This window comes from Chionomys nivalis, chromosome 24 (genome assembly GCF_950005125.1).
Source record: "Chionomys nivalis chromosome 24, mChiNiv1.1, whole genome shotgun sequence".
NCBI classification, from domain to species: Eukaryota; Metazoa; Chordata; class Mammalia; order Rodentia; family Cricetidae; genus Chionomys; species Chionomys nivalis.
The window spans coordinates 35,873,047-35,931,963 of NC_080109.1; the positions used below are offsets into that span (position 1 = coordinate 35,873,047).

General features: G+C 42.1%; 3 protein-coding genes across 3 annotated transcripts; 2 read left to right on the forward strand and 1 right to left on the reverse strand.

Moving 5' to 3' along the window:
* The first annotated feature begins 1,550 nt into the window (after window positions 1–1,550).
* Window positions 1,551–36,927, forward strand: Bbs7 (Bardet-Biedl syndrome 7). Its single transcript, XM_057756774.1, has 20 exons — window positions 1,551–1,679; window positions 3,011–3,076; window positions 5,117–5,179; window positions 5,566–5,741; window positions 7,960–8,146; window positions 10,005–10,077; window positions 11,032–11,148; window positions 12,573–12,703; window positions 18,041–18,125; window positions 19,078–19,180; window positions 21,618–21,810; window positions 23,678–23,752; window positions 26,350–26,415; window positions 28,291–28,430; window positions 31,113–31,277; window positions 33,189–33,298; window positions 33,398–33,501; window positions 33,617–33,740; window positions 35,654–35,799; window positions 36,791–36,927. The coding sequence occupies exons 1-19, from the start codon at window positions 1,644–1,646 to the stop codon at window positions 35,785–35,787; spliced, it is 2,148 nt and encodes a 715-aa protein (XP_057612757.1). The 5' UTR covers window positions 1,551–1,643; the 3' UTR covers window positions 35,788–35,799; window positions 36,791–36,927.
* Window positions 36,928–38,168: 1,241 nt separating this feature from the next.
* Ccna2 (cyclin A2) lies at window positions 38,169–44,812 on the forward strand. The gene is made up of 8 exons (XM_057756776.1): window positions 38,169–38,370; window positions 39,035–39,275; window positions 41,524–41,636; window positions 41,807–42,030; window positions 42,757–42,964; window positions 43,579–43,692; window positions 43,904–44,037; window positions 44,285–44,812. Exons 1-8 carry the CDS (start codon window positions 38,185–38,187, stop codon window positions 44,331–44,333), a joined length of 1,269 nt encoding a protein of 422 aa, XP_057612759.1. The 5' UTR covers window positions 38,169–38,184; the 3' UTR covers window positions 44,334–44,812.
* Window positions 44,813–44,979: 167 nt separating this feature from the next.
* On the reverse strand, window positions 44,980–54,206 carry Exosc9 (exosome component 9). The gene is made up of 12 exons (XM_057756775.1): window positions 54,073–54,206; window positions 53,690–53,784; window positions 52,860–52,979; window positions 52,645–52,747; window positions 51,968–52,105; window positions 50,787–50,869; window positions 49,675–49,807; window positions 48,604–48,692; window positions 47,600–47,746; window positions 46,923–47,110; window positions 45,247–45,325; window positions 44,980–45,112 (listed from the first exon to the last, which is right to left on the reverse strand). The coding sequence occupies exons 1-12, from the start codon at window positions 54,136–54,138 to the stop codon at window positions 45,031–45,033; spliced, it is 1,323 nt and encodes a 440-aa protein (XP_057612758.1). The 5' UTR covers window positions 54,139–54,206; the 3' UTR covers window positions 44,980–45,030.
* Between the last annotated feature and the right edge of the window lie 4,711 nt (window positions 54,207–58,917).

Genomic DNA, 58,917 nt, shown 5'->3' on the forward strand with positions numbered 1-58,917 from the left:
TTGGGGCTTAAAGAGGACTGCAAGTCAGCAAGCATTTGTTCCAGCGTCCGTTGTACAGGCAGAGAACTCCGGAAAGGAGCAGTCAACGACGTGGTGGCACAGCTCAGAGAGGAAACATGCTAGCAAGACCAAAATCACCCTGTCCAGAAAAGGACATTTGGATGCTTTTAGTTAGAGGATGGCCACAGACTCAGGACTTCTCTGACATCTCTTGCTTTTTTACTTTTATTCTGTTCCTTGCTCCTTTCTCAGTCAAAAACAAGATAAAAATAACAGTTCATGGCTTAAATAGTATGTTTAACAAATTTGACAATTTTTTTTGATTTTTCGAGACAGGGTTTTTTAAAATGTGTAAGCTTTTTTTTCTTGAGAAATTTCTATTCACATTGTTTGCCCATTTTAAAATAGATTATTAGGGGGGTTTTGTGTTGCTGCCCTCTCTGTCTCTCTCTCATCTCTCTTTCTCTCTCTCTCTCTCTCTCTCTCTCACACACACACACACACACACACAGAGTGTGTGTGTGTGTGTGTGTGCATGCTTGTTATATTGTTGATGCTATCACCTCAAAGAAAACATGGTCTAGAGCCGGGTGGTGGTGGCGCACACCTTTAATCCCAGCACTCGGGAGGCAGAGGCAGGCGGATCTCTGTGAGTTCGAGACCAGCCTGGTCTACAAGAGCTAGTTCCAGGACAGGCTCCAAAACCACAGAGAAACCCTGTCTCGAAAAAACAAAAAAAAAAAAAAAAGAAAAGAAAACATGGTCTAGGAACTTGGATTCGGGTTGCCCTGTTTGAAGCATTCAAACATGGAAAGGTTCACATGAACTTCTATGGGTCTAACACTAAAGAAAGTCATAAATCAAGGTATTTGCCAAATGTATTGGTGGGGAATCAGGTGTGCAATTTCCAGACACTATCTGAAGACATCCTTAAGTTTAGGGTGGTGGGAGATAATGCTGATGTACACTGAAAAGTGTTTTAGCTGATAGTTGAAAGGAAATTAGGTCAGGTACAGATGTGGGAATAAACAGCTGTTAACGGGACTAAAATAACTCCAAATAATTTTGGCTGTGGATCAAACTACCCACGCACACATATTAAATAAATACATGAATAGTCTTGTTTTAGCTGCTCTTGCACAGGACCTCGGCCAGCACATCCCAGGCCCTGGCCTCCTCAGAAGGCAACAGGCATTTGAGGTACATAAATACATGCATGCATTATTCGTACGCACACAAAATAAAAACAAACCTTTGAGGAGAAAGTTTGTATGTCAACGCCTAAAATAAAGAACCAAGAGTGGAACAAGGGCCCTAAATCTGTGCTTCTCATGAACTCCACACGGAGCTGAAGAACTTAGGAGGCTCACCCAGCAGCTCAGAACTAGGCGGCTGAGAATGCGCCCTGGTTGCCCTGGAAACCAGCTCCAGTCTAAGGACCTCCCCCTCCGCCCCACTCTCTCCGTAGCTCGCAGTCTAGTGGCCGCTCTCCGGGAGAGGGCGGGACCAGACAGGTCACGTGTCGAGCTGGCGTTGCTGGGCACTGCTACCTGAAGCAGGGACCCTGGTCTGCTGAGTGCCTGGCTCTCCCAGCGAAGGCTTCCAGTCTGGCGAGCGGGTCCCTACCCCTCTGTGCGGTCGCCATGGACCTGTCTTTAAGCCGAGCTGACTATATCCAGGTAAACACGTTGGCGGGCGCCCTCCTGGTGGACGTGGGACTGCTGTCCGCAGGCCTGGAGAAGCTTCGGTCCCTCTAGGCCCGGCTCCTAGGGGTGTCCCAGCAGCTCCCAGTGGCCTCGAATGTCCTGTCACTCCCCCCGGGGCTGACCATACCAGCCATATTCCAGGAAGCCATCACAACCCTATTGAGCTTACTAGCTCTTCACTAGGTAGTACAAATGACGGGGGTGGGGGGGCAGGAAAGTAAATAATTTGCCCTGTTTGAATCAGTGTGGGGCTCCAGAGCGGGTATCCCTTTGGGGCATGACTCCTTCTGTCCCTAGAACCATCTCTTAAAGAGTTCGTCGTGGTACAAACATTTGCTTAGTTTCCCAGGAGGTTGGGCCAAATCCTTCACGTTAATACCTTAGGGATGCTGATCACCACCTGCAGTTACTATCGGTTGGATCTGTCCAGTTAGTCGCCAGCTCCATGATGCCTTTAGCTTGGGTTGATAGGGCCTACCAACCTCCCTGTCCAGCTTCCTCCAGTCATGGTTTGAAGCTCCTGAAAAGGCCGAACTCAACAGACTGTTTAAAACTTTAACACTTTGCCTAAATTTCAGAATAAAGTCATATCTGTAGTATATGCAGTTTTCCATGACCGGTTGTATTTAAGTTCTGTCCTCCTTCTGGTGAGAGCTACCTCTGCGGAACAAGTCGTGCATGCTGCTTTCATCCCGTTTGTTCCTTTCGTAAAATAGCCATTGTGGGCTACACTCGATGCTTTTAACATCGGCATGAACGTCATTTCGGCCAAAGTCCCCTCTTTCCGGTCACTAATAATTGGGAATGGCTTCTGAAAAATTTTTCTGAACCTCTCTACTAGTAATGTTATATAATTATTTTACTTAATATTGCTGCGGCCAGCGCAGCCTGGATAGCCAAGACTGGCAGGAGGTGCCAGGATTGAGACACGGAGGCTTCTTTTCAGTTGGAAGAACAGCAACCTTTATTTTTGTCCAGCAACCTTTTACGCCTCTACTGCTTCTGTGGAGAGCCATCGGCCAGAAAGAACACAAACATCCTTGTCAATTACAGACCACAAGGAAGTTCCGCTGTCAGTCACGGGGAGTGAGGGCAATTGGATCACAACAAATATGATATATTTTGAGTTGTTTCCTGTATTCCTTCTCTGATGTATTTCATTAGGAAATGTTACCTGATAAGAATATATATTACAGTGGAAAAATTAAAATTCACTGTTTTGTTCTTTTTTAATTTCTGATGTAATAACTTCAAATCACAGTGTGTCAGAAAACGTTGGCTAGTTGGCTGGTCTGTTTCCTTAGGTGGGAGTGACCTCTCAGAAGACTATGAAGTTGCTTCCTGCCTCAAGACAAAGAGTCATGCAAAAGGTACCATGCTAGACCCTGACTTCGCCACCTTGGCTCTGCAGGAGAGGTTCATTCTGCCGGCCTTATCGGTAACTTAGCGAGTAAAAAGTGCTGACCTTAGCATGGAAATCGATCATCTTTAATTTGAGTAGAAGTTGGATTATGAACAAACGTTGGCAGATAGTCATGTTCTTGGCCACTGATATTACATCTTGAGCTTCAGGTATAGTTCTTGGTGGAGACTTGTTTAGTCTGTTTGAGACCCCGAGGTCTGTCCCTAATGCTGGAAAAACAAAACAAAACACGTCATTTTTTGGTAATAATTCACTCTGTGTACCATATCGTGTATATATAGAGAAAAAGAAGTTCAAAATACAACAGAATATTGATCGTTTCTTTCAGTCTTCCATTTTGTTTTATTTTTATTTTATCTTTTGAGACAGGTTTTCATGTAGCTGAGGCTGGCCTTGAAGTCTTGATCTTCCTGTCTCATCATCAAAAGTTGAGGGATTATACATGTACAATCATTCCTGACTTAAATTTTCTTTCTTTTTTTTAAATATTTATTTATTGTGTATACAATATTCTTTCTGCATTTATGCCTAAAGGCCAGAAGAGGGCACCAAACCTCATTACAGATGGTTGTGAGCCACCATGTGGTTGTTGGGAATTGAACTCAGGACCTTTGGAAGAGCAGGTAATGCTCTTAACCGCTGAGCCATCTCTCCAGCCCCTTAAATTTTCTCTTATTGTTTGAGTTATTGTTTTTAATGTTCAACTGTGTATTAATTGGTTTTTTTTTTTTTTTTTTTTTTTGGATTTTTCGAGACAGGGTTTCTCCGTAGCTTTGGTTCCTGTCCTGGAACTAGCTCTTGTAGACCAGGCTGGCCTCGAACTCACAGAGATCCGCCTGCCTCTGCCTCCCGAGTGCTGGGATTAAAGGCAGAAACCAATTTTTTGTAGATTAGTAGGATATTTTAATAGTTGCAAAGTCACTCGGGAGGCAGAGGCAGGCGGATCTCTGTGAGTTCGAGACCAGCCTGGTCTACAAGAGCTAGTTCCAGGACAGGCTCCAAAACCACAGAGAAACCCTGTCTCGAAAAAACAACAACAACAAAAAAAAAATAATAGTTGCGAAGTAAATGTACTATCTTGGTGCATTAACATTTATCAGGATGAATTTAGAGCCCCCCTCCCTTGGTAAATGTACTTAAATACACCATTTGACCTTTGGCTACGTTTTTGAAGTGATTTGAATAAGGGCAATTTCTCCAAATAAGGTATTAAAATATGTGAGAGAAATCTGACATTTAAACAGAACTTCAAGAGAATTAAAACTGATTTCTAATTATTGTTTATTATATTTTATATAATAGCATGTCTCAAAAAATTTACTCATTTAAATTGTTGAGAATCTAAGAGAACTTATTTATTAATATCAGTACCTATGATATTAAATTTAAATCTAAGAAATATTTTAAAAATTAAAAAATCAAACTCAGTTGGGTGGTAGTGGCCCAGGCCTTTAATCCCAACACTCACTCAGGAGGCAGAAGCAGGTGGATCTCTGTAAGTGCAAGGCCAGCCTGGTCTACAGAGCGAGTTTCAGGATAGCTAGGACTGTTACACAGAAAAACCCTGTCTCCAAAAAAGAAAAAAAAAGGAAAAAGAAAATCAAACTCATCATGTTTACATGAAAACCATATTTTCATTAAAATTGCATATATTGTCAAAATAGAAGAATTTAGAGATAATCGTGATACTATGTTATATTTTTGCAAATGCTTGGGCAAAGGTCAATGGTTTCTATTATCTTTTCAGCATCCTCTCTTGGGATGTTTTGCTTCGGTTGCAATACATAGAAAAAAACTCATTAAATCAGTTTACATGGATACATAGTTGAAAATAAATAAAATTTAAGTAGCCTTTTGAGGTGACTATCACTTTTGATGCTCTCTTTAAATCTGAGGAGGTTTCCTGGGTGTTCCCGCAGTGTATCATCTGAAGGCACTGGCGAACTCTCCACCATGACAGTGTTCACCCAGAATCCCTCTCTTACAGGTGGTTGTTGGAGATCAAGATGGCGTCGTGCTGTGCTTCGGCATGAAGAAAGGAGAGGCCGTGGTGAGTGGAGCTGCTTACGACAGCAGTTTCTCTGAAAGATAGACACACTCCTTGCTGAGTGCTCCTAGGTTAACATTTATGGGAATGGAAAGTAAACTGTACGACTGTATAACTTGGGGCTGGAGAGATGGCTCAGTGGTTAAGAGCACTGACTGCTCTTCCAAAGGTCCTGAGTTCAATTCCCAGCAACCACATGGTGGCTCATAGCCATCTGTAATGAGATCTGATGCCCTCTTCTGGCCTGCAAGCAGACACACAGACAGAATATTGTATACATAATAAATAAATAATATTGTATAACTCTAAAAATCATAGCTTTTATAGTCAAGGAAAATTTTTACAGTAAAACAACTGGTACACAACTTTTTCCTACTTCATTTTTGCAGCCAGTGTTCAAGACTTTACCGGGGCAGAAGATTTCGAGGCTGGAACTAGGAGGGGTTCTCAACACACCCCAGGAGAAAATTTTCCTGGCTGCAGGCTCTGAGATTAGAGGCTTCACAAAGAGAGGAAAACAGTTTCTCACCTTTGAAACAAACCTCACTGAAAGCATTAAAGCCATGTATGTTATTCTCTTTCAAGTTTACATACGTTGTACCTGTAACACACTGGGTTGGTGTAAAACATCTGATAAATTAGTATATACTGATGGTTTCCTGGAAAATCAAACTGGCTACAGACACTTCCTTAGTCAGAACCTAGACTCAATGCAAAGCTGATTGGCTGTTGTTATGTTTTCAGTGTTTTTAACTTCGCTGTGTGTGTGTGTGTGTGTGTGTGTGTGTAGGCACTCACATTCACTTTTCGTTTATGGGGCATTTCTCAAAATGTAGTTTATGTTTTTAATGGATACCTACTTGAATGTGGTGCCTCCTGTCTGTAATACCCGCAGTTGAGAGACTGAGGCAGAAGGATTGTCATGAATTTGAGGCCAGTCTGGGCTGTATAACGAGTTCAAGATCAGTTTGGGCTACAAAATGAGACCTGGTCTTAAAAACCAAAAGACAAAACAGAACAAAAGCCTGGCTGTTAAAGTTGGTGACCACTAATGGTTGTAATTTCTAGTGAATTGGGTAAAACTAAGTGAAAAATAAGTGACTTCCTGGCTCACAATTAAAATTTTAGATTTTTTTTCTCTATTGAGAGGTGGGGAGTAGGGAGAAAGTGTATGAATGATGGTGTGTATGTGTATGCATGTGCTATGGTCTATAAGAATGAGATGTGTGTGAGCATGCATGTGCTATGGTCTATAAGAATGAGGTGTGTGGGGGCATGTATGTGCTATGGTCTTATGGGTAGAGGTCAGAGGTCAATGTTGTAGCGTCAGCCTCCTATGTGAGACCGAGGAGAGATCTGAGGAGAGAATTCAGATCATCGGTTGCGTGGCAAGCTCCTTACCCTCTGAGCCATTGTCAGCACTGAAATTTTAGTTTTTTTGAGACAAGATTTGTCTATGTAGCTGTGGCTGTCCTAGAATTCACTCTGTAGACCAGGCTGGCCTCAGACACAGTTTCTGCTTCCCAAGGGCTAGGAGTAAAGGTGCGCACCACCACCGTCCAACTTCTAATCGGGCTAACCCTGCTATCCCAAGACTTCTTGGGAAGCCTAACAGTAAATGCCTCCCACTTGGTAACCAGGGTAACTGGGTGGCTTTTACACTTCTTTCTTTGCTGTGACGCAGCCGAGTTAAACGTGTAGACAGAGGACCAGTGTGGGAACTGCTGGTTCATGCCATCTCTTTATAGTAGACAGATGCCGGTGTCATTCCTCGCAAGGCACAGCATTTCTCTGGACTCGGAAGGACTTTTAAAACTCGGTTTGGTGAAATGACACAAGAATTCAACAGCAACAAGTGAAAATAATTTCAAGTAGTTTAACAAAAATATAATTTGTTTGAAATGCCCTTGTAGATGAAGAATTTGAAACTCGCTGTGATTATTAGCTAAACTTTGTTAAAGCAAATATGAATGAACTTATTTTCAAGATAACGTTCTAATCCTCATTCATGATTTAAAGTCAGTTCCCTTCAGGAGTTCTTTTCTAGGCACATAAGGGTGAGGTTAACACTGGAACTGAAATTGCCCAAGCTCTAGTCTGTCAGTCCTGCTAACATTTTGCTGTTCACTTATAAAAGGGATTCTACATAGGCTCATGAGTGGTAATGTGCTAATTTGGGTGTATCAGGGCAGCAGTTGGCACATGGTACACATTTAAAAAGTTTCTCTTTTAATATTGGTGTCTCTGTAGCTTTGGAGCCTATCCTGGAACTCGCTCTGTAGACCAGGCTGGCCTTGAACTCACAGAGATCTGCCTGCTTCTGTCTCCCCAAGTGCTGGGATTAAAGGCGTGTGCCACCACCCCCCAACTTGATCCTGTTTTTTAAAATAGACAAATTCACATACCTGTTTTCCTTTTTTCTGAGCTTTTTGACAAGAAGCCAAACTTACAATCCTCATTTTCAGCTTTCAGAATCAGAAGTGTTACATCAAATGACTAGAAATTAAAGATGTGTGGTTTGCACCTAACCCCACACTTAGGAGGTAGAGGCATAGTGCCATGATTCCACAGCCATCCTCAGCTGTTAGAGTGAGATCAGGACAGCCTAGAAGATTCCATCTTTAAAGGGGGCAGGGGGAAGCGGGGATAGAAATTAAGTGGGGGAAAATGCAAAAAAAAAAAAAACCTATATAATGTAAGTAAACTCTTTTCATCTTTGAAAGAAAATCAGCTCCCTGTGCTTTTAAGTACAAACGTCCTAATTACTATTTGAACATCCTCAGGTACATATCCGGCTCTGACCTCTTTCTCAGTGCGAGCTACATCTATAATCATTACTGTGATTGCAAAGACCAACATTATTACCTCTCTGGGGACAAAATCAATGATGTCATCTGCCTTCCCGTTGAAAGGTTATCCCGCATGACTCCAGTGTTGGCCTGCCAGGATAGGGTGCTCCGAGTTTTACAGGTGATGTTCTTTGGATTTTTACATCTTTTCTTTATCCAGCAAATCATTATGGATTCCTCAGAATTAAGACTTCTTTAACAATTTCTGCTTTAAGTATCCTATGTTAAGTTGACGGTGAGAAAATATTTTTCATTTGGTGATTTCTTTCTTCAGGCAAATGTGTTGGGATCTTTGGGAAATTTTTAGAAAACAGATAGGGCAGGAAAAGGCTATTTCTGCTTCCCTGTCCCCCGCCCTGGATGCAGGTCCCCAGAATGGAGCATTTCGACACAGACAAATGATGTCAACCCTTTCCCCACTTTGTGTCTTCACTACTTTCCTAGTCCTCAAGAGTTGAAGGAGAAGGGTAGACGAGAAGGTGACAGATAATTTGAATTTGGCAATCATTTAATCACAGTATGTGGAATAAAGTAGTCAGTAAATAATTCATTGCATAAATAGTTGGTAGAATGTGTTGCCTAATGTGCACGAGCCCTCGGACTTGAAACCTAGTGCTACATAGACCTGATGTTGTGATACAAGCCCCAGATTGCCCAAATTGCAGTACTCAGGAGGTAGAGGCGGGAGAATTAGAAATTCAAGATCATCTTTAGCTTTTTTTTTTTTCTGAGACAGGGTGTCTCTGTAGTTTTGGAGCCTATCCTGGAACTTGCTTTTGTAGACCAGGCTGGCCTTGAACTCACAGAGATCCGCCTGCCTCTGCCTCCTGAGTGTTGGGATTATCCTTAGCTTTGTAAGAAGTTTGAGATCCTGTTTCACAAAAGACAAGCCAGGAATGGTCTATCATTCAGCTAGAGATTACCTAACTGATTTCTAGAGTTCTGTTTGGTTTCACAAGAGGCTATCTATATTCTTTCTTATTATTTTATTTTTTTCTCAACATGCATTATCATATAGTCTCTGTATAGACTAGAACTTGCTATGGAGACCAGGACACCCTCAAACTCACAGAGGTCCACGTCTCTGCTTCCCAAGTGCTGGGATCAAAGGTGTGCCCTTCCATGCCTGCCCTTATTCTTATTGTTAAAGATAAATCAGCAAGGATCAGTGAAAGGGGGAAACTGAATGTTGCCTTCTGCCTTGTTCATTTCTCCTTTCCTGCCTTTGAGAATACTCCATTCTCTGAGCTTGCCTCTTTTACAGCATGTAGATGTCTATAAACCTTAAAATGATAAATCAAGGAAAAGAATATGGCTCTTTTCCGTGTTGTAAGTTAAACTCTTATAAGTGGTGTAGTCATTGAATTATGAAAGTGGCAAAACTAGAAAGAAGAGGGCAGCAACTGGTTTTCTTATCTAAGTAGCAGATGGTCCAGCCCCTCATGGAGTGAGTCCGGGGACTCTCCAAAGGCCAGGGTTTCCCAGAAGCAATAACTTCAGATGTGCTCAGAGGTTTGAAGTTATTCTGTCTCAAATCTACCAGTTGACACGGGAGAAGACAGAAGAACTAACACTTATTCCTGGAGATTTTAGGAAGGTCTTTACAGGATATGGTTTTCAGATAGACAACATATTAAAAATGAAAACTATTGGCTTCTACATCTAGAAGTTCATTGTTTGGTCTTTGGATGTGGTTAATTATGGATTTTTTTCTAATAAAGTTCAAAATTTTAAAAACTATTGAAAGTAGAGAATATATATTTTTCTCCTTATGCATATATATATTTCATTTTCAATGTGTTAATATATGCCAAATTATTGACAAAAACATTTATATTTATAACCTACTTTCTTAAAGTACTTTTAAATGTTTTATGAGTTAATATTTAGATATTGATGTTTCCCATGATTTTCCATATTCTTTTGAGGTTTTTTTTTTCAGTTTCAGCATTTATAATTTTATAATTGTTTTCCTTCAGGGATCCAATGTGATGTACGAAATTGAAGTTCCTGGTCCACCCACTGTCTTAGCCCTGCATAATGGAGATGGCGGTAACCCAATTTCCATATTCACAGCCACTTATGAGTGTAAAGATTTAAGTGAAGACAGAAAGTTGTGTGCAGAATGTAGTAGAGTCAAGTGTGTTTCTTCTGCTCGCCTACTTGCTCAGTAATGAATTATTGAACTTCCTCATCTTGAAATAGAATGAAGGAATAAAATGCATGCCCTGGCAACGCTGAAGCAGGCATGAGCAGCCCATATATGTCAATTCTGTTGGACTTGTCCATATTGGGTTTCATGGTCTAAGCTGATGAGGACAACTGACCAGGTCTCTTTCTCAAGAGGGCACCAGATCTCATTACAGATAGCTATGAACCACCATGTGGTTGCTGGGAATTAAACTCAGGACCTTGGAAGAGCAGCCAGTGCTCTTAACCTCTGAGCCATCTCTCCAGCCATCTTGAAGTTAGATGTAGGTAATGTGCTTCACCTGTGATGACATGGTATCTATTTTATTCTCGTTTCTGTGAGTCATAGCAACACAGTAGAGGGGATATTTATGTCTGGTTTTCATTGATGAGATTGTCTTAAGGTCACAAGAGCTTAGACATGAATGTCATATAGTTAGGGTTCCATAGGAACTACCTGGAAGCAGAGGAATAATGATAGTCTTGCTTCTGGATACCTCACGACCGCTTTATTAGAAAAGAAGAAATGCCAGGTAAAGGAATCTTAGTTCAGAAATTCTAAATGTAATTAAAAGGTATAGAACCAACATACACAAGCATTCTGACCTACATGAAATGTTATTCTATTTGTTTTTTATTAGTTTATTTTTCTGACATGTATATGAATGGTGGTATTGTAGGATATTTTAATACATATGTGCCAGATATTTTTTCCTTTAAAGAATTTCTGCAAATGAAATTTTTGGACTTTATGTAATATTTGAATTAAAATCTGCTTAAGCTATAGTGTTCAGATGCTCACTTTCATTTGACTAGGTGACTCCGGAGAAGACCTTGTATTTGGCACATCGGACGGAAAGCTTGGGCTTGTTCAAATCACCCCATCTAAGCCAATACACAAGTGGGAACTTCGAAATAGCAAAAAGCGTGGAGGTACACTTTCAGTATAGTTCAGATTATGAAGTTTTAAAAATTATTTAATAAAGCAGAGCATGCGATTTGTTCTGATTTATTTGGTTATGTTATATAGCAGGCTTATGACTCACAGAGACACCTCTGACTTACCAACTATTTGTTTATGGCATCTATTGTACTATAGATGTAATTTTTAAAATAAGAAATGCTGTTTGTGGTTTGGGATAGGTTAATCTCCATTATTGCACTGGAATAAGACTTAGCTGGAATCTGAGACATTTGGTGGGATTTAAAGAATATAGTAGTGGGTCAGAGACTATTTTTATTTTCTAAAGAGTTTGTAAATTTTCAAGAATTTATACCCAACGTGGTACGTAGCGAGATGGCTATTTATACGTACAGGATGTTTGTTGGTCTGTTTGTGCCCTAGCAGACAGTTGCTAGGGAAAACAGAACAAACGACTGTGTGTGGCCTCTTCACCTGGTGTCGGCAGAGCAGTGATTTAGTGTATGGTAGAGCTTCGATGGATGCAGCTCCTCTCGGGCTCAGTGTCCGTGAACGTGCTTTAGAAAAGGAAAGAATATTCTAAGAGGAGGAAAAATAATTGCAAAGCTCTTGAGACAAGAGGTGAGCTTGATTCACTGGGGGACAGTAGAAAGGCCAGTGTGGCTGAAGACAGTAGTGTGGCCCTGAAGCCTCTGAGGAGTGGGTTTTAATTAGAGTGCAGTGGGAAGTCCTGGGAGAGGCACTCGGTGTGCACGCGGAGGTGAAGGGTTTGATACAGAGGGTGAGAACGACAGCAGAGATTTAACCTAGAATTGTTTAGTCTCTGCATCAGAGGCGTAGTTTACTGAGAATGGAGGAAGCCTGGGGAGAGAGCAGTTGTGATGCAGCGCCGTGAAGAATATTAGAATATTAAAGAACTTTGCTTGGGGCACGAAAAGTTTGAGATGCCATGAGTACAGGAAGGGTGCCCAATTGGACACAAGAGCCTGGGGCTTCCTGAGAAGCCAGAGCTAAAGAGAGATGGAAATATAGGTTCCTTGCTGGTAAATTGTATTTAAAATAGATGAATGTAGACAGGAAAGAGAAAACAAACATTTAATTATGTATAAAGTTGTTCTTTTTCTTTACCCAGTTCTGAGTTACTACATAATTTTTTTGTTTGTTTGTTTTTCGAGACAGGGTTTCTCTGTAGCTTTGGTGCCTGCCCTGGAACTAGCTCTGTAGACCAGGCTGGCCTCTAACTCACAGAGATCCGCCTGCCTCTACCTCCCGAGGGCTGGGATTAAAGGCGTGAGCCACCACCGCCCAACTTAACTATATAAAATTTTCATAGCTATGTGATATGAAAGTGTATGAATACATGTTCATATTCTCCTGCATCTGTTGGCTTTCTAACCCATCACTTTCATTACCTACACCTCCCCCTTTTTTCTAGGTATCTTGTGCGTTGACAGCTTTGACATCATGGGTGACGGGGTTAAAGACCTACTCATTGGGAGAGATGACGGGACCGTGGAAGTGTACAGTTTTGAGAATGCAAATGAACCTGTGCTACGATTTGATCAGGTAAGTTAGTTTAGGAAGATTTGTGTGGGGGCTGGGCTGTAGGTCAGTGCTGGGAGCCTTGCCAACTGTGTATAACGTTCTGGTTCTATCTCTAATGCTGTAAAGCAGAAGCAAGACAAGACTATATACTTACCATTTGTCCATTGGTGTAGAGATTGTTGATAGTTTGAATTTTAGTAAATTCAAGCATAGTAAAACATTCCTTTTTATTTATTTATTTTTTTAATTATTTATTTATTTATTATGTGTACAGCATTCCTTCCATGTGTGCCCGCAAGCCAGAAGGGGGCGCCAGGTCTCATTATAGTGAGCCACTATGTGGTTGCTGGGAATTGAACTCAGGACCTCTGGAAGAGCAGTCAGTGCTCTTAACCACTGAGCCATCTCTCCAGCCCCTAAAGTATTCCTTTTTAAAACAAAACATTGTTCTACCCTGACCTGGTGGTGAGGTCTCTAAATCCCAGCAGCTCAGGTTGAGGCAGGAGGATCACAAATTGAAGGGCTGCCTCGAAGAGTAAGAAACTAGTGAGACTCTGTCCCAAAGCAGAAACTAGGAACGACCAGGATATTGCTCAGTGGTAACCACTTTCCTAGTGTGCGGCAGGCCCAAGGCTCAACCCACGGGGCAAACAGATAAATAAATACTTGTAAAAATAATGCCATTATCAAAATCTCTGTTCTTGTGTTTGAGCAGCAAAGCACTGCCTTTAAGCTGAATAATAAATTCCTTTTCAGTATCACTCTTGAATATCACTTTTAATTTCTTAGGTATTAAATGGTGTATTCTAGTTTCTATGAATCATAATAACAGAGTAGAGGGGAAACACTTAAATGTTTGGTTTTCATTGATGAGATTGTTTTAAGGTAGTAAGAGCTTAGACACAAATGTCAGATAGTTAGGATTGCATAGGAACTATCCTGAAACAGAGGAATAGTGATGGTCTCACTTCTGGACACCAAGGACCAGCTTTCTGAGATAAAAAGAAATGTCAGGTAAAGGAATTTTAGTTCAGAAATTTTAAATGTATAAAAGGTATAGCATCAATATAGAAAAACATTCTGGCATACATAGAATCTTTTTTCTACTTTGTTTTATTTATTTTTATTAATTTTTCTGATGTATAAAAACAAAAACTACATAGGAATGGTGGTATCATATGATATTTTGACTCAAAACCAAATATATTTCCTTTAAATTTTTTAAGTTGTTCTTATCTATACATTTGTGTTTAGTGTTTGTGGAGAGGTGCTTGTGTGTGTGTAGTGTATAAGTGGTGTGTAAGCTCATATCACTGCATATGCGTGAGGTCAGAGGGCAACTTTTGGGAACTGGTTCTCTCTTTCCACCATGTGGGTCCCAGGGATCAAACTCAGGTTGTCAGACTTATTAACAAGATCTTTACCCGCTGAGCAATCTTGCTGGCCCCTGAGTATAATGTTTAAATAGTATTAAAAAATATTTCTTTGGTGAAAATACTTAAAATGGTTTCTTGTAGCCTTTTGAAATATATGGTACATAATTTCTATCTACAGTTGGCCTATACAATGGCTAATATTTTTTTCCTTATGTGTCATGATTCTCTATCAGAACTTCAACAAATAAGTCAAAATACAAAATCAAGTGTCAGAACTTTGTGCATAGATAGCTATTGATACTCATTAACCAACTTTCCCTTAGTCTCCCTTCCCTGCTCTTGGTCACTACCATGCCCACCATTCTGTCCTTAACTCCCGTGAGGTCCACACTTGATGTTCTACATATGAATGAGAACTTATGGTACTTGTCTTTCTATGCCTGGCTTATTTCACTTCTCATGATTTCCAATCACATCTGTGTTGTTGTAAAATACAGAATTCCATTCTTCTGTACTGAACCGTCTTCTGTTTCTAGTGGTGCTAGTTCTACAGTGTTTGGTGACTGGAATGCTTAAGGGCAGGCTGCCTTAACTTTAGTTTGGCTTCATCTGGCTGTGGTGCTCAGGGTGGCAGATTCCTAGCACAGCACAGAGTGCCACAAATAGCAGAGAAATTGATGGTGTTTGTGTTTTCTCTCTTTCTCTTACAAGGCCCCAGGACCCAATTCTGAGGCTCCACCTAAAGACTTTATTTATCAAATCTTTTTCCAAAGCCCCTCCCATAAACCCTTAGTTGGATTAATCCATTAACACATGATTTTGGAAGTAACGCTCCTGTGGGTGTCTATTATTTTGGTTGAACATTCAAATCCTCGCTGGCTGATCCCTCCAGGGCTTCTCCATCATACCTCACAGAGGCTCTACTGAGGCTTTCCAATAATAGTGTTCACAAAGTGTGTTACAGAGCAGCAATGTGGAAATTCAAACGTTACACAGTTGAGTATTTTACAGATTTAGCTCAAACTGGTTCATCCCAATGTAAAAAGTCATCTTGCCAAGTAAGATGCAAGAAATAATTCAGAGCCGGGTGCTGGTGGTGCACGCCTTTCAATCCCAGCAGAGAGCCAGATGGTGGTGGTGCACGCCTTTCAATCCCAGCAGAGAGCCAGGCGGCGGTGGTGGTGCACGCCTTTCAATCCCAGCAGAGAGCCAGGCAGTGGTGGTGCATGCCTTTCTATCCCAGCAGAGGTAGGTGATCTCTGAGTAGACTGGTCTGTGCATTCCAGGAAAGCCACGGCTACACAGAGAAATGCTGTCTCGAAAAAAACAAAACAGTGAAACAGAGGTCAAAGAAATAGTTTAGGCTTCAAAGTATATAACAGTATTGGTTGATGATATGCTTTTTCATGTCAGTCCTGAGAAGCTTTTCCACTAGACTCCAGGTCTTCTCTGCCTTCCATCCTATACCCAGTGAACAGCAGAGCGTTTGCTTGCTCGCTTGTGTCCGCCACTAACACCTGCTACCTCCCTGCTGTTTCTTCTCTTTTCCTAATGACAGAGGGGCCGATCTAGGAGCCTGTATCAATAAAAATGAAAAAAACAAGACTACAGCTTATAATCGTTTCAGTTTGCAACTAATGGATAATTTGGGATTAAATAAAGGTTTTTAATTTATTTTATCTCTATTTTATGTGCATTGGTGTTTTCCCTACATGTTTGTCTGTGTGAGGGTGTCTAATGCCCTGGACCTGGGGTTACAGACAGTTGTGAGCTGCCATGTGGGTGCTGGGAATTGAACCCAGGTCCTCTGGAAGAGCAGTCAGTGCTCTTAACCAGTAAGCCATCTCTATAGCCCCAAGGAAATAAAGTATTTTTTAAAAGGTGTGTGTGTATCTGTGTGCCTGTGTGTGTGTGTGTGCGTGCGTGCGTGTGTGTGCTCGTGCCCTGTGAGTCCCGGGTGAAGGTCAGAGGCTTGGATCCCCTGTAACTGTAGTTACAGGCAGTTGTGAGCCACCTGATGAAACCAGTGTCCTTCGCAAGAGCAGCACACACTGTTACTCACTGAGCCATCTCTCCAATTCCTTGCATTAGTCTTGATAGAAATCCCAGTGCTGGGATTAAAGGCCTGAGCCGCCACCACCACCCGGCCGGGATTTTTTTTTAAGCAGTTCTTTGAGAGTTTTGTACTGCATGTTTTCATCATATTCTCCCCCTCCAACTCCTCCCAGGCCCACCCCCTTTCTCTATCCTCCCGACTTCCTGTCCTTTTGTTGTTGTAAATCTCTCAAGATCATGCTATGCTGCCCAAAACATCCTCAAATGTGTGGTCTTCCGCGGGAGCCTGGGTGAATTAGTGAAAGACGACATTCACAGGAAAAACAGTCTCCCTCTCCTCACAGCTAACAGCTGCCAATGGCTGCATGGCTGGGGCTGGGGTTGTGTGCCCAGTTCCCCTCTCTGTGCTGAGATTTGGTCTGGCTTGGGCACACATGTGTTTTGTGCAAGGGGTGGGGTTGTGTGCCCAGTTCCCCTCTCCGTGCTGAGATTTGGTCTGGCTTGGGCACGTGTTTTGTGCAGGGGGTGGGGTTGTGTACCCAGTTCCCCTCTCCGTGCTGTGATTTGGTCTGGCTTGGGCACACACGTGTTTTGTGCATACTGTCACAACCACTATTGTTAAGAGCATGCCCTGCTCTCAAGGAGGACCAGAGTTTTATTCCCACCGTCCATGTTGATAGCTCACTACAGCCTGTGACTCTACTCCAAGATGTTCTGAGGCCTCAGGCTTTCTTGGATACTTGTACTAACATGCACATACCACCCCCATGCACATACAAATAAATAAATATATGTTAAAGGAATTTCATCTAATTTTAGTATACTAAAATGTATATGAGTATATACCTTAAAATGAAATTATGTGGGGAAAGTGTAATAAAAATAAAAGTTGACACACATCGTGCACACACAAAAGAAAATTTTTTTTTTTTTTTTTTTTTTTTTTTTTTTTTTTTTTTTTGGTTTTTCGAGACAGGGTTTCTCCTGTAGCTTTGGAGCCTGTCCTGGAACTAGCTCTGTAGACCAGGCTGGTCTCGAACTCACAGAGATCCGCCTGCCTCTGCCTCCCGAGTGCTGGGATTAAAGGCGTGCGCCACCATCGCCCGGCAAGAAAATTTTTTTTTGAGTTTTACAAGAGAAAGGGCCAACGCGATGGTTCAGTGGGTAAAGGTGCTTGCCACACAAGCCTGGCAAACTGATTTCAGTCATGGGAGGTGGGAACGAAAGAAATGAGTTCTCAGGGTTTCTTCTGACCTCCACATGCACGCTGTAGCGTGCATGCTCACATATTACATATACATATGTGTATATATACAATTATAATGAATAGTAAAGTTTTAAAACAACAATAAAAGTTAAGGAAGAAAAGTAACAATGTAATATTGCTGGTTCATTCAGTTATCCTAACTGATGTCTCTTACTTTCAGTGACAATGAATGTGAATGTAAATTTTTCCTGGTATTTAGATTCACTGGGTATGATTTTTAAATGCCATGGTTTTATTTCAAAATATTATAATGTCCTTAAGGTTATGATAAAATTCTAGAAGTTAACTTAAAAACATACACGAAAGCATAGTTTTTTTCCATTAAAGAAAAAAGTTGAAGAAATTCACAGACTAAATTTACTAGCTGTTTTGTTTATATAATTTTTCAAACCTTGTAGGAATAGTTTCATTTTCTAGATGATTATACTGAGTGGTATACAGATATGCTGGTTATTTTGAATCTTCTCTCCTGTATTTGAAGGTACTGGACTTGTCTAGCATTCGTTGGGATCTGTCTCAATCTCAGTTTCTGCCTGAGATGGATGTACACTAAACATGTGTTGAGTATCTGGAGACAGGAAGAGAGGCTTTGTGCTTATTTTGACATGTCCTTGAAATGTTTGCATACTAATGAAGTGGTTGGTCTTATGTTTATCTTAGATGCTGTCTGAAAGCGTCACATCCATCCAGGGTGGCTGCATAGGGAAAGATGGTTACGATGAAATCGTGCTGGCCACATATTCAGGTAGGTAATGATAATGGGCAGTTGAAGAACAGTGAAAAAATCTACACTAATAAAGTTATTTTTTGGCTTTTTTTTTACATTTGTGTGTGTGTGTGTGTGTGTGAGAGAGAGAGAGAGAGAGAGAGAGAGAGAGAGAGAGAGAGAGAGGGAGAGAGAGAGAGAGAGAGAGAGAGAGAGAGAGAGGGAGAGAGGGAGGGAGGGAGGGAGGGAGGGAGAGAGAGGGAGGGAGGGAGGGAGGGAGAGAGCAATTCCTGTTAATCGTATGACTCCTTTCGCTCTGTGCCCTGGCGTATTTACCCCTCACTCCCCCACCTGTACAAATAAATGTAATATTAAAGAAAAATAAGGAAAATGACTGGGGACACAGCTCAGTGGTTTTATGGCCTCAAATATATAAGGTCCTGTTTTGGATCTAACATTGGATGATATTTTGAAGACAGCTTTGCCTTTCTCTAGTAAATTAAATTATATTCCTTGATTTTTAAGAGAAGTATTTACTAAAATTAGACTATATTTTGGCCTAGTGCATTTCTTACAAAGAACGTGATTTTAAAGAGATAGATTTTGTGATCTTATCATAGTCTTTGAGTGTAGACTCTCATGACAACAATTAGTAAGGGCCAATTCTGGGTTTTCAGCTACTTTTAAATTTGCTATAATGTACTGACTCACACCATATTTGAAAACTGAGGTTTTTAATAATTGAACAATTATAGCACTTCAAGGAAAAAGTAGTATCATGAAATGTTTAAATACTTCCTTTATGATGTGAATATTTTTTAGTTTGATTTTTTGTTGTTGTTGTTCTGTTTTCTAAGAAACTGTGGGGCTAAGTTAGGTTGATGGTGGTGGAAAGGGGGAATGTAATTAGGTGTTGTGTGTGTGTTTGTGTGTGTCTGTTCTACCAGCTTTTGCATGCAGCACTAAGTGTGATTGTGACTCATCTTTACAGGCTGGATCACAGGGCTGACAACGGAGCCCACTCATAAGGAGAGTGGGCCAGGAGAAGAGCTAAAACTTAATCAGGAAATGCAGAATAAAATTGCTTCCTTACGGTAACATTTTTGCTGTTTCTATCTCATCAAAGTTTGCACTTCTCCCTTCCTGTTACCCAAAGGCTCTGTTGCTTTATTTTATTGGTGAGAATGATACATCTCATGGATGTTTATATGCCTGATAAAATTAGCAGTAAGTGTTAATTAATATTTTGATTTTGAAATCTACCTTTCTATGCATTATTCTTCTTGTTTTTGTTTTGTGGAACAAGGTCTCTCATAGCCCAGGCTGTTTTCTAACTCGGTCTGTAGCTGGAGCTGGCCTTGAACTCCTGACCTCTTTTTCAGCACTGCTCTGGACAGTATTGGGTCCAGATGTGCTGTATGTACCACACCCATCTGGTACATTAGTCTCTCTTGACCTTACTGATCCAGAATTACATTTTTTTATTTGCTTAGGTGTAGGTAGTTAAAATGTTTTGCTTCTGTTTCCCAGTGCATTAAAAATAGACAAACAGGGCTGGAGAGATGGCTCAGCGGTTAAGAGCACTGACTGCTCTCCAAAGGTCCTGAGTTCAATTCCCAGCAACCACATGGTGGCTCACAACCATCTGTAATGAGGTCTGGTGCCCTCTTCTGGCCTGCAGTCATACACACAGACAGAATATTGTATACATAATAAATAAATAAATAAACAAACAAACAAATAAATATTAAAAAAAGATAGACGAACAGAAGTGACTAGATTTTCACTAACTCTGACATTGACTGTTGCGGCGAACCCTTCTGCTCAGTGACATTCTCTTGCTGGACCTGAGTAATGCTGACTCCCGCCAGTGCTGACATTGCTTCATGCTTGCCCAATTTGATATGTCCTGTGGAAAGGTGACCTCGTGCCCACATACAATAAGGAAATGGAAGTTGATAAAACTTTGATTGACTGGGCACCCCTTGTAGCCCTTGAGATCTTCTTGGGGACGTGGGATCTCATTTTTTTTTTGGTGGTAGTTGAAGACCACAGATGCCACAAGTACGAGTTGCATGGTCTTGTTTGTAAAGAGCACTAGGAAAGCATTATACCAGCTGATATGCCAGGTTTAGCCAGGGTATCCTAGTTTCTGCAATAAGGAAATAGTGAGATGGCTCAGTAGATAAAGCACTTGCCAGCAAACCATGAAGACCAGAGTTCAGATCCCCAGTGCCCATATAAAGAGCTGAGCAGGAGTGGTGACCTGCCTATAATCCGAACACTCGATAGCAAGCCCTTAGGGCTTGCTAACTAATTAACTAGCTATCCAGGTTAACTGCAATTTACAAATCTAGGTTCAGTGAGAAACCCTGCCTCAATAAGTAATGTAGAGAGTGACCAAGGAAGACCCTACATCAACTTCTGGCCTGCATTCACATATGCACGCACATGTATATGCACCCAAAACCAGTGCATCCACATGCATTTGAACATGTGTACACACATGTATACCACACAGATACTTCTTAAAAAATACCAAGTAGAGTTAGTGACTGACTGCTATGTTAGATACTCAGTATAATACCTAGAAGAGAGTGTTAGATTCCTTGGAACTGGAGTCACAGTTGTGAGCACCATTGTGGGTGCTGGGAATTGAACTCGAGTCCGCTGAAAGAGCAGCCAGCGGTCTAACTACTGAACCAAATTCTTCCAGCCCAAATACCTTTCTTTCCCAACCCAATCTCCCCTCTGTATCACAATAGAATATGAATCTGTGTTACACATTTCTATTCTTTTGTTCATTCAGCACATGGAACACTGGGGTAAATATGTAATATTGATTAGTAAATATTTCTTGGATGAATTAATATTTTCCTTGATTTATACATCCCATTAAATCTCCGTCTCAGACCTTTCACCTATATTTAAGCTAGCTAACCTTCACATTGCCCCAATACTGTTACTTCATTTGCATGTAACCCTTCCCCTTAACCAAAACATTCCTTGACCACACTCATAGAGAATCTGCTCCAACATTTGATAGCACTCCAGTGGTGTCACTGGTTCATAATCATCCTATTGCTTCCAAAATGTTAATATTCTGCCGCCTCCCCTCTCTTTTGTGTGTCTACACTACTGACTTATAGAGACACTTATGCTGGCCGGAGCATACGCTAGCTAGTCTTTCATGAGATCTACTGTGTAGTCTACTGTGTGGGCTTCTCTTCTGAGCAGGGCCGTATACAGCGCCACCATGTTCATGTGTTGGAGTTGGTAATTCGTAGTTATAAGACAGCTCTGTTAGTAGTAACTGCCTTGGACTGAGTAGATGTTTTAGTTTTGGGATCAGTGATAAATGATGTGGAATCCTTTTGTCAGTCATAGAAGCAAACATGTTCCTATTGGTGTGAAACAGTTGCTCTAGATCAGCTAAGCATGGCTTCTCAAATGGAAATCTTTTACCTGTTCGTGCACACCGTAGGGATCTCTGTGTCTGTGGGTAATAAGAGTGTGTGTGTTTTCCTGCAGGAGTGAGTTAGAGCACCTGCAGTTTAAGGTACTGCAGGAACGAGAAAACCACCAACAGTCTTCTCAGTCGAGCAAAGCAAAGTCAACAGTTCCTTCATTTAGTATAAATGACAAGTTTACACTGAATAAAGATGATGCCAGCTACAGCCTCGTCCTAGAGGTGCAGACAGCGATAGATAATGTCTTAATACAGGTAAGCAGAACCCCTGGCTTCTTAGTTTTAGGCCAAATCTTGGTTTCTGTGTGTTTGCTTTTGTTTTGTGTACTTGTTAATAAGCATTTTTAATTCTAGACAGTAATTTTAAATGTTTATAGATTCTTGATCTTCTGCTAGGTAGTCGATTTATTTATATGCTATTTGAGTTTTATCTTTACCTTTTATTTATTGTATACTCAATAACCAAAAATGCGTGAACTTCAGTTTCCAGAAAAAATAGAAAGGATACCAGGATTTCCTTCTTTGGCCTCCCTCTGGGAGAATCTCAACCATAACGTCACCTAGAAAACTCAGGTATAAGTTAGGGGCCAGGTCATGGGCTGTGATTGCAGCACTCTCAAGGCCGAGGCAGGAGGACTGCTACAAGTTTGAGGCCAACCTGAACTGTAGAGTGAGACCTTGGCTCAAAAAGAGCAGGGAAGGCTCCAATATTTAATCCTTTGTAAAAAGTGCTCTCTGATTCTCCAGATACTAAGGTGGCCACTTCCTTATTAACCCAGCAGATTCTAGGGAGACCAGAGGCAAAGTAGATAATCTGAAGGGGTGAAATTTAGGAGTGCTAATGGGTAACTCACAACTAATTTTTGGTTAATTTATTTAAAATAGAATATAGCCATGAAATAGAAAAGGATAGATGGAAGATTATTCGATGAAAAGCCCATAAAAATGGAATGGTATCAAAATGGAAGAAGACAATTTGTCTGTTCAAAAGATACAGTGAAGAATCAGATTATTAATTAATAGAGGAAGCCTTCTTCCATTTTGCTAGTTCACAGGCTCCGCCCTGAAGCACTGTAGGAGCGCCTGACTCAGGCACCACAGGACGGCAGCGGCTTTCTCTCAGAAACTGCTGAGGAGATCATATGCTTGTATAACAGATGAATTTCGACTTGATAAAAATGGACTGTCAACTCGGGAGACGGCTTGGTCACTGAAGCACTGGCTGTGCAGGCATGAGGACTAGGGTTCAGATCCATAGGGGGCTGTCTATGTAATCCCAGCGCCAGGCAGAGACGTGTATAGGTGGCTGTCTGTGTAATCCCAGCACTAGGTAGAGACGTGTATAGGTGGCTGTCTGTGTAATCCCAGCGCTAGGTAGAGACGTGTATAGGTGGCTGTCTGTGTAATCCCAGCGCTAGGTAGAGACGTGTGTGTGCCTGGAACTTTCTGCTCAACCGCTTTAGCTAATTGATTTAGTGGAGACTCCGTCTCAAAAGCTAAGGTGGAAAATGACCAAGGACGACACCTGTGTGTGCATCTACATGCACATATTCATGTACACACATGTAATTAATATAATCAGAATAACCCCATGATTAAAGCCTGGGATAACCTCTTTTCACCAATAAAAACAAAAACAGGAAAATTATTCTTTAAAGAGATAAGAAAGTGATTTCTGATAACCCAAATATTAAAGAATAATTACTTAGAAATTTATTCTTTATTGAATTTACTTTCTAGAAATATAAACCAGTAGTTGGGCATGGTATTGCACATCCATAACCTCCCACTCAGAATTCTTAGGCGGATCCTAGGTTTTAAGGCCAGACTCCCTGGTGAGACCCTTTTTACAAAAGAAGAAGCCAGGAATGAAGCACGCCTTTAATCCCAGCAAAGAGAGGTGGGGGAGGGGGGGATCTCTGTGAGTTCAAGGCCAGCCTGTCTGTAGGTAGAGTTCTAGGTCAGCGCGGTAGGTGGTAAAAGCTTGTCTCAAACAACACCAGGGAAGGAGAAGAGTACATTAAAAGCATTTGCAGTCTCAAATTTGAAGACTTATGAACTAGAACTCCTTAGTGCAAACATTTCCTTCTGAACCTGTTTTGTTTTTACGTATTTGCTCTAGAGTGACGTCCCAATAGATCTGCTTGATGTGGATAAGAACTCTGCTGTGGCGAGCTTTAGCAGCTGTGACACAGAGGTGAGTTAAAACAAAGCCCTCACATCTTGAGTGAAGTCTGTAAGAACTCTAAGAACTACTGCTTCCTTCATTCCCTTACTGGCTTTTCTGGTCTAACCTGCTTGTGCCCTTCCCTCTCCTGACCCTGAGGCCCCGCCCTACACTCCTGGGTCCTGTCCTAGGCTCCCCTGAGCTCTTACCTGCTCATCTTGTCCCCTCTGCTAACTCACTCTTGGCCCTATCGTGTCCTGCTACACCACTTACCCCTATAGCTGCCCGCAGAGAGGTCTTTGTAAAGCACAAAGCCACTGAACCATTTCTCACAGCCTTTGAGAGGCTCCCGTGTCCTGCTGGATCTTCGTTGTGCATAGAAAGCCCCGTGTCCTGCTGAATGTAAGTCTGGATCTTCGTTGTGCATAGAAAGCCTTTCTTGTTTCAACTGCAGCTCCCCCAGTGGTGCTGCCCCTCCTCTCCTGCAGTCCTTCTGCCAAAGAACTCCTTCAGTGTTTCCTTGAAAACGCTTTGTACACTCTGAGCTTCCTGGATGCTTACAGGAAGTCATCATTCAGTGGACTTTCGTTGAGCCCTCGCTCTCTATGAAGTACCCATACTTAGATCATGCCAGGATTGGGGGACATGCCTGCTGTACCTCTTCTTTCCATTAGTACTAGTCGGCAGTCATTGCAGAGCAAGGTGTGACTCCTGAAGAGAATTTAGGGACAAGAGAAGCCCAGATTAGAGGCATTAGAGAAGGCAGACCAGAGACGAGATGGTGCCTGGGAGTGGTAGATAGTTGGAATGGGGCTGTAACTCAGTGGATGCTTGCCTAGCCGGTGTAAGGTCCTGGACATGAGCCCCAGAACCACCAAAGGAAAGCAAAAAAAAAAAAACTAAAACAGACTAAGAAAAAGTGGATTGTAGCACGATTAATAAAAATCCAGTCAGGGGCTGGAGAGATGGCTCAGAGGTTAAGAGCATTGCCTGCTCTTCCAAAAGTCTTGAGTTCAATTCCCAGCAACCACATGGTGGCTCACAACCATCTGTAATGAGGTGTGGTGCCCTCTTCTGGCCTTCAGGCATACACACAGAAAGAATATTGTATAATAATAAGTAAATAAATATTAAAAAATAAAATAAAATAAAAATCCAGGCACTGGGATTCAACCTGATAGTAAGAAAAGCAAAACAGCCAGCCACTGGCTCTTACCTCTACCTCAGTCTGAAATGGCGATCCTGCTTCCAGGAATCTCAGAATGAGATTATCTGAGAGCTGTCTCCTCCATTTTATATTCCTCTCTGGGGCTGGGATTAAAGGCATGCCTCACTACCGCCCCATTGCTATGGCAAATTAGTGTGACTGCTTACACTAAAGGTGTGTGCGTTACCATTGCCTGGTCTGTAAGGCCGATCAATGCGGCTGTTTTATTCTCTGCACATCAGGCAAGCTTTATTTATTAAAATACAAATGAAATATTACTACAGTGGATAGTTATGTGAAGTATAATGGGCTAATTTTGGTTTTTTTAGTTCTCTACTGTTTGGGCAGAATCTCACTGAATAGCCTGGCTGGTCTGTAACCCTCTGTATAGTCCTGGCTGGCCTCAGACTCAGATCCCTCTGCTTCTACCTCCAGAGTGCTGGGATTAAAGGTGTGCACTGCCACACCCAGCAGATGGGTTTATTTTAGACATCCTTTCATACTAAGCATTTCTTTTCGTTAAGTGGAAAAAAATGTAAATCATTCGGTCATTGATCCTGGTTTGTCACATGTTGTTGTGATAAACATGAAGTACCTGCTCATATAGAAACCAATGCAGTTACTACTCACTGTGGCCACACCTATAGTCCCAGCACTTGGAGGTGGAAGGAGCTCGAGGTCACCCTTGGTACTAGCAGCTGCCTTGTCTCATCCCTCCCAATGAAACAACAAGAGGTATAAGTTTAAATATTTTTATTCTGAGTTTGCTCTAATAGAGTAACCTATGTGGGGCCTGGGGATGATGCTCAGTTGGTGGAGTGCTTACCTGGCATGATCAGAGCCCAGGGCTCATCCCCTGCACTTCCTAAGCCTGGGTGATGGTTTATACCCGTGATCTCAACACTCTGGAGGACACAGGAGGGCCAGAAGTTCTAGATCATGCCTGGTCACATAGCTACGCCAATCTAGGATGCATGGCGCCCTGCCTTAAACAAAAAGCAATTAACCTGCTTTATTACATCACTGTGGAATTCTCTGAAAAGCTTACTTTATGCTAATTTAAAACTTGTTTCTAGCCAGGTGGTGGTGGCGCACACCTTTAATCCCAGCACTAGGGAGGCAGAGGCAGGCGGATCTCTGTGAGTTCCAGGAGAGCCAGTGCTACCTAGAGAAACCCTGTCTCAAAAGAAAAGAAGCTTGTTTCTAGGACTGTGGCTTCTTAAGAAAGAATACTTACCGTGGAGATTTGAGATATTTAAAAAAGTAGAAAGGCATCTCTCACTTTCAGCATATGGTTTCCTCCTCACTGTCTCCTTTGCTTTTCCTAAACCTTTATTTTTTTAAAGTGCTAGGTATTCAAGTAAATAGCAAACAGTATGGCTGATGGTATTTGTTGTTTCTTATCTTTAAATTCTTCCAGTCAAGCGACAATTTTCTTCTTGCCACTTACCGGTGTCAGGCAAATACCACCAGGCTGGAGCTCAAGGTAAAATAGTTGGAATTGCTTTTATTTTCATCTTAGTCTTGTTTTCTGATGCTCAGAAACAATTTTTGACAAGTTTTGGGTTTTAGCTATGCTTGTGTACTTGCATGCGTGCGTGCATGTATGTGTGTGTATGTGTACACGTGAGTTCAGTGCTTACAAAGGCAAGAAGACATTAGCTACCCTGGAGCAGAGTTGGAGGCAGTTGTGAGCACCCTAATGTGGGTGGCTGGGAACTGAACTCGGGACTTTGGAAGAGCAATACACGCTCTTAAGCCATCTCTCTGGTCTTATTACCTTTCTAAATGTTGAGCTTTTTTTCCCTTTGGTGTGTCTTATATGTGTTGTCATTTCTCTGTATTGAAATTTCTCTGCGAAATGAATCATTTTGAAGTAACACCTCCAAAATGAGCAGTTGGGTTTTAGTTTGTCCCGGCCGCTGTTTCTGTTGTTAGGACTCAGTCTCCAGCTGTCTCTAAAATTACTGTTCTTGAAATTCCCTCCAACAGGACATGTTTTCTAGCTTTCCTTCAGTCTGTCAGGAAGAAGGGTGGTGGGATGAGATTTGATCTCACTTTGTAACCCGGGCTGACCTTGAACCTTGTCAATTACTGGGATACAGATCTGTGCCACCCTGCCCGGCTTTGCCAGCTTTTCTGTTATGGAAATCCCAAGCGTGAAAATGAGCACGTGGCATGTCTTATGTCACCTGCCACCTAAAGTCACTTTGAAGCAAACTCAGTATACTTATATTTCATTTGTAAATATTTCAGCATATTAAAAAAAAAAGAGTACTACACCAGGATTTGGTGACTCATGCCTTTACTCCCAGCACTTGGGAGGCAGAGGCAGGCAGCTGCCTGAGTTCTGTCTACAGAGGGAGTTCAAGGACAGCCAGGGCTACACAGAGAAACCCTGTCTCAAATACCAAAACAAACAAACAAAAAGATGAGTGCTCTTTAAGAAAAAAATGTAACTATAATACTATTTTCAAACAAAATTTGATAATAATTATTAACAAATATGTGTAAATTCTGATTCATTTTTACATATTTACCCAGTTATGGTGTACACATAGTAGAATTATTGAAATTGTGGCAGAGCTGACAGGAGAGGCTGTCCCTCTCGAGCATCGCTCTGCAGCTTAGTACGCCATTCTTGGCTCTGAATTCTCACCAGCTCCAACCATTCAAAATACATTCAAAATATCCTGGAAGAATTTCCCCGTCTGGGTGCAATCGGTTTATAATATGCTTCTCTACTTACTTCCTAGAACAGATTTGCAACCGTGTCTCTGTATAATCCCTAATTCTGAGAAAATGAAGTATCCTAAGTTAGTTTTAATTATTTCAAAAACATTTTTTTTCTCTTTGACGAAAATGCCCAATTTTTAGCCATTTTTCTTGTGACTCTTTAAGAATATTATACACTCGCCAGGCGGTGGTGGCGCACGCCTTTAATCCCAGCACTTGGTAGGCAGAGGCAGGCGGATTCTCTGTGAGTTCGAGGCCAGCCTGATCTACAAGAGCTAGTTCCAGGACAGGCCCCAGAGTTACAGAGAAACCTTGTCTCAAAAAACCAAAAAAAAATATTAAGCACTCATTTTTTAGATGTGTAGGGCATTATTTGAGAATGATTCCTTATCTTGGCATGGCGCGGGAGTGATGAACACACGATGGTGATCACTTACAAGCTGATTCATTTAGTTAATGACTGCCAGAATCACTGAAAGTTTTCCTATACTCTTGTGACAGAAGCGTTTGATAGAGGTTTTATATCCCTCAGATAGTCCAGCAGAGATTGGACATAAGCATTTGATACTAAGTGAACATCTGAAAATTTATTTATGCAGCTGACATATAGTTTTTTCTTTATCAGATTCGCTCAATTGAAGGCCAGTATGGCACACTGCAGGCGTACGTGACTCCGAGAATTCAACCAAAAACCTGTCAGGTCCGCCAGTACCACATCAAACCACTATCACTGCATCAAAGAACTCACTTTATTGACCACGACAGGTAGGCTGGGAGAGAGTGCTGTTTCTTTAGGAAGTGGGTGTCCTCTCCTCCCTGCACCACGTGAGTCTTAGGGACTGGACTCGGGCTGTCAGCTTTGACAAGAAGTGTTTCTCCCTGCTGAGCCAGCAGGGGAGCCAGGGATGCAGAGAGAGACCCTGTCTGGAAAACAAACAAACAAACAAAAAGCAGAAAAGCAAACAAAGACTTTTTACAAAATTTAATATTTTCATTTTTCCTATTTAGATGTTTTAGTTATACTTTGAGAATTTCATACAATATATTTTGGCCATATTTTTCCTCTCTCCCAACCAACACCCCTCAAATCTTCCTCCAACCCCCTGTCCACCCAATTTCACATACTCTCTCTCTCTTAAACAACAACAAAAAGCCAAATACCATGGAGCCTAGTTTGTCTTGACAGATTACTGCATAGCATGGTGCCTGCCCTGATGTGTGGTTGATATACCCAGTGTCTTAGTTCATGTTCCTATTGTTGTGAAGAGACACCTGACCATGGCATCTCTTAGAAAGGAAAAACATTTAATTGAGGTGGTGGCTTACATTTTTGAGGTTTAGTCAATTATTATCATTGTGGAGAACATGGTGGTAGACAGGCAGACATGGTGCTGGAGAACTCTACATCTTGATCCAAAGGCAACACTTGGTATGACTTGAGAGTATAAGACCATAAAGCCTGCTTCCACAGTGACACACTTCCTTTAACAAGGCCACACCTACTCCAATAAAGCCACACCTCCTAATAGTGCCACTCCCTTTGGGGGCCATTTTCTTTCGAACCATCACATTCCTCTCCCTGGCCCCCAAAGGCTTGTAGTCATATCATAATGCAGAAATGCACTCAGTCCAACTCAGAAGTCCCCATAGTCTACCACAGTCTCAACAATGCTTAGAAGTTCAAAGTCTCTTCTGAGATTCATGCAGTCTCCTAACTGTAAGACCCTATGAAAATCAAAATAAAAAACAGTATTTCCAACATATAATGGCCCAGGATATGCATTACTATTCTAAAATGCAGGGACGAGAGCATAGTGAGGAAATACTGGATCCAAACAAGACCAAAAACCAGCTGGACAAACTCCAGACTCTGTATCTCCATGTCTGATGTCAAAACACTCTTCAGACCTCCACCCCTTTCAGCTTTGTTGACTGCAACACACTTCTTGTTAGCAGCTTTAGCTTCAGCCAATGAAGCACGATTAATAAAAACTCAGAGAGAGAAATTGGGGTTCAACGGGAAGATCTGAACAGCAAAACAGCCAGCCACTGGCCCTTACCTCAACCTCAGTCTGAAATGCTAACCCTCATCTCGGAAGGAGATTATGTCTGAGATCTGTCCCCCTCCCCCTCCTCCTCATCTTACAGTCTTATATTCCTCTCTAGGGCTGGGGTTAAAGATGTGCATCTCTGGGATTAAAGGCATGCACCACCCGATTTCTTTGGCCTCTACGGTGGCTAATAAGATTAAAGGTGCATGTCATTGTGGTTACTGGGATTGAAGGTCTGTGTTACTATAACCTGGTCTGTAAGACCAGTGGGACTGTTTTCCTCTCAGATCTTCAGGCAGGCTTTATTTATTAAAATACAATTGAAATGCCACTACAGTATCCTATGCCTATGGCATCTCTAACATCTTGAGGTCTCCAGAGCAATACTGGCCTTCTTCACATCTTCACACAGTGTCTTCTCTGGGCTCCATTCCAGAGAAGCATCTTAATGCCGATAGCTTTTTTGGGACAAGATAACATGGGATTAAGCAGAGGAAAAAGGAAAGAGATAAACAGTAATTTAATACTTTGTGACATATATTTTGCCAGGTGCTTATATATTTTCTGTTTTTTAAAAAAATAATTTATTAGCATACATTACTTTGACATAATAATGGGTTTATTTTTATTATTACTCAAATCTCTGTCTGCCCTACTTCAAGCCCAGATGTTAAAGTTTACAATATGTTGATTATTTCCTTGAGTTGATTCATATGTGTTTTGTAGTCATGTAATACAAATACTACATAAATTTCCAAACAAGCAAATCTACCTGAATAGCCCCAATTAGCTTCTAAAGCCTGTTATGACGAGAAAGAAGCTACTCACTGTAAGACACCTGGCAAAAACAAGTATGGGTATAGACAAGCATTCAGGCATTTATCTGTAAAATTAAAATGTTCAATTGTTTGATATGTAAGAGTAATTTCATAAAACTTCTTTTTAAGGGGGCTGGAGAGATGGCTCAGAGATTAAGAGCACTGCCTACTCTCCCATAGGTCCCGGGTTCAATTCTCAACACCCACATGGCAGTTCACAACTGTCTGTAACTCCAGTTCAGGGGATCTGACACCGTCATACAGACATACATGTAGGCAAAGCCCAGTGTACATTAAATAAAGAAATATTTGTTAAACAAACTTCTCTTAGAAGTGTTTATTTAAAGCTGACAGTGATGGCGTAATTCTAGCACTTGGAGACTCAGGCAAGACCGACGTGCATTTGAGGTTGGCCTGGTGTGTGTAGTAAGATTCTGGGCTACATAGCTCCTGTGCACAAATTTAAAAATTAGTGAAATAAAGTGTTTAGCCATATTTGAAATTCTGCTTATAAATGTATGTGTATAGTGTTTCCACGGCTCCACACACAAGTGCACGCCTCTGCTGCTCACTTGCAGACCCATGAACACGCTGACTCTAGCAGGCCAGTTCAGCTTCGCTGAGATTCACTCCTGGATGGTGTTCTGCCTGCCTGAAGTTCCTGAAAAGCCTCCAGCAGGAGAATGTGCGACATTTTACTTCCAGAATACCTTTCTGGATACACAACTCGAATGCGTATACAGGTAAATCCGATTTATTCCTTGCTAATAAATGACAATATAAAACACCAAAGTTTTTATTTGTTTTAAAACAGGAACCATTTCAAAATAATGTAATTAAAAATTGGTAATGTCCAACAGAAGCTATTAAATAAATAGGATTAAGATAAGTATGTAAAGATTAATGTTTCCTAGTAAAATGTCTATAAAATCTGTAGTAAATATTGAATTATAAATATAATTTCCTACAGTTTTTAGATGATTATTAAACCCATTAAATCTATGATGTCATTTAAGATGTCTTTATTTTTTGCAGTCAATGAGAATGGGGTATTGGAGTCTCCTGTGTTATTGTGCTGGGCTAACCTGTGATTTTACTGCTATTGGTATTTGTTTTAGACATAGAATGGACCCATGTTCAGTTTGGGTATGTTTGGAATTGTAATGTCCTCTTGACAGATTGTTCCTTTAATCAATATGAAGTTAATTTTTGTCTTTTCTGACTAGTTTTGCTTTAAAGTCCGTTTTGTCAGATTTCAGAACAATGACACTGCTTGCTGGCACCTCGTTTGCTTGGCATCACGTTTCCTTCCTTTAACCTCCAGCAACCTCTGTCCTTGATGGCAAGGTGTGGGCTTCAGAGACAACAGGTAGAGAGGTCCTGCCCTTAAATCCCTTCTGTTAGTCAGTGACCGATGAAAGGGAAATTGAGAACACCAAAATTTAGATTTTTAACTAAAAAGTTTGTATTACTGCCTGTCCTTCTGTTGATTTTGCAGTATTTTGGTGTTTTCCTATTCTCTCCTACTTAACCATTATTTATTACTCAAGAGTGGTTTATTCTTCCCTTGTGGCTCCATGGATGTGTTTGTATTTCTCTTCAGACAGAATTCTTTCAGTATCTTCTATGAGTTGGCTTAATGGTCACGAATTGTTTTTATTATGGGAAACTTTTCTTGCCCCTTCAGTTCTGACTGGTAGCTTTGCTGGAGGTAGTGGTCTGGGCTAACAGTTATTCTTTTTCCAAACTTGAAAGTTGTAACTTTGTAGCCTTTTTTAAAGCATCTCTTGGAAACCCTGCTGTATTGCTCAGCCTGCTTCATATGTGATTTGATGATGCTCTCTCGACATTTTCAGTGTGTTTTCTTAGTTCTGAATATCTAGTGGGTTTAACTATAATGACAAGGGGAAGTTCTCTTCTGCTTGACATCCTAACTGCCTCTAACTTGGGGAATTTTCTGCTGTGATGTTGTTGAAACTGTTTCCTATGTCTTTGAATTTAATTTCCATGATGCTTAGATTCGAAATTTTCATTGTGTTCCAAATATCTAAAAGTGCAGTGTGGACCATTTTAATTTATCCTTGTCCTTGGGGGGATGTTCTGATTCCTGGGATTACAAGTGTTCTTCATTTTTCCTGGCATGAGAAGTAGAGTTTCCTAAAGAAAACTATGGGTCCTGGGGTCATAAGTCGTGGCAGTGGATGCTAGGCCTTAAAAACAACAGGTGTCCAGGTTGAATGCCAGATTTATTTTAAGGATAAAGCATATAGTAATACTATAGTTTATTTGTGTGAATACATTAAATAAAAATGTACTTTTTTATGTATGTGTCTACATAAGCAATTCTAAATACATTTTATATATGAGGTTAGTTGTTGGCAATATTAACATCCACAAAGAATCCAGTTTTAAATGGGGTACTTAAATATTCTCATCTAAGGAGGATTGTGTGTAACAGGATCTTCAGTTTTGAGTTCAGAGGCTGCCTTGGTGTGGTGAAGGATAGAACACATGTTTAGTCTGCTTTATGTTAATGTTATACACAGATCATCGTAAGTGAAGTGAAATTTAAACTAAACTCTAGGCAAAAATACGTGTTTACAAGACCACTTGCTCCTATAACTTTTCTTTGTAAAAATACATTGATTTTGTAGGAAAGGAGAAGGAGTTTTTAAATCTGACAACATTTCTACAATATCCATCCTAAAAGATGTGCTTTCTAAAGAAGCTACAAAAAGGAAAATTAATCTCAACATATCATACGGTAAAAAAGGAAAATTCTTCCTTCATCCAGTTTTTTACAGTTGTTATAATAGCGATGTTTCTCATGAATGTGACTTTCCTGCCCGGCCCGCTCTTGTAGAGATAAACGAAGTGTCAGTCAAGCACACTCTAAAGCTCATCCACCCAAAGCTGGAGTATCAGTTGCTTCTGGCTAAGAAAGTGCAGCTGATTGATGCCTTAAAGGTAAGGATGTGTGTGCATCCGTGGGATCGCGAGCGTGATTGTTAGCACTGGCTTTTCTAGTTATAATGCTTTAATATACAATTTGACCATTAAGGTGCTTTTTTTTTCAAATAAGGAATTGCAGGTTCATGAAGGAAATACGAACTTCCTGATTCCAGAATACCGCTGTATTCTAGAAGAGGCAGATCACCTTCAAGAAGAATACAAAAAGCAGCCTGCACACCTTGAAAGGCTCTATGGTGAGTGGACCTTTCAAGCACAAGCTGCTGTACTTCTTTCTCCTTAGCAGTTTGTTAGCCCAAGAGTTGTGAAAGGAGCTGGCAGAGATCACAGTTTTCCTGAGCCTGTGTCAGCCATCTTACTGTACAAAGTATTCCTGTATTTTGCCAAGGTAGCCTTACATTTTAACATTTTTTACTTTGCAAGTAAGCCGGGTGATATGACAGTGGTGGCAAACACCTTTAATCCCAGTACTTGGGAGACAGAGGCAGGGGGATCTCTGTGAGTTCAAGGCTAGTCTGGTCTACAAGAGCTAGTTCCAGGACAGGCTCCAAAGCTACAGAGAAACCCTGTCTTGAAAAACCAAAAAAAAAAAAAAAAAAACCAAATAAATAAACAAACAAAAACAGAAATGCAAGTAAATGAGAAAGTGGAATTATTACGAGCACAGTGAAGAAGTCTTTCGACCCACGAGACATCACCATCCACACTTTATCACAGATGACTTTTTCAGGTTCTGTTGCCTCTGTAAAAATGCAGTCATTCAATCTATTCACGCAAAACTTCCATAGGGATATTTATGTGATGCTTAAATCCACAGTTTGCTTCGGTGAGGAGCTGGGTATGTTACAGATTATATTGACAGCAAGAGAAAAGACTAAGGGAAGTGGAGGCAGAGATGGAGGGAGGGAGTAGCGGCCTCAGCGAAGGGCTTGTCTGCAGTCCTCCTGGGAGACCCACTGTGTGCCACACACGTCACGGCACCGTCTTCCAGGGGATTTTTAACTGTTGCAACAGCTCTACAAGGTGGATGGTTTTATCTTCATTTTCAATATTCTTTATCCAGACGTGAGAGGAAAGTTTGCCATCACACAGCTAGCGAGTGGCTAAGGCTTCAGGACCGTCTCTCTCTGTGCCACCGTCACTTGTCCCGCTAGCCTGCAGACTTCCTCCCACAGGGACAACAGTATTTTAATGCTCACTGTGTGGCACACACAGGATCTCTTTTACAGTATCCTGAAGGGAAGGTGTTGTAGATCTACCAGCTCTTACCCGTGCTTCCAAAATCCAGAAAGTGCCTTTGAAAATCAGAGTTTTGCTTTTGTAAATCATTTACCAGCAAAATGTGCCTTACTGTGATTGACTCTGACATGAAGTCAATTTCTAATCTTTTTTATTCCATTTAGTGCAAAATGCATAATCACCTATAAATTTTATTGCCAAAATATTGCCATTTTGCTATCAGATGTTGTTGCCACTCAGTCCCATTGTACTGAGTCCCATACCACCCATTCTTTTTCTTCTTTTTCTGTTCCTAAAATCTACTTGTCTCCGGGGTCTTGTATAAATGACTGACAACTTGAACTATTCCTGTTTTATTTTATTTTATTTTATTTTATTTATTGTTTTTTTTTGAGACGAGGTTTCTCTGTAGCTTTGGAGCCTGTCCTGAAACTAGTTCTGTAGACGAGGCTGGCCTCGAACTCACAGAGAGCCACCTGTCTCGGCCTCTCGAGTGCTGGATTAAAGGCGTGCACTACCACTACCTGGTTTGTCCTTGCTTTACATCTGGGAAACTCAGAGGTGAAATAATTTGCCCTTGACCTATGAATCCAGTAAGCATGGAGGTGGAATGTTTTCGTTCAATTGAAGCTTCCTGGTGGAACGGACATCTCTGATTTGTGTACCAGCAGTGATTCAAAATGGCTGGCAGTGGTTGTCTGAACCAGCAGTTATAACCAGTTGTTAGAAAGGTTATTAAATATTTATGTCTTGAACGTTGCTTAAAACACATATATACACACTTATTTTTATAAAGGCCAACCTTTTCAAGATTTATATATGTTGAATAATGACATGTCAGTGATTATAAAGTACTAACTGCATTGCTAAATAACTCATCAATGACAGGAAATAATGTTTTTCTTTATAGGTATGATTACTGATCTTTTCATAGATAAATTTAAGTTCAAAGGCACAAACGTAAAAACTAAAGTGCCTGTTCTACTGGAGATTCTTGACAGCTATGACCAGAATGCATTGATTTCTTTCTTCGATGCCGCATGAAGGATGAACAAGGTAGGACCTACAGCGCAGTCTGCTTAACAGAAAGTGGTAAGGAGGGACCACTCTCGATACATGGAGCATTGTGAGATCATAATTTAAGTGAGGCTCCTACTTATTGGAATGAAGAGAATTTTAATTCTAAAACAGAAGTGGATCTGGGTGTGATGGCTCCTGCCTGAATTCTTGGCACTCAGAGGCTGAGGAGAGAGGATTCACTGGGAGGTCAAGGACGGCCTATGTAACACAGTTCACAGTAAAGGCCCAAGTCAACCTGGGATAGAGCAGAAGACCCTGTCTCAAACATCTAAACAAGCGGGGTAGGCGCTGGCGAACACCTTTAATCACAGCAGAGGCAGGGGATCTCTGTAAGTTCGAGGTCTACAAAGTGAATTCTAGGACTGCCAGAGCTATGCAGAGAAACCCTGTCTTGGGGGAAAAACAAACATAAGTAGAATGATTATAAGAGCTATTAACGACTTTTTGACAAATGGTATTTTAATTTCTAAATTGAGAATTGGAAAATGCCATTTTTATAAAATACACATAAGTGTACAAACTTCATGTTTTATACTGTATTTTCCCTTTATATATCACATTTCTTGTTTGGTCTTCCTGACCATTCTGTAAACTCATCAGCCACTTAAGTGAAGCTGATATAAGGGGCCATGCTAGAATTTTATAAGGCTGGGCAAGTTTGTAAGTGTACCCCAGTCCTCTGTTATCATGAGATGGAAGTAAGTTTGTTTTTCTAGGATTTGGAATGAATTCACACCCCATTTCTTTCTTTCTTTTTTTTTTTTTTTTTTTTTTTTTTTTGCTTTTTCGAGACAGGGTTTCTCTGTGGTTTTGGAGCCTGTCCTGGAACTAGCTCTTATAGACCAGGCTGGTCTCGAACTCACAGAGATCCGCCTGCCTCTGTCTCCCAAGTGCTGGGATTAAAGGCGTGTGCCACCACCGCCCGGCTCCCATTTCTTTCTTTCATGGTGACATGATCCTCCTGCAGGCTGTGAAATACTTGACTTAGTGCTGTAGACTGGCCAGCGAAGTAAGCAGAGCTCGCTCAGACTGCAGGGATCCCGGATGGACGTCCTGGATGTAACCAGATGAGCTTTAAAGTGTTCAAGTGAAGAGTGATGGCAGTATCCACAAAACTACTTTTTATTATATGTTCGGGAGACTTTCAAGCAATAGAAGTTGTATGCATTTATAGGAGAATATTGTATTAAAGTCTAAAGAGATAAAGATAATGGAAAACAGCTGTCCTTTGCTTTCAAAGGATAGTTATGCCTTTTTCAGAAAACGATAATTACATTGTTATATTTTGTGTGCAATTCTTAAATATTAAATGTAAACATTTAAGGCATAAATGTTGGGTCTTAATAAGGTCACTTTTTTTTTTCTTATATATTCCGGAGGCTTTCTTGGTACACCCAGGCCCCTGTTTTCATATGAACACTTTTTGGGACCGCGTCTCACTTATATAGTTGGTTTGGAACTAGTTATGTAGGCCTAGCCGGCCTTGAACTCAGAGATCCAGAGCTCTGGGGTTAAAGGTACACACCACCGTGCACGTTATTTCTAAATGTAGTATCTATTTGGGTCCACGGGACTTCGTGGTGTGCTTTGTTGGATATCATAACCAAGGGTAAACAAAATTAACGAACGTTTAAATTTCTTCTAATACACCATTTTGTTTCATGGTTATCAACAAGAGCTCAAGTTGGCATTTTAAATTGATCACATCTTTATTAGAGAGGAGGAAAAAAGCTTAGTGGAATAATGCCAGGCGTAGGCAGTGGCAGGCTGATGTCTGTGAATTGCAGGACAATCCGGGCTGCATTATTAAACCGTGTCTCAAAATTAAACAACAAAACGAAAAAATATATACTGGAGAGGTGATGCAAAAATAAACAGCGAGAGACAGAGAGACAGAGGAGAGTGTGTACTTGTGTCTGTGTGTGTTCTGGTAGGTGCCTTCTGAGTGAGGGCGACAACGCTGTCACTTGGAGGCCCGAGGGCTCCTGTGGTTACAGACGCCAGGAGCTGCGGGAACCCGCCCGAGGCTGGCGCCCACCCCGCCCTTCCTCCCTCGCGCAGGCGCGTCCTCGGGCGCCCGCCCAGCTAGGTTCCCGTCGGGCCTTCGCTCGCGGCACCCGGCGCTCCTGGTGACGTCACGGGCCCCGGGCGCCCTCATTGGTCCATTTCAATAGTCGCGCGCTGCTTGAACTGCACGAACAGCCGGCGGCCGGCGCGCTGCTCGCTCGCGGCCACTGGGCTCCGCGCTCCTCCCGCCCGCAGCGCCTGCTCCGCGCGTCGGCCGCCAGGGTCCCGCGCAGAGCCTGGGAGCGGCGGGCTCAGTGCACGCTCTGCGGCCGACCGATCCCCACCGGAGCCGCGATGCCGGGCAGCTCGAGATCGTCGGCTCGCGAGGCGGGCTCGGCCCTGCTCTCGCTGCAGCAGGAAGACCAGGAGAATGTCAACCCCGAGAAGGTGGCGCCAGCCCAGCAGCCGCGGGCGCAGATAGCGCTGAAGGCCGGGAACGCGCGGGGAAACGCGCCGCAGCAGAGATTCAAGACTCGGCGGGTAAAGGGGCGCGAGGGTCGGGGAGGGCCGGGCGGGAGCGGGCCACGGTTTAGCAGCCGAGAGGGGCAGAGAGCACGCTGCGCCTTCTAGGTGGAGTCGGGCTGCAGTCTGCACGGCTCCGGGGTTTCCAGTGCCAATAGCCCTGCCAGCCTTGCCGACCCGTGTATGCTGCCCTTCAGCACTAGAGGTGGCGTCTTTGTAAAAATGCCCGGGGTCATACCGAGCGATGCCCCCGCGTGTCGACTTCGCCCAGCTGTGTCCCTTTCCCTCCACTTTGAAAGACAGACATTGCCATAGGGTCCAGATCCCTTCCCCCTCACCATCTGCTTCACAGAATTACCTCCACTTCGGGGAAGGATAGAAAGCAATATTTTGCTTGGTAAATTCCGCCATTTTAGCCAGACCTGCATTTTCGCTCCACCCTGGGGCTAAAGTTGTGAATCAGTACTTTCCCCTAAACTTAGAGCCTTGACTAGTTTGTAATTCAATCTGGCTTTGTAGGAACGACTGACAAATTTATCCACCCTTTATCTTGCTTTACTCAAACTGTTTTTTATCTGGGCTTTGCCCCAAGAAGTTTATTTTTCCTAATGGAGTATTTAGAAATAAAAGCCGAGACCCACAGGGCAATAAGGCAAAATTCTATTCAAAAATTCCTTTTTAGGTTGCACCTCTTAAGGACCTTTCTGTAAACGATGAACACGTCGCTGTTGGTCCTTCATGGAAAGCAAACAGTAAACAGCCTGCCTTTACTATTCATGTGGATGAAGAAGAGACCCAGAAGAGGCCAGCTGAGCATAAAGAAACACAGTGTGAAGATGCCCTGGCTTTTAATGCAGCTGTCTCTTTACCTGGAGCCAGAAAACCGCTGGTGCCGCTTGATTATCCAATGGATGGTAGTTTTGGTAAGGTTTTTGCCTTTTATTTTTGAGACAGGATCTCAATCTGTAGCTCTGGCAAGTCTTGAGCTCACACCAGCCTGCCTTAGTCTCCCAAATTTCTAGATTATAGGCCTGTGACATCATACGATACTTAAAGTTCTTTATCAAACTAAGAAATTAGTTACTTGATTGGGTTAGTGATACTTTCAGTGTTAAGGCTATGTCGCTTTGTTTTGTTTTTCTAGATGGGGTTTCTCTGTATAACAGCCCTAGTTGTTCTGGAACTTGCTCTGTAGACCAGGCTAGCCTCAAACTCACAGAGAACCGCCTACCTCTGCCTCACTGAGTATTAGGATTAAAGACATGCGCCCCCATGCCCAGCTAAGACTGTTTTACCTGATCATAACACAGTGAGCTAAGATTACTGCAATGGGCCTATAAGTGTTTCTTAGATCTCATGGCTAATCCTCAGGCCTACTGACCTACAAAAGGACCCATCCTTAACAGGCAGGGAGGGCACTGCAAACTGTATCAATCATAATTAGATCTTAAATGCTTATTTTAATCTGATCTCATCAGTGTTTGGCCGGGAGAATAAATTTCAGTTGTATTTATGACTCGTGTCTTAACACGCCACTCCGGAGAGAGCTACTTGAAGCTACCGTTTTGAGCATTGTGGTATCTGCCATCCCTTTAAAATCAATCTGCTCATCTGATGTAAGTCGTCAGATGTACAAGGAAGGCAGAGCAGCTGCTGCAGACAGCCCTACTATTGCTATGGTCTCCCTGTATGGAGACCAGAGGTGTAATATCTCTGTCAAGGTGTTGTACTCTCCGCCGTATGCTATGTGTCAGGGAAGGGGTATGCTTGTCGTGCTGGCACCTGTGGAGACCAGAGGTGTACTTGACTTTGGGATGTCTGCCACCATTTTTCTATCTCATTTCTTGATGTAAAAAGTCTCACTGGAGGTCACTGGTTTAGCTAGATTGGCTGACCGCCAAGCTCCAAGGACTTAACTGTTCTCGACCCTCTCTCCTTCCTTAGTCTTAGGGTTCCAGATAAGCCACATCTAGCTTCTGTGTGGTGCTGGGAATGCGACTACACTCCTGCTGTGTGCCAGGCACTGTCTAAGCTGCCCGTCTTCCCCAGCTCCCTTTAGTTTATTTAGTTCTACTGATGGGGAAGAAGGGTAGTGTGTGTTTTAGGGGGTGGGGGTGGGAGGTGGTTTTTCAAGACAGGGTTTCTCTAGCCTTGGAGCCTGTCCTGGAGCTAGCTCTTGTAGACCAGGCTGGCCTTGAACTCACAGAGATCTGCCTGCCTCTGCCTCCCAAGTACTGGGATTAAAGACATGCGCCATCACTACCTGGCTGTTTTTCTTAACTCAGCGTTCTCTAGGAAAAAAACTAGAAATTCTTTACTTCAAAAGATAAACGGTAAAAAGTACAACTGAATGGATTCATGCCTGTAACTAGCACACAGGGCATTGAGGCAAGATTGCCAGCCTGGGCTACAGAGTGAATTTCAGGCCAGCCTGAGCTACAGAAGGAGACCCTCCCTATTTTCTGTTTGTTTTTTCGAGACAGGGTTTCTCTGGCTTTGGAGCCTGTCCTAGAACTCACTCTGTAGACCAGGCTGGTCTTGAACTCACAGAGATCCGCCTGCCTCTGCCTCCCGAGTGCGGAGATTAAAGGCGTGTGCTAACACCACCTGGCTGAGACCCTATTCTCACAAATACCAAATCCATTACAGTTTATTAACATTTGTTAATACAGCCGGGCGATGGTGGCGCACGCCTTTAATCCCAGCACTTGGGAGGCAGAGGCAGGCGGATCTCTGTGAGTTCGAGACCAGCCTGGTCTACAAGAGCTAGTTCCAGGACAGGCTCCAAAACCACAGAGAAACCCTGTCTCGAAAAAAAGGAAAAAAAAAAAAAAAAATTTGTTAATACAACATTTACCTGATTCTAGTTACTCCCTGATTGTGGTTTGAATATGTCAGCCTCTGAGATCTGCAATTCTCTCTTAAGACAAAAAAATTATTTCAAAATTCTGTTGTGCGCTCTGTCCTCACAGCAGCACTGTGTCGTCTACTCATCTTTTGTAGAAAATGACACTTGAGGTAACTCTCAGTCCTCTTAGTAGCCTGTCTATTTTCTTTTTTTGAATTAAGTTCATCCTAGAGCTATAGAGACCGAAATACTAAGAGCAGAATAGGATACTCTGTGTTGCTTTACCAGAGAGATAAATACTTTGGTATCGATATCATGCGCAGAATCCCCACATGCTATGGACATGTCTATTGTCTTGGAAGACGAAAAGCCACCGAGTGTTAATGAAGTACCCGACTACCATGAAGATATTCACACATACCTTAGGGAAATGGAGGTAAGACTCTGTTCATTAAAAACTACTGAATGAAGTTGAGAGGATAATGTTGACATTTAGTTAGCAGTGAGTTACTCTAATGCTAAAGTTTATGTATCACAAAGTCAGTAGCATCTCTGTGAATGGTAAAGTGACCTGATTATATTTAACACTGCTGAGTTTTCCTTCAGGTTAAATGTAAACCTAAAGTGGGCTATATGAAGAAGCAGCCAGACATCACTAACAGTATGCGGGCCATCCTTGTGGACTGGCTAGTTGAAGTGGGAGAAGAATATAAATTACAGAATGAGACCCTGCATTTGGCCGTGAACTACATTGACCGGTTCCTCTCTTCCATGTCTGTGTTAAGAGGGAAGCTTCAGCTTGTAGGCACTGCTGCTATGCTGCTAGCTTCGTAAGTAGTTACTTAGTTCACAGTCATTTTCACTACCCCTCCTCACTTATACTTTAGTGGGTGGTTTGTGGCACATGTGTACAGTGCCTGCTGAGGCCAGAAGAGGGCATTGGATCCCAGGACAGTTTTATGAGCCACCATTGCTGGTGCTGAGAATTGAACCTGAGTCTCAGTCAGTGCTTTCTCACTGTTTTGTAATGAAGGGAATAAATTCAGATTTTGTACTTTTAACATTTCAACACTGACAGTTTTAGGAGGTGGGGGCTTCTGGGAGTAGAGGGTGAAACTTGTTTTTTAGCCTAGAACATAAAACTTTCTAGATCTGGGTTTCATGTGCCTTAAATGGGCACATGTAGCAGGCTAGATCAGAACGAGGCTAGGAGGTTAAACAAAAGTAGTACTTTCCCTTCATTGAGCATAAAAATGATATTTAAAAGTAAGACATTATTTTCCTGAAATCATAGATTATCTAAATTTTCAGCTACTCTGGCCTTGTTTTCCATTTTGGAAAACTTAAAAATCATTTCCTCGACCACATAGGAGACATACCTGAGGCCCCTCATTGGCTTATTGGCTGTCGATCATCTCAACCAGAGATGGTCAACTGTCAGTGGGAATGTGGTTGATGGAAGTGAGTTTTGAGTCTGTACAGCCCAAGCATTTTAGATTAGGACAAAGCCTGCTTTTGAAGAAAAAAAAACTCACTTAAAATTTCTTTTGTTGTAGAAAATTTGAAGAAATATACCCCCCAGAAGTAGCAGAGTTTGTGTATATTACAGACGATACCTATTCCAAGAAGCAGGTTCTGAGAATGGAGCACCTCGTATTGAAAGTCCTTGCTTTTGACTTAGCTGCTCCAACAGTAAATCAGTTTCTTACCCAATACTTTCTGCACCAGCAGCCTGCAAACTGCAAAGTTGAAAGCTTAGCAATGGTAAGTTCATTTATGAGGTTTTTTTAGGTTATAATTAGCCCTGGTTTCATTGTATGACATTGCTTAAGAGATTAAGTATTTTCAGTTCCAATACACAGAAAAACCTATAGCTAGCAAAAGAAACATAATATAGTTGGCCCTCTCTTTGGGTTCTGTGCTTACGAAATCAGCCAACAGGCATTTAAGGTGCCTGCCTACGTACTGGATAGGTATAGCCCTAAACACACGATGCAACTGTATCTGTGCTGTTTATAAGTAATTAGTGATATCCTAGGTATATAGCACTAGATTGTACGAAAATGGTGTATCTTTTATATGTAAGGTACTTAAATATTTGGTGTTCATGGAAAGGGACTGAGAGGTCCAGGAGAGAATTTTCCCAGTGGATATCCAGAAGTAACCATGTCAGAAAAACACTAACTAGTGGTTTAAAGACAACATCCTGGTAGATGTTTTAAGTTAATTAGGGGGCAGAAATGTAAACTGAAGATGGATCAAAGCATTGGAATAAATTCTCAGGTTGATACAGAACCAGTGAACATCAAAGATGGGAAACCAGATCAGGATGTAAGGATAGAACTTGTGATTTAGAGCTCTTTGTTTTTTCATTCCAGTTTTTGGGAGAATTAAGTTTGATAGATGCTGACCCATACCTAAAGTACTTGCCATCACTTATTGCTGGAGCTGCCTTTCATTTAGCACTCTATACCGTCACAGGACAAAGCTGGGTACGTATTACACTTGCTAGTTTGTTTGGGGCAGAAAGCTTAGCTGTAAACTTGAATTTGAAAGCTCTACTTCAATCGCCTGCTGCTAGCAGCGGAAGTGGTCAAAAGATGGAGTGAGCTTGAACATGTTAAAGATTAGTGCAAGATTAAGGTGCAGTGGTCAGTGCCCTGTGGTGTTATTAAAAACTCAATGGTTGTCTTTTCTTTGTAGCCTGAATCATTGGTACAAAAGACTGGATATACCCTGGAAAGTCTTAAGCCTTGTCTCATGGATCTTTACCAGACCTACCTCAGAGCACCACAGCATGCCCAACAGTCGATAAGGGAAAAGTACAAGCACTCCAAGTAAGAGTCAGATTCTTTGTTCTGCCACAGCTGCCTCAGCAAGACAGTAATCGTATGTTGGGAGCTGCTGTGCCTGGTATTTCCCTCTGGGCATCTGCTAGGGTGGGTAAGGGAACAGGTGCACGTGTTCTGAGCATCAAATGATTCTATAATCACCCGTCTAATCAAATAGAAATAGCATTTCTCCAGTCTGGGGGTACATCAGTGTTTGCTAAATTTGTTTGTTGTTTTCTTCCCTACTCAACAGGTATCATGGTGTTTCTCTTCTCAACCCACCAGAGACACTAAATGTGTAAGAATGAAACTACCTTTGTTTAGGATGGGAGTCACTCAGAGCTCACAATGGACAGTTTTTATCTTGGGTTTTAAATTCACAATCATTTCAGAATGTAAATGGTATAGCCACAGACAGATTATGGTATCCATTGCTTTTTAAATGGTTTTAATTTGTAAATCTTTTGTACATGTGTCTATGTTAGATATTTGGCTAATTTTAATTGGTTTTGTTAACATTTGGTGCTGCCAACTGTCAGGATATTAAGAATAAATTGATTTGGAAATCTTTGCAAGTCAAAGTTAATTTGAGATAAAAAATAAGGCTGATAATGTCACTTAGAAAAGCTAACTTGGTTTGTTACTGTTCAGTGGGGGTGGAAAAGGCATTCTAAAACTGAAATATTTCAGGGAAATGGATCTTCAAATTCTGACATTGACTGTTTTAAGCAACTAAACCAAATTGCTGACCCATTCAGTTCTACATATGCTGTGGTAGTTTACTCAACTATTTTATTTATCAACTTTAACAAGATTTTGTGCAACAGAAAAGTTGTACAGAAAGTTAATTCAAAGCATAATGTTAAAGACAAAATTTATCAAAAAGTTCAGTTTTTATAATGGGTTTTCAAATAAAAAACTACCCAGGGCTGTTAAACAGCACTGAATAAATAGCCTTTTATTGGTTATATATATATTTACAAAAATACCAGGTTAGCTTTAATTAGCAGCTCTCTTCTTTTTCCTCCTTTTCACTTGACTTTTACTCGGGGCCTTTTCCTTTGCACTGGCGGTCTGCGCTCTGTGAATAAAGTAATGACAGCTCACTGTGTGCCCACTGCCTCATGCACTGCATTCACCCCAACACTCAGGTGTCCTGTCGCACAACTAGGTCCTGTTTTTATGGACATTTGAAAGAAACCAGAAATCTCTTACCTTATTTTCTTTGGCTTCTTGTCTGGTTCCAAAATGATCATTTCTTCTTCTTCACTATCTGACAGCACTATAGGGACACCTTAAGAAAATACCAAAAAAGTAAAAGTAACTGCTTATCTGTCTACACCACAAGTCCTGTTGCTCCCATTTCCGTGCCCACACACTCGAGCTCTGCTGCCTGGAGGCATATGCATTACTCTTTCCAAATCTTCACGCCCCCCCCCAATAAATTGTAAAAATTTATGTTTTCTGTAAGTATTTTCTTTCTTTTCTTTTTTTTTAAAAAGAGGACTTATGTAGGCCAGGACGGTCTAGTATATTACTACCAGGGCTAACCATGAAAAATGTAGAAAACTGTTTTGTTTGCCCATTTTTCTTTTGAATATTAATTTTATATATGTGTGTAAATAAAGCATGCAAATTAATCCTTTGCTCATTTGGCTGGCTGTGTATTCTTTCTCAGCATTCTGTGTTCACATGCTTTGGAAAAACTTTACCTTCTCCGTTATCCTGGTTATTTTAGCTATCTATGAACCTTACTAAATCCTAGACAAATAGACAGTCGTACAGTGCTAGTGATAGTTAATCCAACTGGATACAAAGGATTCTATACAGCATTTAACAGATCCTGTTAAAGTCACTCATTTACCTAATTAAACCAACACTGGTTCCCTGTCAAAACAAAAATCAACAGGCTGTCAGCAATAATTTTCTTCTATGAAGACAGGTAGAATATGCATTAGCTCTTAATACCCTTGTTTTCTCCCACAGAGTACATATTGCAATCTGAGTTCAGTTCCCAGCACCTACATAGCTCACAAGCTCCTGGAACTCTAGCTAAAGTTCTCTATGTCTACAGGCACACACATGCACATATACACTAAATGTAAAAATGTTAGACCTTGCCAGGGGCTTCTACCCTGAAATGACAGTCACTGCTACTAATGTGGTCAATTAACTCATTTAAAATTCAGCTTCTCAAGACAAGCCAATGTGGCTGCATCCTAACCAATGCACGTAAATAACACTTCTTACCACAGAAGATTCTACTGAATAGTAAGTACTGTGTCATAGCTTGTTTTAAAGGTTTGTTGTGTGCATCTGTGAAAGTACACACGTGCTGCTCTCCACAAACCAGGTGAGGGTGTTGGCGCCCTTGGAGCTGGAATACAAGGTTGTGAACCATCCAGTGTGTGCACTGGGATCCAACTGGTCATCCTGATTGAGCAATAAGTGTCTTCACCACCTCTCTGGCCCACATCATGAGCTTTTTATTTGAGTCAAACTACACAAGGCAGCTTGCAGGGATAAGACCTTTAGGGAAAACCTTCAAATGCCCATGGGTAGACTTTTGTTTAATAGGATCTCTAGTTCTTGCTGTTCTGAAACTTCCTATGTATAACAGAGAGCCTCCTGCCTGTCTTCCCAGTGCTGAGAGATGTATACTATCACACCTGGCCAGATGTAATTTTTTTAATTGAGAGTATTACTATCATTTACATGCCAAAGCATACCACTAAATCCCAAAGTATTTCACTTTCCAAGACAGGAACTAGCCCTATGTATGACCTACAATCTCCATACAGATACCTCTTTACATATGTATGAGTTTACATATGTAGATTTATATCTGTAGGTATCTCTAATACATAGTAAAAGCCAAAAGAATCACCTACCTTGGCTTCCAATATCAGAAATTCCTCCAGTGTCCATCTTTGTATCATCAAGAATGACAGCTTCATCAGTGCCACCCTCCTCCTCCTCCTCCTCCTCCTTCTCAGAATCTTCAAGGTCACCCCAAGAGTTTTCTATTCCATCTCCTATCTGAGCAGTACCAGGAGTCCACAGTACAGGTTTGGAAACACTTAACAAGTTAAGAAAACTGAATATCCAAAACATTGCTATTTTCTTGTAAGACTGCTTCATGTGTTCCATCACCAATAATCAACTTGATAGTAATTGGCAATAAATTTTTTCAAGATTATGTAATGAACTTGGTCTTGTTATCAGTATTGAAGTAGTTTCTCAAAGGGAAATGAATGCTGTAATTTCATTTGTATTTTCTTACAGTACTGGAATAGAACCCAACACCTTACACATAGCTAGAAAACTGCAGTACCAGTGAACTACATCCCCCAGCTCTAAGTTGGTTTTTATAATAGAAAACTTTTTTAAAGATAACTGAGAAAAGCTAGATGTCATATTATCAACTTAATATGGCATATCTACGTCTTAAGTATGATTTCCCCCAAACCAAATTTCAATATGCGCATTATAGCCTTGATAAAAACAAAAAACCAACGACAAAAAAAGGTTAAGCATCGTTACTGTATAAACCACGTAATAAAGATACACTTCTGGAGGAGGTTCAGCTTCAGCAATAATTTCTTCTGCTTTCTCCTCTATGTTGGAGGTATCAACAGAGGCCTTCTCCATTTTAAATGCTGTGATCCTTTGATTGGCTATAGACTCTGCAAAGCCAAACTTCCCCCCTTCTTTCCTGTAGGGGTTTGGGTAGTGGTTTTGGAGATGACAGTAAGAAAAAACTTACTACTTAGGCTTTGGTAGATGAGAAACAGAGTTGCTTAACTTCGCCACTTGTCCTCGTTAGCTTCAACTGTAAACTTGACAGAGCCTAGAGTCACTGAAGAAGGGAGGCCCTCACCAAATCACACTGCCATATCTGTGGAGGACTATCTTGATTGTTAATTGATAAAAGAGGGCTCAGCCCACTATGAGGGGCACCGTTCCTGGGGAAGGTGATCCTGTGCTGTGTAAAAAATGTAGCAAAGCATGCGCCTGTGAGCCAGCAATCAGCATGCCTCTGGTCTCTGCTGTACCCCTCAGCTCTGATGAGTTCCCTCACCAGAGGAAATGCTGCATGAACTAGCAGGAGGCCTGCCTCCAAGCTCCTCATTGGTGAACTGATTTGGAAGTATAAGCCAAATAAATCCTTTCCTCTCCTAAACTGCTTTTGGTCAGTGGCTTACGTCAGCAATGGGAGACAAACTGGAGCACTCCCATAGTTGTCTGCTGCCTGTCTGCTAGGCGCCTGGAGTGTATTCTCTAAGCCTCCACAGGACAAGACAGTCTCTGAAGTGCGGGGTACTTGTTACTTAAGGTAACAAGCAGAGCTATAAACCAGCCTGTTTGTTCTATTCATTTGAGTTATTAGATTCTTTTTTCATAAGAAAACACTTCTGTAACTTTTCAGAATAAAATCTCAACTAAGTACTAGTATGAACAACTGAGAATAACTAGGAAAAGACCACATATAAAATTATAAGACTGCCCTTGTGATAAAAGCCCTTAGAAACAGGATTTAAAGAGCACATAGTTGTGAGAAATTAAACTCACCTAACTTTCCGGTCGTTTTCCAAAGCTTTCTGTATCAGCTCTGTAACTTCTGCCACTTTCACACCAGCTATTTTACTGCATCTCAAAACCTAGTTGTAAATTTGAGGTGTTGGTCAAGTAAAACAAACTAAACGGCTTCCCTAATGAAACCAAAACCATGGCATGAATTCTCTACCTTTATAATTTAAGAATTTCTTTTCCAAGTGTGAGATTAAGGCACAATAAACACAGTTAAGACAAAAATATGAAAACCCCTTAACTTTTGAAGGTCTAACACATTAAGGGAACAGACTTGAGAAGATACCACAGAGATCACCAACCAAAGGCTCAGGAATACAGACTTCCCTTCTGTGTCCGTCAGCCACAGATAAAGCAATATTGGCTGCAATCCTAGCATCAATGGTGCTGGCGACAATAATGCAAAGTAGCATCACTGAACACTCCGTATCTCAGATGCCTATCGTCCGCCTACACATTTACCCTTCAATCCCGTCTACAGCATAAGCAGGGGAAAAGACGGAGACCAAAGGCTATAAAGATCAGTTACAATTTGAATGAAAACAGCTCCCATACACTGCTACTTGGAACAATATTATCTACAGCCTCTGTGTGAATCTGATATGTGGCCGGATTTGAGTATCACTGCTGCTTGTATCGAATTCTAAAACTAAAACTTGGTTTTCTCTTAATGTATACATTTAATACTTTAAAAAGTAGCAATATTTGTCTTTCTTCACTGAAGGAACTAACGTATTCCTCCAGTTAGATAGGGGGCAAGGAAAGAAAGCATAACTCATGGCTACTTGTTAGAACATAATGCCTGACCTGAAGCCAGATTCTAACATAACTAGGCTTACTCATCTGAGATACCCTGTGGCCACACACCTTTAATTGCAGCACTCAGGAGGCAGAGCTCTGTGAGTTTGCAGCCAGTCTGGTCTTGAGAGTTAGTTCCAGGAGACCTAAGGCTGTTATACAGAGAAACCCCGTCTTCCCTGTCTTGGAAACAAATGAAGTAACAATAAAGCTTCTGAAAAGAGCCCTCTACCGGGGACACTGTCAAGCACTGACCTGGTCTGGGAGCAGCATTATCCCACCACTAGACTGAATAGTACAGATCTCTCGATGCTTATTCATGGCGATCACCAGCAAGCCGTCCATGACTCGTTCTTCTCGCTCACTGGGGTCCACTAATAAATATGTTCTGAAACAAATGTTAAATGGTACTGAGCACATCTGAAGCTGAGTGCTGTTTCTAGAACAGGTTTTTCAAGTCAGCATTCAAGGTCAACACTGAAGAAGCTTTTAAGTCAATAGTTTCAGTTACGTGGAGTGCATGTTTCTCTGGCCACTACAATGAAACGACACTAAGTTCAGACTGAATTTAAACCTAATACTTACACCATCTCTTTGATAAAATGACTTCTGGCTCATTAATAAAGAGTTAGACAACACACAAGTCTCTTTTTTCTGAAGACCAAAGGATCCAGATTTTCTTAGAAGCACATGGTATATAAGCCTCCCCATTTTAGACTATGAGAGGGCAACAAGGACTGGGGAAGAAAAGACTAGACAGCTGAAGGAATCTAGTGTTCTGATTTGCAATGTGCTCCTAGAACTACCTGCTCATGCGGTAGATCATCATGCAATGTCTCACAGTACCTATGGCCATCAATCCACAGCAACTCTTCCCCACTTTGTCAGATGAGAGCTCGCATATAATTCTCAAGGCATTTGCCTAGTTCAAGGAAGAGCAGATGTGACTGTGTCATATTAAATTCTTATTCTGTAAGGGTGTTAGGAGCAGAAAAGTTATGGGAAGTGCATTTTAACAGCTGAGTCTTGTTGACTTCCCCTTACAAAGACAGGAAGAAACCTGCAGGTGCTCTCAAGGCCAGCATGCCTGGTCTGTCAGAAAGGGAGAAAGGTCCTAGCTCAGCTGGAAGAGTGTTACACAGCATTCACAAAGCTCTGAGTTCAATCCCCAGCACCAGATAAATCAGGCACGGCAGTACATACCTGTAATCCCAGCACATGGAGTGGAGGCTGCAGATCAGAAGCACGAGGTCAACTAAGCTATATAGACAGCTCAAAACCAGTGGAGATAGGAGACCCTTTTCAATGAGCAGAATCCAACTCCTAGGCATACTTAGACTTTCAGCCCGTGCCAAGGCGACACTTACCCTTGCTGGAAGAAAGCAAAGCTCACACAGATGGGCATGTGGTGGATGCTCAGCGGCACAGGGTCGCGCTCTTCAGGGGTGTACTGTTTCAGGAGAAAAGGCCAAATTCTTAAGTCAACAAAGTCACTTTGAGATCAAATACTAAGAAATTAAATTCTTAATTGTGAGTAGCTAAATAATGTCCTTTATAATTACTTATATGACTTTGGCAGCTGTGTTCCTATTTTATGATGATAAAACATCAATCTTATGTCTAATCTTCTATCCCAGATTGCCTTTTTAGTAGTCTGTCCAGTGCTATACAGGAGCCCTTGATCTACCTCCATGTAAAACTAACCACATTCGCTCTTTTGTTATTTCCTTCACACTCCTTCTGCTGTAGGAGCACTGTTCTTGCCTCCAAATCTTCAGATTCTGCTCTGGCAAAGGTCCTCAAAACACCATTATGAAACTTGAGCATCCGATGGTTCCCTTTGCAACTCAGGGCTCAAAGAGTACACGTTCATTAGTTATTCTAGCACGTGATGTGTACGCACGCACACACACACGCGCACACACACACATATACACACACACATACACACACACACACACAATCAGCCAAAACTGGTCTACCTGGCAATAAGAGGACAGCACAGACCACTGGTTCTCACAGTGCTCCTTGGAGCAGCACTGGACCATCTGGGTACTCCGAGTTAGGGGGTTAGGTTCTTAGGTCCTATCTCTAGCCTGCTCTATAAGCAGAGCCTAGCAGTACACTGTCAGTTAAGTCCTCCAGACATTTCTCATCAACTTGTGTTATCTACGTGGCTCAATGAACAAAAGGCCTGAAGAAAACACATAAATCTGGTGACTCACAGTCCTTTTCAGGTACTGTCAGCCTCTCGAGGGTAAGCATATCATGCTGACCTCAAAAAGAAACCAACCATATCCTCTAATAGTCAAATTCAAAGAAAGGGTCACAGTTCTACTTCAGAAAACCAAGCTGGGTTATGGTATTACTGACACATTTCTGTAAGGGAACTAGAAATTTTTAAGACAATTTTGAACATCTGCAGTTTTTTCTTATGAACAAATACTAGAGTAGATCTGAATACCATGTGACGCACGCCTTCACTACTAACTTCCTGTCTGCACATCTCGTTCATAAGAACAACTCCAGTTGAGCCCTGGAAGCTTACCAGCGTCACTTCCTCTCCCTGGACAGAGACATCGGGTCTGCGGAAGTGACACAAGGCTACGATCGCGGCGATGCTGGCAGCATCAATAATATTTCCATCATGATTTAATAAATGGAGGTCTACACGGATCTGCCAAACCTGAAAGTGAATTTAAGATAAAAATAAATCCTAACTGAGCATGACCAGTGGTCACTGGAAAACCTAACACTGTATACATATTTTTTAGATTAAAGCATGTAGTTAATCCTTCAGTTTATCCAGTAAAATTCAGTTAATTTTAACAAAAAACAAACACTTGAAGTACTAATAGTGAACTTTTCTATGTGAGTCATTTGAGAACATGTTAATACGTAAATAAATAGAACCACCCCAACATTTAAAGCCTAATTATGTTTTTTTAAAAATGTTCATTTTTATTTTACATGTATGCAAATTTGCTTGCATGTGTGTATGTGCCACACGCATGCCTGGTGCCCCCAAAAACCCTAAGTGTTAGATCTCTGGAACCAGAGTTATAGGTGGTTATGAGCTGACATGTAAGTGTTGGGAACTGAAGCCAGAGCCTCTGAAAGAGCAACCAGTGCTCTTAAGCAATGAACCATCTCTCCAGTCTTCCTAATGTTTTATGCCTGAATCAACAGTAGCCACTGTTGAAAATCTGAGGCATTAGTTCCCACCTTTTCACCAGCGACAACACAGAGAGATTCAGTGTCTATACACTTTGAATTTCTTAGACACCTTTCCAAGAGTCGATTCAGCTTCACCAAGAGATCTGATTGCCTGTGGAAACAAGAATGAACTGTCATGAACTATTAACTCTGAGCATTAAAAGGACAGTTTACTGTTGTCAAATTCTTCCACAGCTAAAGGAGCTTAAGAAAAATGAAGATACCTGCCAGGTTCAAAAGCTGGAGCAGCCATCTGAGAAAGTTCAAGGTTAAAAAACAGAATACCTTCTGTTGCCCTATTGAGTTTTGGAGAAACAAGTTCACAGGAAACCTGTCCAAGGACTCTGTAAAAATAAAAGTATAAAGCGGTCAGCTCAACATACTGCCCTTTCAATTAAAAAAATGAAATGTAAAACAGACAAAAATCAATCCTAAATAACAACACAACGTGACAGGAGGCAGAAATTACAGCGTGTAGTGGACTGGGGTCAGCAAAGCTGTCTCCACACACCACAGTCGTGCAAAGCTGCCTCCACACACCACACAGTTGTGCAAAGCTGTTTCCACACACCATAGTCGTGCAAAGCTGCCTCCACACACCACAGTCGTGCACATACACAATAAAATGTTTAAATGTTAAGATTTCATGCAGAAATAAAAGAAATGCTATACCTAAAAGGACGACGGCAAGGAAATCTCTAATCTCTTAATCACTCAACAATAAGGGAAGCCGAGACTCACTGATGACAAGATCTACACTCCTCACTTTAGACTATGAGAGACATGCAGATAACAAATTCTCCATGATCGGTGTCAGCTACCAACGTGATTTATAAAGGTCATGAGGGACTATGATATTCATACAGCAGAAAGTACTCGTGGTTAAAAGTTAAAGTGTGATCAGAAAACTAAGAAGGCTTGCATTAAAGAAATGTATTTCTCATCAGATAAAAGAAAGCACTGTTTGTATTATTGAGCTGCTCGGTAAACAACCGAGTAAGTCAGTATGTAATTTTCCCACCCTCTGTGGTATCATCTAATTGATTCGTGGTACCTTGTTTTCCCAAGTTCTACAATACAGCATCCATAATCTGTTCCGAATGTGATCCTGATGTTCCTGTAATCATAGGTTTGTCTGCCGTCCAGCCGCTGTAAGCAAACATCACACATCTTTTTAACACACTTAAGAGCAGCAACTGTTTCTGTCTGGTCCTGGGCCCTTGGCACTGACAAGGGCTGGTGGGTTGAGGCTCAAAGGAACTGGCCAGGATAAAATACTGGCCTGAGGCTGGGGGAATGGGCAGAGCCCACGCTGGGAACCACCCGAGTTCACACCACGACCACACCACAGGCCAAATAAACAACGAATTCACGGGCCACCGGAATCCACCCCGCGGGCAACCCGAGCCTACACCCAAAGCCACCAAGGCCTCGCACCTTCTTCTCCTCAATGGCACGGAGCAGGAAGCGGCGCTCGCAGTTGGAGAGCGGCGTTTCCTTCATAGTGCCGGGCCACGCAGAGGAAGAAGACCACCAGCAAACGCCGCACACCACTTTCTTCCCGGCGTGGGAAATCGACGTCATCCAGGCGCCGACGCGCAGGCTCGGAGCGCGGTGTGGGCGGGGCTAGAGGGCGGGGACAGCGGCAGCCGGGAGGAGCTGTGCAACTTTCTTCCAGAAGTTTTTGTCCGGACCCGCGGGGCTTCACGGGGAGATGACCGTCTTCACAGTCCTGTTCCTTTTTCTTGTTTCTTTGTTTTAGACAGAATCTCACTGCATATCCCTGGCTGTCCTGGAACTCAACAGAAATCCACCTGTCCCTACAACTCTTGCATGCGGGGTCTGGGGTGGAGAGGTAGAAAACAGGGATTTCCCTAGCTCTTGACTCTGGCCTCCTACCAACTTTCAGGCTGACCTAGGTTTGGGGATTTCTCGGCACTTCGCTCCAGAGGCCGCTAACTTCTGTCAGAGAAAGCCTGAAGGGTGGTGCGGGAAGGGCTTGGACGGCTGGTGAGGACCAGGGAGGCTATGGGCTGGGAGGATGTAGCAGGCTGAAGGCGGTTCACTTCAGACCTGAGGACTGGAAAGGAAGCGAAGCGTTTAAGTTTCAGTCCCCGTGCACTGAAACCTTCTTTAAGCAGGCTAATTTTACCGACGCAAACGTGTTCTCCTGCTGTCGGTGTCCTGGTCTACCCACATCAAGAGATGGTATTTGGCAGCTTGGGCAACAGGGAGGCGGCAGTAGGTGGCCTTCTAGTGCCCAGGTCCCTTGTACCGTGTGTGTGTGTGTGTGTGTGTATACAGCCTCACTGTATATTACCGTGTGTGTGTGTGTGTACATCCTCACTGTATATTACCGTGTGTGTGTGTACAGCCTCACTGTATATTACTGTGTGTTTGTGTGTATGTGTGTATACAGCCTCACTGTATATTACTCTGTGTGTGTGTATACAGCCTCACTGTATATTACTCTGTGTGTGTGTACAGCCTCACTGTATATTACCGTGTGTGTGTGTACAGCCTCACTGTATATTACCGTGTGTGTGTGTACAGCCTCACTGTATATTACCATGTGTGTGTGTGTGTACAGCCTCACTGTATATTACTGTGTGTTTGTGTGTGTGTGTGTACAGCCTCACTGTATATTACCATGTGTGTGTGTGTACAGCCTCACTGTATATTACTGTGTGTTTGTGTGTGTGTACAGCCTCACTGTATATTACCGTGTGTGTGTGTACAGCCTCACTGTATATTACTCTGTGTGTGTGTACAGCCTCACTGTATATTACTGTGTGTTTGTGTGTGTGTGTACAGCCTCACTGTATATTACTGTGTGTTTGTGTGTGTGTGTGTGTGTACGTGTGTGTGTGTACAGCCTCACTGTATATTACCGGTTGACCTGGAACTAACAGATCCACCTGTCCCTACAAACCCTAACAACTCTTGCATGGGCCTGGGAAGCAGGGATTTCCTGGCTTTCAGGCTGACTTTATTACTGGGATTCCCTGGCACTTTACAGCAACCAGTGTTACAGCTCTTGGCCCAGATCTGAGATCTTGGCCCCAAAGACTTGACAGCTCCTACGCTTTCCAGTTCTGAGGTCTGCAGTTTCTGGTTGGCTGGCTGTTCTCTGGTCGTCCTTCCTAACAGTCCAGACTGCTTTTGAGCTGCTCAGCTGCTGCCTTTTCAGCCGGTCAGCTGCCTTGCCATTGTCTCAGCTTGGCGGCCAGACAGCACAGCTGCGTCTGCCATCCCCACTGCTCTGCTGTCCCAGCTGCTTTTCATGGTGACCCCTCAGTTCACAGAACAGAAAGACAAAAGATCACTTGAGAGAAAACTTTTATTGGGTCAGATCCTCCAAAACTAGAGAAGACAGCACAGAATAGTGTCTTCCAGGCAACTTCCTAAGTGATCCTGAGCCTGCATCGTTTACTGTTTTTCTGGACTTTTTCCCCCTCATAAACATAATGGTTTAATAATGGAAAACAAAGAGTTTAATGTTTTTCTACCACTATCCCTCAACATATACTGAATTGATATGACTTTGAATTATATCGTATTAAAACGTTTGGTTTAGGGGCTGGAAAATGGCCCAGAGTTAAAAACATTTGGTCTTTCGTAAGATCTGGGTTACCAAACCCAGCACCTATATGGGGCCCTGCAACTATCTATAACGCCAGCACCTGGAGGTCCTAACCAGTCTTCCGGCCTCCAAGGATACCGTGCACAGCACACATGCATAAACACACAGAAACACACAAAGATGTGCACATATACACAAGTACCTCCATGTCATTAGTATGCAGAATTAACTTTTATCCTAATTATTTAAAGTAAGTTTCCTTATATTTTGTTATATGCTTTATTTGTATGCCTAGTTTACATACCTACATCCTTGGCGTTCTGTAAGACCTTCTCGGGTGAAAAGGGAGTAAGAGTGGGAAAAGTTTAAGATGTCCTAATACAGAGTTCACCGGGGATGGTAACACAGAAAATCTGGTCCAGACTGTTCCACCATGGCTGAGTCCAGGAGACTGGGAACCAGCTGTAATCAGCGTACGGTGTTCTCAGAGTGTCAATGGGATATCCAAGGAGGCTGGTGCTGCTTGTAGAGATATAGCTGACTGACTGACAGTTCTTTTGTTGGGACAGGGGCTGAATAGGGAGTCGTATTGTCCAGCTCCACTGTCATTGCTTGTTTACTAAAGAATTAACATCAGAAGGAGCACTTACTGTGAGGACACTAGTAAATTTTCGGAGTTCTGAAATGTGTAAGAGCATTCAACACCCATCTGTGCTCCAGGGAGAAGCAGCCCCCTCTTCCACCTCACAGAAACTTTAGTGATGCTGTAAGGCTTAATGCTGAGCTTTTGGGGAGTGGTAATATGAAGTAGTTAAACACAGGAACTCTAAATTGTTTGGGCTGAAATCAGCTTCTGCCCTTGACTGTTGCTGTGATTCTGAGCAAGTTACTTAGAATATATGCTTTGTAATAGGCTGCAACCTATGAGAAATAAAGATGAGCTGGGTGGTGGTGGCGCAAGTCTTTAACCCAAGCACTTGGGAGGCAGATCTCTGAGTTCCAGACCAGCCTGGTCTACAAGAGCTAGTTCTAGGACAGGCTCAAAAGCCAAAGCCACAGAGAAGTCCTGTCTCAAACCAAAAAAAAAAAAAAAAAAAAAAAAAAAAAAAAAAAAAAAAAAAGATGAGTCTGCATGTAGAAAGCTTAGAACAATGCCTGGTGGAGAGGAAACACCAGGAAAAAGCTTGCACGTTACTGTTCCTTTTGCTTTAGAAGTTGCAAGCTGGCACGCGCCTTTAATCCCAGCACTAAGGAGGCAGAGGCAGGCGCGATCTCTGAGTTCAAGGCCAGCCTGGTCTAAGAGTGAGTTCCAGGACAGCTAGAGATACACAGAGAAACCCTATCTCAAAAAAACGGGGAGGGGGTGGAGAAGGGGGGAGGAGGAAGAATTGTAACTGTGATTACATTAATCCCAGTAGGCTTCTTTTCCTAATTTAATTTTCTATCAGTGACACATTTTAGTCTCCATTTGTAAAACTTCTGCAACGTATGTGCTTACTCAATATTTGAGGTTTTATTGTGTCTTAAGAATGATTACAGCCGGGCGACGGTGGCGCACTCCTCAATCCCAGCACTCGGGAGGCAGAGGCAGGCGGATCTCTGTGAGTTCGAGACCAGCCTGGTCTACAGAGCTAGTTCCAGGACAGGCTCCAAAGCCACAGAGAAACCCTGTCTCAAAAAAAAAAAAAAAAAAAAAGAATGATTACAGTAGGGTATGGTGACACAAGGCATTAATCCCAGTACTGGGAAGGCAGAGGCTAGTGGATCTTCATGAGTTCAAGACCAGCCTGATCTATGTAGAGAATTTCAGGTCAGTGAACACAGTGAGTCCCTGGTTTTTTTTTGTTTTGGTTTGGTTTTTTTTGGTTTTTCGAGACAGGGTTTCTCTGTGGTTTTGGAGCCTGTCCTGGAACTAGCTCTTGTAGACCAGGCTGGTCTCGAACTCACAGAGATCCGCCTGCCTCTGCCTCCCGAGTGCTGGGATTAAGGCGTGTGCCACCACCGCCTGGCCGAGACCCTGTCTTAAAAGGAAAAAGGAAGGGAAAAAAAATTGGTGCTAGAATGGGGGTAGAAAGATCCCTCAGTTCAGAGAATTTAGGGTCCATTTGCAATCAGCAATAGAACCCTAAGAGGATGAATAATCTTGCACATTGATCAGTGCTGTCTAAGCATAGGACTTTAGAATTCTAGAAAATGGTGATGTTTAAAGGTGTTTCACACACGAAGACTAACACGTGCAAAGACCACAGTGAAATGGACTTATATGGCCGGCGGACATAGTTTCTTTTTGAATCTCCATGTGCATGTGTGTGGAAAGGGCACACCATCCCACAGCATCTGCGGAGTTGGAGAACAGCCTCTCATGTCCGTCCTGCCTTCCAGTTTGTTTGAAATGGAGTCTGCTGTGGTATGGTGTGCCCTGTGGTTCCAGGCTAGCTGACCCAAGAGCTTTCAGACATTCTCTCATTTCCACCTTCTGTCTGTCCATAAGCGCTGGGATTGCAGATGCACACAGCTCAGCTCTACATGGGTTCTGGGGATATGAACTTGGATCCTCACACTTCTGCGGCAAGCACTTTACTTCTTGAGCCCTCTTCTCAGCCCATAGGATTTCTCCTTCCTTTCTGAAATATAAGAGACGTTTGTTTGTTTTTGTTTTTCGAGAGAGGGTTTCGATGTAGTTTTAGAGCCTGTCCTGG

What these genes read in the sequence shown, in the direction of transcription:
- Bbs7 (XM_057756774.1), top strand. Translation starts at nt 1,644, where the DNA reads ATGGACCTGTCTTTAAGCCGAGCTGACTATATCCAG. An exon ending in GGGTGCTCCGAGTTTTACAG is followed by an intron (nt 8,147 to 10,004) that starts GTGATGTTCTTT and finishes GTTTTCCTTCAG; the next exon opens with GGATCCAATGTGATGTACGA. An exon ending in CCTGCATAATGGAGATGGCG is followed by an intron (nt 10,078 to 11,031) that starts GTAACCCAATTT and finishes TCATTTGACTAG; the next exon opens with GTGACTCCGGAGAAGACCTT.
- Ccna2 (XM_057756776.1), top strand. Translation starts at nt 38,185, where the DNA reads ATGCCGGGCAGCTCGAGATCGTCGGCTCGCGAGGCGGGCTCGGCCCTG. An exon ending in CCGTCACAGGACAAAGCTGG is followed by an intron (nt 43,693 to 43,903) that starts GTACGTATTACA and finishes TTTTCTTTGTAG; the next exon opens with CCTGAATCATTGGTACAAAA. An exon ending in GAAAAGTACAAGCACTCCAA is followed by an intron (nt 44,038 to 44,284) that starts GTAAGAGTCAGA and finishes CCTACTCAACAG; the next exon opens with GTATCATGGTGTTTCTCTTC.
- Exosc9 (XM_057756775.1), bottom strand. Translation starts at nt 54,138, where the DNA reads ATGAAGGAAACGCCGCTCTCCAACTGCGAGCGCCGCTTCCTGCTCCGT. An exon ending in GTGTTGTCGCTGGTGAAAAG is followed by an intron (nt 52,106 to 52,644) that starts GTGGGAACTAAT and finishes ATTCACTTTCAG; the next exon opens with GTTTGGCAGATCCGTGTAGA. An exon ending in TAATGCTGCTCCCAGACCAG is followed by an intron (nt 48,693 to 49,674) that starts GTCAGTGCTTGA and finishes ATTTACAACTAG; the next exon opens with GTTTTGAGATGCAGTAAAAT.